Source organism: Pempheris klunzingeri, chromosome 18 (genome assembly GCF_042242105.1).
Source record: "Pempheris klunzingeri isolate RE-2024b chromosome 18, fPemKlu1.hap1, whole genome shotgun sequence".
Classification (NCBI taxonomy): Eukaryota; Metazoa; Chordata; class Actinopteri; order Acropomatiformes; family Pempheridae; genus Pempheris; species Pempheris klunzingeri.
Genome location: NC_092029.1, coordinates 21,898,494 through 21,958,544, shown reverse-complemented (window position 1 = coordinate 21,958,544; position 60,051 = coordinate 21,898,494). Strand labels below are relative to the sequence as shown.

Genomic DNA, 60,051 nt, shown 5'->3' with positions numbered 1-60,051 from the left:
AACATTCCCATAGCTGATGAGTGAGGGCCACGCTGGGGATCTCCGCCTCGCCCCGTCCAGCTCGTCACTGAGCGGTGCGGCTCTCCTCCTGCGCTGCGGAGCGCCGCGGTGACGTCAGGCGGAGGGGCGGAGCTTAGCGGCCCGTCGCAGCCAATCGCGGCCCGTCACAGGCCTTGCACGTGTGTCGAACCCGGTGTGTGTGAGAGAGGGGTGGGGCGCGGGTCCTGCAGGTGAACCCGGGGGCTGAGGCCCCCAGTGACGGGCCCATGGACTCACACTGAGTCTTACTGTGGTGAAATGAGCTCTGCCAGTGTGATGGCCGCAGATCCTGGAGCAGAGAAATAATGACTCACTATCTGAAATGGTGACTTGAGTTTGTTCTTTATTAGTCACTACTTTCGTCTAATTTGAGACCCTGAGTCATTCATTTAAGAGGGTTTCCTGTTTTCAGATGGTGGGTCCAGAGGACACTGTTCATTCACACAGTCACACTGGTGGGCGACCCGCTCCACTTCTGAGCCACATCTGCAGGCAAGGGCCAAGACCGAGGGCCCCAGCATGGGGCACCCTCCACTGTGTAATGTGCAATGTTTCTGCAACATTTGGAATCTGATCACGCTACTTTCTGGTTTGGTGTTTTGACAGGTTTAATTATTGAGCTTAGTAGTTCGGTTTAATAACCATATGACTGCCTGTGTTGAGACCAGCCAGTCTGAGAGCGACACAGTTTGTTAAAGCTGAGCATTGTGTCATTTGTTATTTGATGCTCTTTGTGCAAATTACAGTCATGTAGGGTGCAGCTAGTGATTCTTCTCATTACAAATTAGTCTGACATCATCTCGTGTATAAAATGGCAGAAATCAAGGAGATCACAATGTCCCAGGGCCAAAACTCATCTAGTCAGAAGACTCGTTTTTTTGTCTTCTAAGAGCCCAAAACAGAGAAAAGCAGCAAATCTCCTCATTTGAGACCCTGTAACTGGTAAATATTCCGTATTTTTCCTTGAAAAATGACAATAGCTTCATAATACTGCCTGGTGCAGAAAAGCTGCTAACAAGACAGTAAAGTTACAGGCCTTCAGATGAAACCAGCAATATTTCCCTTCACTTAAAGGAATAGTTCAACATTTTGGGAAATACAATAATTCCCTTTGTTGACAAGAGTTATTTGAGAATAATTGATACCAATCTTTAAATATGAAGTTTCAAGATTCAAGAGTCTTTATTTGTCACTTACACAGTTATACACAGTATAATGTGCAGTGAAATGTTCTTAGTGCCTGTTCCAGACTGAAACAATATAAAATAGAAATACATATAAAATAACACACAAAGTGAAACAATAAGAGTAGAAACACACACACATATATGTGTGTATATATATATATATATATATATATATATAGCAGGAAGCTCCTCTGCTGCTACCTGCTGTAGTCCACACTCAGCTCCTTGGTCTTGCTGACGTTCAGGAGGAGGCTGTTGTCTCTGCACCAGTCCTCCAGGTGGCTGATCTCTGTCAAATAGTCCTCCTCGTTGTTGTTGGAGATCAAACCCACCACAGCTGTGTCGTCAGCAAACTTCAGGATGGTGTTAGAGTCTGATGTGGACAGGAAGTCATGAGTGTACAAGGAGTACAGCAGAGGGCTCAGCACACAGCCCTGGGGGGCACCGATGTTCAGGGTGCGTGGGGATGACAGGTGTTTCCCCACTTTAATCACCTGTGGTCTGCTGGTCAGAAAGCTGTAGACCCACCTGCACAGGGAGGGGGCGAGTCCGAGGTCCAGCAGCTTAGTGACCAGTCTGGAGGGGACTATGGTGTTGAATGCTGAACTGAAGTCCACAAACAGCATTCTCACATAGTTTCCCCTCCTGGTGTCCAGGTGGGCCAGGGCTGTGTGAAGCAGGTGGTTTATGGCGTCATATGTGGATCTGTTGGGCCGGTATGCAAACTGAAGCGAGTCCAGGGAGGCAGGTATGGAGGAGGTGATGAAATTCTTGACCAGTCTCTCGAAAACATTTCATCACCACAGAGGTAAGACTCCAAGAAAATGAGATACATCAGGAGCATTAAGGACCTTTAGAGACGCTGGAAGCAGAGCCAGATTGATTGTGTTTCCCACTTTCCAGTATTTATGCTGAGCTAGGCTCATGGTCCCCTTGTTACAGCTTCATAGTTAGCCTGCAGACATGAGAGTGGGATTGAGTTTCTCAGCCAACTCTGCAAGAAACCAAATCCATATTTTTTCCAAAATGTCACTCCCTTGAACCACATGCTTTTAGTTGGCCAAACCCTAACTGCAGTGGCGCAGGACAGAAAATATAATCATGATAATCTGAAGTCGTTTTGGCACAGTTACATGGACCTATTTTGCCATGTAGGTCTGAAGAGTTGCTGGAGGTGTTTGTAGTCTTAAAAAACAATTCCCAGCACAACCACAGCCACCTGTGAATGCTCCACCGGACGAGTCTGTCATCACGATATCAGGCACCAGCTGTGGGATGGCTGCAGTCCCATATGTGTCAGTGGAGCAAACATGGACTGAGCCAGCCACAGTCATCTGTTCGTAGCAGTCAACCTGTCATCCATCCAGCTACTGCCCTGCTGTCGGCATATCCAGACACAACGTGTGCAGTGTTGGGGCCTGTCAGGAAAGGCCTCGCTAAACAGTCTGCTTACACACAAGCTGGCGTACACACAGCCTCAGACGTTACCACAAATAGCAGCAGCTGATACTAGACTGGAGCACCATCTGCCCCGCACGTGGAGTGGAAGGAGAGTGGACACAGAGTGGGGGGGGGATAAAGGGATGAAACGTGCTGCTTTGGTTTTACTGGCGTGGGAAGAACTGAGTATAAGTGGGTCAGTGACTCAGTTTCATGACGATAAAAGAAGAGAAAATCCTCACCGAGTGAAGAGTTGAGGCAATCCTCTTGGATTTTAGGCCTCAGTATGACTGAGAAAGAGACAGAGTGACCCCCGGGAGCAGAGGATGCAGAGGATACATTACACATATGTCCTGACCAACACTGCTGCTCAGTCATGCCGCAGAGCAGAGCTGACGTTCAGTGGGCCAAACAGCCTGCCAGGCTGCAGGGCCACGCATATCCTCAGACTGCAGTTACTAGGTGAAGATGCCTTATTTAGAACTCGAATGGGGACAAGAGGGTTGGTGTGTATACATGAAAAAGAGAGCTAGAAATAAAGAGTGTGTGCTTTCACACATGTTTTCGTACACACAAGCTCAGATTCTCCAGAACCAGCTACTATCAACACCCACACACAGGAGCCCCCCCCCCTGCACACACACAAACACACACCACCTGGCAAACATTCATCACTGCTGTTGCAATTCTTTTAAAGGATAATTCTGGTTTAATACAACTTCACTTTTATATTTTCAACATTTTGTTTTAGCAACATTGGTAAAAAGAAGTGTGACGAGGTTACTCCAACCTGCTTCAAAGAAACAACGAAGGCTAATAAATAAGTAAGACAGCAACCCAAACTGTAGAGCTCAGCAGTAATAAACCGGACATTAAAGTGAGCTTCCTGCTCTGCTGAAATTATTTAATGTCCCCCACCACTGATATACTGTTAACATTATATCTAATATATTTTTCACAAAAAAAGTAGAAATGTATATTCGCTTCACATCACTTTATGAAGTGTTGCTTGGAGCTAAATGTGGCTAAATGTTGCTGTTATGTGCCACTGTACAACCCCCGCTGCATACTTGGGTATTTTTAAACATTTTTTTTTTACATATTTTGAGTTTGAAATGACTGGTAGGCACAAAACGTGTTGGACTTGGTCCAGGAGGAGGTCCAGAGGTGATCGACTGGACCAATTCCAAAAGCTTTTGTATCATATCCAAAATATGTAAAAATGGGGTCAGGTTTTAAAATACCGAAATGACCCTTTAAAGCCTACATGACTTGTCATATCACAAGTAGTCTGAAGCCAATCATGGTACCACATGGTACTCACTTTCCCTGGAGGGAGAAGGAGGAGGGGCCACAAATTACTATCCGAAGCCGAGTGTTTGTACGTGTCCCACAACATGTCCGGAGGGCGTCTGAAAAGTGCCTCAGCTCTTTTATCATTCCGGTGGATTCGAGATGAAAGGATCCGTTTTCACACAGAGACACTCAGACTCTGTCATTGTGACGCCGTCAGTGTGTGGTGTGCTAACTGGGCTCTCAGTGACCTCCCTTGCAGCAGAAAATGCCTTTTTTTTTTTTTAGCAGTAAGTACTGTAGATTTTCACCCCTTTTTTCCCATCCTGCCCACAGTCCCAGCTCTTCAGTAATGGGTGTTCAACAGCGTACATGCTGTAAGGAGTACTTTGGTTCTGGAGCAGAGGGCAGAGAGCGGTGCTGTTTGATGTGACATATGAATCTTCACAGCACTGCTGTAATCATGTAGCTCACTCAGCTCTCTTGTGAAAATGTGACTTCATTGTTCATGCCCATTACAGGCCTCAGGCTCGTGACAGGAGCCAGCTGATGTGTTTGCAGTGAGAAAGACAGATGCTCCCCTTAGATGAGAGTAATATGTATTTGAATGCCTCTTTAAATCTTCCCGTCTGTATTAACTGTCACTATGTCACTATGTGTTTATTAAATCTTTAGGCCTAACAAGCAAAAAGTCTCTACCTCTTCCATACAAGTCCAATTATTTAATAATCCAGATACGTTCATGTTTAAGCTGCCTGTCACCCAGCTGCATTAGAGTATCTTGGTGAGACCCATTTGTGTGAAACATTGCATTTCCATTTCACTCTATTATCCATGCTGAGGACAGTCGGCCTCATTCAAAGCTGCCACCGATGATGCATGTATAGAAGGGTCCCTCAGAGGTTTGGGTGTGATCTAAATGCTTTCATCACTTTTAGTCCGTGCTCGACTACCTCTCAGACAATCCACTTTTCACTTTTCGCCAGCCTACCAAGGCAAAGCCCCCTTCTTTTCTATTATTATATGTTATATTTTGACTTCACGGGTTTATTTTTATTAAAGTCTGGAATTAAAACAAAGCCCACATTATGATCTTACATCTGATAAGTGCCTCTCTCTGAGAGCCACAGCTCAGTGGAACATCCCACCACACGACATCTCATTAGCTCTGAAGTCAATCTGAAAAGAGAAGAGTCTGTATTTAATTGATTTGCTTCAAATATCCTTCATGTTTAATTTGTCGAATGTAGTCACGATGCTGATAGAAATACATAATTACAGAGACAAGCCTACAAACTGAATCATCCTATGTGATACAGGGCTGTAGTCTAATATGTTAAATCTTTGTTATTAGCTGATTCAACAGGGAACAATATGTAACAGTAACAGTCAGGAACAATAGAAATACATTTGAAGGAATACACTGCTACTGCTGATAGAAGAGAGAACTTGCTGCTCTGGTTGCTCCTGCGTTGAAACCACACCAAGGCCAGTGTGACCTCTGTTGGACAAACATGGTGATTACACCTGAAGCACCCTTCTCCCTGTGTCTCATGTCTGAAACGCTCACTTTGGCGTTGTCTTTAAAAGCTATAAATACTGTTTGAAGAAGCCTTTGCATCTGAAAACTTTTCATTTAGAGCTGCTGAACAGAGCCAGTAACCATGGCAACCAGCATGCCACAGTCCTCTGATTGGGTCGTTATTGGTGGGAAATTATTATCATTATTATAGTGGGATGGAAGTTTGAAGTCTGGTATGATATGAATTGAACATAACAATGCAATGCTTTAGAATCTTTTCTGAACAAACACAAATGATGCTTATCTTGTTTTAGTTCCCATTGGTCATATAACAAGTCACCTTATCTTTTCTGCCAACTGCCATAACACTTTTTAACAAGTCTACTGTGGCTGGCAGAGAGCTCTCAGCACCCTCTGCTATTTAACAAATATGTATTTCTGTTCTTTAACGTGCACTAGAGTTTTTATTTCACCTATCTATCTATCTATCTATCTATCTATCTATCTATCTATCTATCTATCTATCTATCTATCTATCTATCTATCTATCTATCTATCTATCTATCTATCTATCTATCTATCTACCTTAATAGATGATCATTCTTTATTAGGATTATCTGACATGATGTGAAAGGAAACCCACACATGAAAGAACAGCAAAATAATCACTTCATAAATCAATCAATCTCAATCAATCAATCTTTATTTATATAGCACCAATTCACAACAGCATTATCTCCAGACTCTTTCCATAAAGAGCAGGTCTAGACCAAACTCTTTAATTAGAGAGAGACCAACGATTCAGGAATTCAACATTAAGGATTCAAAAATCCTCACATGAGCAGCATCAGAGATTATATTATATTATATATATAAATGCGCATCCTGTTGGGAGTCAGTATAAGTATACATACAATATATAAAGGTTCACAAAGGTATGAACAGCCATAATAATGAGTCCTTGGCAACACTTCAAGTTCCCCTATTTAGCAGCTGTAAGCAGCAACTACTGGTTTCAAAGACACCATAAAGTAGCTGATTAGATGTGTGTTTATTAACGTGCAGTATCTGTCTACATCTAGAACTAGACACATTTTCACTCCAGTGCTGCTCACTAGATGACTTTATGGTCCTGTACATACGACGTAGTGAGCAGCTCTGACGTGCTGTAAACTGCACGTGTGTGGAGAGTAACACAGGCTGAAGTATGAGCTGAGACACAACTGTTTGTAGTGGCACATTTTACACACTAGGTGTCTCTGGTTTACACACACAAACACACACACACAGACAGTGAAGCTGCACAGACAGCTACATTGAGCAACAGGTGCAGTGAGACAGGGCTGGAGGGGTTCATTGTATGTTACAGCATACATGTATGAATACAAAGCTTTGTTTCCCTCCACCTTCTGTCCATTGTAGAGCTTCGTCTTGTAAGTATGCATCCAGTAGGTACCTGCTCCCTTCATTTCCACCTCACCTGTCTTTGTTCTGTCAGACAGCCATGGGACATATCGGTGCAAACTCTAAATCTGCATCATCATTGGAGGAGCTACCAACAAGGGCTGCAAATAACCATTACTTTCATTGTCGATTGATCTCCCACTTATTTTCTTGATTAATCAGGAAGTTATTTGGTTTGTAAAATGTCAGAAAATGGTGGAAAATGTCTCGTGTTGTCTGCAACCCGAACATGTTCAATTTACTGTGACAGAGAGGAAAGAAACCGCCAAATACTCTTCTTTAAGAGGCTGGATTCAGAGAATTTGGACTTTTTTCTTTAAAAAATCCTCAGATTGATTGATTGTGAAAAAAAATGTGGCTATTAAACCAATAGTTGACAGCTAATCGATTAATCAATGAATGGTTGCAGCTACCAACACTGTAACAAGTGAGCAGTGCTCCCTGTGCACTGAACAGCTTCACTGGAGGTGAAGGCTCCGCTGCTGCCTTGTATGGAGGCCTACAGCTATTTCATTTCACATTTCAATTTGGCCATTTGGCACTAATTATAAGGACAGGAATGACTTTGAAAGAGCTGCTTTATTCAAACCCAAATATATAATCACTTATTAATCATCTGTAACTGTGCGGTTGGTGTCAGTTGGAATTAGCTGGAAGTGTACCAGTTTCATTACCAAACAATAAGAGTTTCCACTGTGATGAATAAAGACTGAATGAAATGGGTCTGATAAAGCTTTTTGAAGAGATGTACCCAGATTTGATACCAAATTTAATGTCAAGTTCTTGAAAAATATTCAGAAATGACAGACCCATGAAATAGAGTGTGACTTGATGCCAACTTAACAAGAAGATCACTCACCTCCGTTTCCTCAGCAGTGATTAATCTACTCTGTCCATGTTGTCTTTAATCAGCTAAGTGCAATCTGCAAGTAGTGATCTGGAAACTTTAGGAATAGATGCACAGATGTGGACAACATCTGGGCCAAAATCCCAGCTGTTTGAATTAATGAGAGCAAATGAGGACTGTTGTGGTTCCTATAATCCACTTGGACAGCCGGGCTTCCACTGCTTCCACTCACACTGGCCAACAGTGACGCAGGCTTGGTGTGTGTGCATGTGTGTGTGTGGCACTTGTGCGGTCAAACACATTTTGCATAGAATTTGTGTTTATGCTTCCTGTTGAAAGCTTGCTAACATTTTGCTTAAATGGATCTAGACAGGATGAATTTGCCCTCAACTACTTCCTTCTAACAGTTCATTCTCCAGCATCATGACAGATAAGCTGGAGAACTGACAGCCTACTGGGAGCAAACACTCGCTCTTTATGGAATACCACAGCAGAAACACCATCACAGTGGCGGACCGAGCTGTTTTCATCTGTGTGATTTCCAAATTGAACGTGACGTGGAATGATCTGTCAGACACAAGGCTTCACACGGGCTTGGCCACGGGATTGTTTTATGGACACCAAGCGGTTTTTCACTTCATTTCCTTCCCTGCAGTCAGTGTGTTTGGGGTGTGGTGTGTGAATGTTTCCAATAACATGCTGCCACTCAGCACACAGGAAACATCCTGTTGTGGCCTCTGATGCCAAACCTATTTGTGACACTGCCAAAACCCGTTCTATCAAAGAGGCTTTCAATCAGAACTGCAGAGAGGGGGGGGGTTAAATTGGATCTGACAGTAGGTTTTTCAAGATAAAATAATTTCTATTATATTATTCAATTTAGATTATTATTTATTATTAATGTGCATGTATATATGTATATATATGTGTGTGTGTGTGTGTGTGTATAAAACACACACACACACACATATATATACATATATACATGCACACACACATATATACACATTGTTAGTTATTACCGAGTGCATTCATTGCTATCTCGGGTGACTTCAATCATGTCACCATGGCAAAGGCACTGCCCAACTTCACACAGTACGTGTACTGTTCCCCCAGAGAGGAGAAGATCCTGGACTCTGGACTCACCTGGTGCAATAATTTACCTCTGTGTAATAATTTGTAATAATTTTTAAAACATACTTTTATATATTTATATTTTTACTGTTGTGTTGGAAGTTTATTCTTATTCTTTTGGAGCTGTGTGTAACAAAAGCAATTTCCCCCTGGGGATTATTAAAGGAATTCTGATTCTGAATTCTGATTCTGATTCTGATTATTGCACAGCCATAGGTTGAGGTGGAGGATCTTAGAACATTAAGAACAAAATGATAGTATTATTGTTTTTAATGAAGCTCTTCACATCAGATGAATCTTTTTTGACTGTTTTAAAATCCCATCAAAGATGCAGACTTGATGAAGATGATGATGATGATGATCATCATCCCATGCTCACACTGATTGGAGCTCCAGTAGTGAACAGTCCCTGTGGCTGGAGGACTCAGTGGTTACTGGACCCTCTGGGGGGTGGGGAGGAGGGGGGGGTCAACTTTCCTCTAAATCGATCCTCTCGCGGGACTCTCCCGCCTGAAACCTCGCGAAGTTTCCTGCTTATTTTGTGTTTTGGTGGCAGCAGGCAGCAACTCGTGGAGGCACGTCCAAGAAAGGTGGAGACTCCTGTTAACTTCCTGCACACTCATCTTGAAGCAGCACCCAGAGAAAAACAGGGAGGCTGCTGCTGCTGCTGCTGGGGCAGGGACGAATGGATATACGGCCCACCTGACATCTTTTCCGGCAGTGAATCGACAGAAAAACACTTTGTGGTCGATTTCCACCGCATCCATCTACCTGGCTAGGAGCTAGCTAGCTGCCGGAGAAGAGATCCTCTTCCCAACGTTCGGTAGCGAAGCGGTGCGAAGGGCAGCAATGGGTGAGTTTTCCATGATGTGGCGCCTGTGTTGTGTTTTTTCTGCGGACTACTCCTCATTTTCTCCACGTACAAAGCAAGTCAAGCACACGTAAGGCCTTAAAAACCGGTGTCAGTGTCATGAATAGCTGTGTCGGCTTTTGCCAGCAGGGTGTTAAAGTTAGCAAGGTAGTTAGCTAGCTGGTTAGCCTAGCCAGCTAGCTGTGTGGTTAACTGGATAACGCCACTCATCCTCCTCGGACTTGGCTACATTTCTAGCTAATGTTAACACGAGTTACCTCCAGGCTGCTGTCAGCACGGCCCCCTGCAAAACCCATAAGTCATGAAACTACTGTAGTAGCCTGGAATTCCTGCTGTAGTCTCTGTAACCCAAAGTTGGGGCTCTGTGTAGCCATAACGAGTCCAAGTAAGTCCTCAGACAGGAACTCCTGACGGGAATGTAGCCTCTCAGTGAGTTATAGGCCACCTTCCCCTTTCCACATTTGCTTTAGGTCTGATGTTTGGAATAGAAAATCTCATCGAGCACACTGAGTGTCGTGACTGTGGCAGTCTTACTGTAAGTTTCCACATCCAAATGCATTTGGCTTTGCTTGTCTCCATCTGCACTCTTTGGTCTTTGATATGACCCATCCTGGAACCTTATTCTCAAGGTGATTGGCTGGTAACCGCATATATTCAGGGCATTTCACTGCCAAACCCCTAAACGTGACAGTTCTAACCAAAGATAGTATCTAGATTGATTGTATATGTGAGCAATACTTGTAGTTACTTTGTCACAGAGAGTGGATGCTGTGATGGTCACGCTGACTGAAAGTACTGATGGAGAGGAAACACTGAGATCTGTGTGTGTGTGTGTGTGCGCGTGTGCATGCAGCAAACCCTCTGTACCTTGACAGCACGCCTACCTACTGCATCTAGCTCAGTATGCAGTCTGTGGTTAGTGTGGCTGTGTGCAGTAGGACTTGTTCTAGAACTTTGCTATGCTGTAAAACAGGTTTTAAGCTCAGCCTTGAGACGGGTAAGGTTGCAGACTGTGGTTTCAACATTGGGAGTCACTGAACTGCTTAAAACAAAACTGCTTTGCATGAAGTCTGTTGCTTACTACGGTGATGCACCACACTGAGGATGTAGGGAACATGGCATGAACACTGCACTTAAACTGCAAAGAGAATAAAAAGAGCCAGACAGCAAGCTGGAGAGCTCTGACAGTCACTCTATGTGAGAATCCACCAAAACAGGCTTCAGTTTGTGATGCACTGTACTCTTTAGCATGCCTTCCCTCAGATGGTGAGGATATGTCAGCTGTGTTTGAACAAGTCCTGTGTGTGTGTGAGTGTGAGTGTGTGAGAGATCCCCTCACATTCTGTGTTTACTCTCTCTGAACTTCATTTCGGCTACATGCAGCCTGCCACTGGTTGCTCGACCAAAACCTGAATTGTGTTTTGTAGCTTTAAGTGGTTGGAATTATTGGTGAGGGTTCGCATGGGTGCTGGAAATCATTGAAAATGTTTAATCTTTAATATGGTGTTTGGGAGGTTTGAAAAGTGCTTGGATTTTGAATATAATGTTTGAAACAGCTTGAAGTTTGAATGCCATTAATATTTATAAATTGCTAACTGACTGAATGGTTCACATTTTTGATAAAGAAATAAAACTCAGGGAGAGCCCGATTGATATGAGTGTATTTAATTCATCCCTTCTTAAAGTCCTTGGCCACCAGGACATCCCAGTCACTTTTGTATTTCATTAGCCAGCTTCACTGCAGAATTCCATAGAGCCTCCTAAACAAAGGCTGGACATGAGCCAGAACGTCTGATTGAACATTAACCTCGGTGGCCTCAACCAATATTTACCAGCATGTGGTCCGTGTGGACTTCCCACCCTGCTTTTAACTTAGCTGATGAAGGCTAGTTTACCCAAGCTGGTTAATCTCCTGCTTAAGGGTTCATTCATTAATTGTAAATGTGGCTGGTTTGGTCCTATAGAGAGGTATTTATTATCATACTTTATGCAGTTGTGTGCATACTCACAAGAGTTTATGACACTGTTATCACAGTGTCACAAACATCTGAAACTGAACACTGATGCATGAAGCAGAATGATTAATGGCCTGTACACAATATACAAATGGTGCTACTGGAACTCAGTTGTTCTTGTTGAGGATATTTGTGTAAATAATAAATATCTGAGCAAATCTGAGCTATAACAGAGCAAATCAGAGATGTCCTGCATTGTGTGTGCACTTGTCACCCCTCATCTGCAAGCAGACCTGCTTAGGCTCGGGTAAAGCCAAACGGCAGACATTTCACTGGATCCAGAGGGAGGGGCAGATTTAAGCAAAATCACCATCACGATTCCTAAAACCTGGGGGGCTGGTCTGTTCACGTTTCGATTTGCTGTCACACGAGAACGAAAAGCAGTGATTAGCCACAGAATGGTAAACCTACTAGGTTTAGCTGGGTGTGTACACAGCCCAGGTAGTGAAAGCAGCACTTTAGCAGAGCAGCAGCAGCTTCAGTACCAGTGTCTCAGTCTGCACAGGATGCGTTCAGGGTCAACACTGGGAGAAGATCACCTGAATTTAGGCAGCACTCAGAGACGAGCACACTGTCACTGTAGTGGCCTGTGTAAAATGGACTGAGGTGTAAAAGTATGCAGCAGTTACACAGGTATAACACAACACAACACAACCCATTCTGTGGTCATGGAGAAAATAAAATTGTGGAAAAGCTGTAGCTTTGTTTTGCCATTCAGTGGTGGTAGGGGGTGGCATAGAATAAAAAGTGATGTCGGTGCTTGCTCTAGATTTGGGACCACATGCGGTTGTTTTTAATTTGATGCAGCTACCTATAGATTTGTACATTGCCTCTGTTTAGATTGTTTCTCGTCTTCTCCCACAGCATAACTGCCTGTACAGTAGTGTGCAGCGTTAATTGAGTCTCCTTTTAGACTCCTGAACTTCTCACAGGCACAGCCATTGTTTGCTCATGGCTGTGGGCCTTGTGTTTGCTCATGAAACTATTGGTTATGTAATTTGTGAAGGGGGACAGCTTTAATAACCAAAACAATGGTAATAGACACTATTTAAAGTGTGTTTGACTCAAACTCAGCTCCCGTGTGTGTGTGTGTGTGTGTGTGTGTGTGTGTGTGTGTGTGTGTGTGTGTGTGTGTGTGTGTGTGTGTGTGTGTGTGTGTGTGTGTGTGTGTGTGTGTGTGTGTGTGTGTGTGTGTGTGTGTGTGTGTGTGGTGGCAGAGCGTTGGTATGTTCAGTGTACCTCCTCACTGTTTGTGCTGTGGGTGAATAAAGGTGAACACGAGAATCCAGCCTCTCCTTCAGAGTAACAGCAGCTCTCCTTTCTCCCTCCCTGGTTACACTTTGGCCTGTGTATCAGCTACCTCTCAGATCAGAGGGAAGGAATGCAGTTATGAGTTTCCTCTTGACTGATTGTGTGTGTGAGTGACTGAGCAGCAGCACAGAGAGCACACTGATTTAGACAGTCTGCCTGGCAGTCAGCTCGCCTGCGTGGCCTCCAGTATCCCCCGCCACCCCTGTTCTTTCTCTTCCTTCCTTCCTCTCCCCCCTTCTCTCCCTCCCCCATAACATCCTCTTGTCCGTCACTTATATAAGACCCATATTGTCCAAACTCTTTACCTGGAAGCGCTCTGCGAGGAGAGGAAAACAATAACCTGGAAGCTGCTTCTGCTGACCGTGGACCCGGCACACAGACAGGAAGTCAGATCAAAATGGGCCGTGAACTCTCAGATGTTGGATTGCCGATTGCATATGTATATAAACTTGCAAATATGTTGAGTGAGACTGAAATTCTCTTCTTGAGTCCTGGTCATAATAGTGAGCAGTATTTGAGTCACTCACTGGATTTCACTCTTGTTCCACTGTGTGAGTTTATAAATTGACACTGAGAGGAGGGGAAGATAAATAGTATCAGATAAGAAGAGCACAACTCAAAGCAAGATGGGGCATGACGGAGGTATGCTGAAGAGACAATACACACACACACACACACACACACACACACAGGCACACTGTGTGTACAAAGATACCAAGATACTAGAATACAGCTTTAGAGTCAGTAGAATTGGATCACATTCCACTCTGACTGTACAGGATAATGTATTGTTTAGGTGTTTTGGTGCAGGTATGGATATCTTGAAATTGCCTTGAATTCTTAATGTCACCTCAGGGTTTCTTGCAGACTTTTATAGTGGTGCTGCCCCACCTTGCTTAAAATATGAGCACCTCTGCTTAGGGCTGATCACTATGGAAAATGGTATCATTGTTTTCTAGAGCAGTATTACCATTGTAATTCTGTCTGAAGTCTGATGCATGAATGGATACCAGTAACACGTCTTTCTTTAGCTCTTGAATTGTGAAACCCTTCCCCACAGTAGAATATTGATAACAGAAGAGTACCAGCAACTTCATCAAGAGTTACACTTTTAATCAATTCTGGAAAAGGAGCAGCAAAGCACTGCAGGCCTGGTGTGAACATGAATATATGGAAAATAAATCTGACAGTCACGGTAACAAGTCACACAAACCAGATCACGAGGGTCACTTCACAGTCCTGTTTTGAATCTGATTCCCCTCCCCCAGCACTAAAAACAACAGCCCCTTCATGTTTTTGAATTTGGTTAATCTTACAGCTGCTAGCACTTGAACAGATTGCTATATGTTAATGAAATAGATTGCTGGACGTAGTGAGCTTCAGGGAAGATGAGTTACATCACAACAACAATTCCACTTATTCAATGAATGAGACGATTGTTGTCTATGAACTACGTCAATGTGTTTAGAATTAGCTCAGCAACATAGATCGATCCCATCGTAATTCTCTTCGGGGGAGTAGTGAACATCCCAGTGAATTTTAAAGTCTACATTAGGCATTAGGCATGAGGTGAACCAGAGGTTTGGTGTTTTTAATGGAGGACAATCCAAAATAAAGATCGTCTTCTGATCCATCTATTTGTTTGTACAGATATGCTGGCTGTCAAAAATGCCTCACTGCATTCCTGTAAAACTCTTGGCTTGTGATCACACACCACAAGACAACAAGTTCCAGCTGTTTTGAATTGAATATTCGGGTTTAAGAAGTTATACCAAATGTTATTGGACAATGTAAAATACCATAGGACACTAGGGTCTGATCCATGCTGAATCTTAGAATACAGGTCTGTTGAGACATCAAGTACATGTACAGTACAAAATTACCCATTTCAGGATTCACTGTAGGCAGCTGAAGAAATGAACAAAAACAGGATAAATAAAAATACATTACAATAAACTGGTCTCTGTATCACCAGGCAATCAATATTTCAGGAACCAGGTTGCAACAAACTGTCCTCGTACATTGTAAATCAGTGGTCTCTTGAGTACCACCGCGCCTCTGCAGCAAGCTGTGGACCTTGTGTATGTCTGCAGAGGAAATGAGCATACAGGGACACAGTGAGCATGTCTCACTCCTGTGTCTCAGCTGTGGCAAATATTTTTGGAATCCTAAGCTGCCACTCCCCAAGGCCGAGGTGTCATGCCACTGTTAACGAGAAAGATAACAGGTTTCCTAGACTATCAGCACATCAGAGACCCGAACCTGAACAGGAAGTAACATGGCAGTGTAGTTTGTAGCAATCTAAAGATGTGGTTAATTTTCAACAGAACTTAGGCCACTGTTCTTTATCTCTGTACCGTTCTCAGTCAAGCATTGTTCACACAGGTGAATGGAAGAAAGGCAGGCTTACATGTCTGTAATTTGTCATTTCTGTGTCTGGATAGTAAGTCAAAGACAGCTGGACTGGCTGTTTTGTCATCTATCCAAGTTTCAAGAGTCTTGAACTTTGTTCTTAGTGCTCAGAACTATAAGAGCAGCTGCATTTTAACACACCTTGGATTTCTAGAAGGCTCGCTATCTTACTAGTGAAGCAAAAGATGTCAGCAGTCCGGCTGATACTGATTAACTTCTCAGTATCAGTGTGTGATATATCAAACATCTTACCTAGAGCCATTTGATATTCAAATAACTGTTACATGATTACTCTGGATATATACTCTATATTGTCAGGGCAAAAAATGTAAAGTATTATTAAGATGTCAATGAAAACTCCTGGCTCTGTTGCAAGAAGCCCCCCCCTTCACTTATGTTATGTACCTCATCTCACATTTGCATACTCTTCTGGCTCTATTCTCATCACCTGCTTGATGGCACACCATTAAGGGGATGTGCCTTTGGCCATAGCTCTTAGCTGTTTGACCTATTGCCACATTAATGACGGGACAACAGAACTGCTCTTGCAGAGGTTGTGGCTGCTGCTCACTTCCTGCTTTGGCAATGATCTCTTTAAACATGCATTTATTCTGTTGCCCACTTATTTACATTCAGTTTGATACACAATATACCTACTTTGCATGGAAAGGCTTAATAATAATCTGATATGAATATTCCAGTTAATGGAGCTGTTTGTGGTACAGTGGCCAGGAACAGGATGAAGTAACTCAAACCCTGGCAGAAAGCTCAGGGTAAACCCTTGTTGAGGGCCCTTTTGTGATTTGACCTTGGATATCTGTAGTCCAGGTTACTGTGCTGTTGTTAGCAGGCGTTTCTTCACTTTCATTACTCAGGAACATCTGGGCCACTTCTTAAGTCAGTAAAACTATCAAGGCTAGAACTAGAATCCCCCTGCTGCTGCTGCCTGGCTGCAGTGACCTGACAGGAAGTTTTCTCCTGCTATGCACGCACACGCACGCACGCACGCACGCACACACACACACACACACACACACACACACCTCCACCACCTGTATGCAGACTGATTTTGGCTGCATTTAAATGTATTTAGAAAGGCATTTCCTCTGAGGAACGAACCAAGAAGACTTTGTCCACTGCCACTGCTGGTATTTCACTGGCCGACACCCATCACTCACTGCACTCATTCAGCAGCAGTGGCCAGAGTTTGTGAGAGAAAGGCCTGACTCTGAGAGATGTGACCATCAGAGTTCATCTGTGTGTGTTGCTGTCCATAGCCATTATCACCACACATTCCTACCCCCAGAACCCAGTTAACCAAAAATCACTAAAGGAACAAAATGAAGTCCGGTGGGTCACGGGAGAAAAGGTTTCACATGTAGACTCATCCAGTTTGTAGGTGGAAGTGAACGAGCCAAGATGACTCAGTCAGCTCAGTAGCTGTAATGTGTAAAAACGGCTTCACTTTCTAAGTGCTTTTGCCAAGACATATTTTCAGGAGATCCTGTAGAACCTGTCACAGGTTCAAAATACAGTCATCAAATGGCATTTAAAATGAAGGTAATAATCTACAAAGGTAATAATCTACAAAACTTCAAACTTTTCAGTTGTTTGATGTCACATCTTGACCCGTGACTTTGTTTTGTGATTTGCTGAGCTGTTTTCACAGTACCACATTACTATGACTATAGGTAAATTGTTTAAAATGAAAAGAAAACGTGATTTTGTTATTTGGTGTTGCTCTTCCTATGCTGAAAACCACATGACCAATAACCTAAGCACCAGTATATTATCTGGTGGCAGAATCCCGAGAACAGTGTCAACATTGGTGTGTAGATATGATAGAAGTGGTGGTGAATTGGCTGGCCTGTGTTCTTCAGGCAGGGTGTGTTTGCCAAGGCGCTGTGATTGCTTTGCTTCGCTCCACATCCTATCATCTGGAAGATGAGGATTGGCCTGTGTGTTGGATCAGCTCAGCAGGGCATGATGCTGTCTATCTGTCTGTCTTGCTCTCAGTTTGTTGACTACAGCAGACCATATCTCTTCCTGTGCTTCCCCAGATAGATAGTCCCAAATGACTGTCTGGGGCCTGGCTTCAGTTCTTCATTTGTGTATTGCTCAGCTTGTGTTGTGGTCTGTCAGTGCTTCATGTGTGTACACTGTTGTGGTGTAATGGACTGTAGCTGATCCCTGATCTCTAAGATCAGTGTAGCGTTCACTCTCTGGTTTCAACTGCAATGCCAACAGAGAGGGATCACATGTTTTTTTTTGGGGGGCTCTTCCACATTCACCAGTGTTTGTGATGTCACTCACACGTCTGGAGTGCTCAGTGGCATGGCCACAGAGAAACTTACTGGTAAGACACATACAAAAAGTATTTTCTATTCACTCTATTGTAGATGTGCATTTTATTGACGACTTTTCTACGTAGTAAAACAATGATTAAAGGCAGAAAGACTGACTGACATGATGACACATGGGCTACAATCTCTAGCAGTGTATGATTCAACTTTTCCCATGGTCCAATGTTTAAAAAAAAAAGTCAGCAAAAATTGCAATAAATCACAATATGTAATCATAATACTCTTAAAATCACAATTGCTCAAAATTGCAATACCTATCAAATCAGCACCCAAGCACTGTGATGGCAATGAATCGAGACATAAGCGGGTCATCCCAGCCCTAAGATTTAGTGTGTCTGTTTTCTGTAGTTTTTTCAGGCAGGAGTGAGACCGTGGAGGAGGCAGATAGTTCAGACAGGACGTCCTCTCCACTTTCTTCCTCCCCGTGAACTGCTGCTCCTCTCATCCTCCTCTCAGAGGCTTAAGTGTTTGATGTAGAGGGGAAAGCTGCTCTGAGATCATTGGTTAGGGCCATTTTCTCCTTGGAGGTTGGCCAGGCTGCTGTAGTGTTGGGGCCAAGGAGTACACACACACACACACACACACACACACACACACACACACACACACACACACACACACACACACACACAGTTGAAACTGAGCATTGCATGTATTTTTTTTTTACCAACATAGTTTCTTGCTGAATGACTGTGTGTGTGTGTGGTGGACAGAATGATGGACAGAGGCAGAGTTCCCAGTGTGCCCCCCATGCTCTTTGTTTTGGCTGAGCTTCATATGAAGCCGGCCAGTGGAGTCTCTGTGCTGTGAGTCATGTGACCACACCACGTAGTAAAATACCTCACTACCAGTTAGTCCTCTGTAGCCCGCTTATTTTTAGAGGCCGCTCAACCTGCTGTGCTGGAAGCCAGGTTGAGTGAGTCAAGCAAGTCAGCCTTCTTCCACTCAGCGTTTGTCGTTCTCTTTGTCATCAGAAATGTGTTTTAGCCAATGAGGAGGTAACACACATTGTACCTGTTTGATCTGTATGTGGAGACTGAGCTTTTCTGTGACAGGTGTTGTTTGGGCTGTTCCAGAGTCTCTCTGACGTCATCTTTTTTCCAACATAAAACAGAGGATAGGATTGCCATGATCATGACAAACATAACACCACATTGTAATCTCAGTTCGCACGGATAAATCAAGAAGAGTTGCTTCAGTTTCAGGAAACAATTATTGGAGCTTTGCACCTCAACAACTTTTTAAACTTGATATCTTGAAAAGCAGCACATTTAAAGTCTTTAAACAATTTTGCAGTCAAATTCTCACCGTGGCCCTCATTTACAGCACGTATCTCTGCTAAACAAAAGTCTGTGTGTGTGTGTGTGTGTGTGTGTGTGTGTCCAATCATATATTTTTTGTGCACGTCTGCCTGTTTCCTGAACGGCATCTCGTGGTTATGGTGATTCACCTTACTGACTGTTTCATAGAGTTACTGGCTGCTGACTGTCTCACCCCTCTGAACTGGCCCGTGGGTGCCACAACTGATCCAGAACTGCTTGAGTTTGACATCACAGAGCAGAAGGCATAGGGCTAGACTAAAAACAAGCCCCACCCTGACTGTCCATGCAACATATCGACCTTTGTGGCTCAACAACTGAAATCCATAGAAAGGTTTGGTCTCGATTTGACCATTCCATACCTGATATGTCATGATCCACTGAAGGTATGCATGATACAACATGAATAAAACACTGTTTCTGTCATGAACTGTAAGTGAGCTGCTGATAACAGTCTGTTCCCCCATCACATGTTCCAGAGTTTTGTAACGTTCCCTCTGCTGCTGGGCTCAGGTTCAGGTGGGGTTATGGTCAGGTGCTGCAGAGATCACCTGCTGTAGATCAGCACTCTACTGTGTGCACTTTTCTAGATTTGTCTGTTTGAGATGTGTTTCGGGGCTCAGGGCTGATGGATGATTTTGCAGTCATTGACCACTGAGCCTCTACCATGGTTACGTCAAGATTTAAAAGCCATGAGGCCAAACGCTGCTCTCTCAGTGGGATAACTGAGTGACACGCCAGCGGGGGCATTGGTCATCACCTCATGGTGTTGGGAGCTATTAGCTCTCACTGTCTGGTGCCCCGTTGGACAGGAAGACTCAGACGAGCCTCTATTGCCCCCCTGTTCCCACTTGTAATTGCTGCCATGTTTTTGCGGCCCCCCCCTGTGTGAACTGACAAAGATACTGTCGTCCATCGTGATGTTTGATTTGATCTGTGGTCACTGTGATGCTTCTGTGAGGCACATTTCTACGTTCTATTACCACAGAAACTGAAGCCCATTTAGCCTGCTATTCTTATCTTGTATTCTGTATCTTGTAATGGTGACACACAAAAGAAATTTACGGTTGAATCATATTGTCTGTATAGGTTGTAGCTGGATTGTGTTGAACGTCTGACTTTCTAAACAGTATTTGTTCAGCTAGAACAGAAGGGACAGGACATTAAGTACATAGTTCCAGTTTCATTGGACACTTGCTTCGTTTTACTTACTAGTCTGAGTTTAAAAGTAGTTTAGGGTCTACAAATGATGGGGTAGTGTGTTGCAAAGGTTCTGAATAACTACAATTATTTCTCATATTGTAATGTTTGGAGCATTTTCTCTGGATGCTACGTACATAAACACATAACTATAACCTGTCACCTATCACATTTTCATCTATTTCTTTCAGCTATTTCTTTTATTTTCAGTTATGACAAACATTACATTTGCAAATACAGGATACACATCTAGGGAGTTCCCCTATATATTATTCAGCCTCATGTCAGATGTGCACAGTATTTTTTGCACTTGTTTTGGGGGTTTTCCCAGCGTCTGCACCTCAGAATGGTAAAGGTAGCTGCAAAGTGGCTGAGCATGTACAATAGTGGTATTTACCCAGAAGCTCTGATGACCAATCACTGCAGAGTCCAGTCCAGAAGTTCAGTGCTTTGTTTTTCAGTATGTTAAATGAATGAGACTGTTTTCCATACAAGCTAGTGTTGCTGCTAGTTATCACTCTGGGATAGATTCATGAAAACAGTTGATATGACTGTGACTCTATCACTGCTGTTGTTATTTTAAGATGACATTTAGTTATTTTGTGCCCCGCTCCGTGTCTGCTTCACCATTTCCCCCCTTGCTTTTCTTCTCTTTTATCTATGTTACCCCCGATCCCATTTCAAGCAGAAGTCGTGGTGGAGTTTGAGTACGACGCGCTCCACGATGATGAGTTGACCCTGCGACCGGGCGACATCATCAGGAATGTGCGGTATATAGAGGAGGACGGCTGGATGGAGGGAGAGCTCAACGGGAAGAAGGGCCTCTTCCCCGACAACTTTGTAAAGGTGAGAGGAAGACCGTTCACTTGACTTTCTTCTTGGAATATTTCTCTTGTGTCAAGTCACCTACTTAATCATGCTAACCCTACTTATCACAGTCAGCCTGTGTATGCTGTAGAGCAGTGCACATCCTCTGAGCTTTCTAATCTGTCTGCTGGTGTTCCATCAGAGATATAACCCTACTCAAGCAGCAAGCTTTATCAGACTGCAGTGGGGTTACTTTGACATGCATACATGTGTTGTGTGCTTGGTTTAGAGGAAATAAATTATTTGAAATAAGAGATTTGTGCAGAAATTAAGAGAGAAAGAGTGGGTGTTAGAGTGGACAGTGTGGGAATTTTTACTAGGTTTGAATTTTCTTCTACAACTAAAGGTAAAAGGTTTAGCCTTTATTGATATCAGATTTGACATAAGGAAAGCAGCACTAAAGTGATTCTGCCTTTAGCCTACATAGGACTGACAACACTGGTTAGAGCTGTTTGGTGCTGTCAAGAGTAATGAGTCCTCTTTGTCCCTGCTGTGCAGGGTTCATTCAGTTATCAGGAACCTTTTGGGTCTCTGTGGTTGTTAAGTTGCTTTTGATCATCATTGCTAGAAAACAACTTATGGTTGTCTGGATATTGTCCTGACATCTATGAAGAGTTTTTTATTTTGATGCTTTGAGAACAACACACATTTTATTCCACATTTTCCTAGTTAGAAGAGAATTGGGTGGTATATTGAATTTAGTCACCTCTTTTGTTTTTGCAGAATGTGCAGAAGGTCCACACAGTGAAAATAGTTCTTACACACACACACACACACAGAGGTAACTGACTCTAATAGTCAGTCTTGACAGTCTGGTGCTGTAAGTAGTGACATGAATAAGCCCACATCATGTACACTCGCCACAGTCTAACCTGTTGAACCCGAGCGGAGCCCAATTGAGCTCTACAGGCAAGTCTTTTAAAACACAGCAGCCAGCAGTACACTCATCATGTACCAACATATGCATGTTGCACATCAAATTAAACAGGACAAACTCGGCTACAAGCTCCTGTGAACCATTTTTACCTAAACCATACACAACTGCAACACTAAGCAAGCTAACGACCACATATGAAAATCATCATAGCGGCACGTATGGAAACATTTTTGTTGCTACCGGTATGCAGCTTCATGCTAGACATACAAACGAGCTGGTCCATGCGGCTATACGACCAACACTCAGCAAACTAATAGCCAGAGAACAATTCAACTCAGTTTTATGAAGCCATAACCATAAATGATGTCTTATCTTTATCATGATACCTTAATTATATAAATAGACCTCGTGGTTGTAGAGAAATGTCCTATTAACTTTGGGCATGTCATTTTCGAGTTCGAGGCTCAACAGGTTAAGGGACCGCCGTTACTCAAGGTGTCTCCATTTGTCTCCAGGCAGCGGGCTGGCTCAGGCTATCATATGAATTTAGACTGATTAGATCCGAGCTCTCACTTTGCTTGTTCATGAGATATCATCCATGGTTATGAGAAATGAAGCCACAGGAGTTATCAGAGTAGTGATGTTTGGTCTGCTCTTGGAAAGTGTAAATGGTAAATGGTCTGTATTTGTATAGCACCTTTCTAGTTGTTTTGACTACTTGAATCTCTTTTACATCACATTCTCATTCACCCATTCACACCGTCCGACTGATGGATGAACCATTCTACCTCTGATATATGTATATGTATATATAGATAGATAGATAGATAGATAGATAGATAGATAGATTGAGTAGTGCTGCCATTCTACTGAGTTCAGTCTCTCAATAAATGCTGGGCAGCTAACGTTAGCTAGCCAGCTGTCTCCACACACGAGGATGATCTTGGTCAGGAAACACAAACAGCAGTAGCAGATGAATTGGTGTGAGGTCTCTTCTGCTCTATCTGTGCTGAAAGTGATTATTAAAGGGGACGTCTTCTGCATGGGCTAACCTGTCATTTTAAATATGGACAGTGTTTATGACTGTTGTTTTCTCCCTTAACTGTCTTGTTCAACATGAAGACATGTATTGACATGTATGACAAAGATTATGTTTCTTCATGGTGGGGCTCACTTGGTAGAGCATAGACCTTTAAGTCTTACCAGCAGCAGAGGAGCGGCGCACGTTCAATTCCGGCCAGTGGCACTTTGCTGCATGCCTTCCCCTCTCTCTCACCCGTTTCTCAACTATTCACTGTCTCTATCTTAGAAAATTGTAAAATCCAAAAAATAAGCTTAGAAAAAGAAATAGGTACAAATAATGATGCTTATCTGTAGCTGTATTTTGCAGGAAAAAATAAAATGAATTGAAATCGTGACTCATCCCTAAGTTTGAAAACAATTTTAAACATAGACTCAACTGTGGGGCTGCTCCTGCAAAGGGCAGCTTTGTTAAGACTGCTGGCTTATGATGACACAAATTCATGTGTTGAGATGACTCTGCCTGGAATAACTTTATGTCCTTTAGTCAATCTGCTATCCAGCATTTCCATTAAAATAAGCTGAACTTTAATGTAGCTGACAGACTGTTAATGGCCATGTGATGGGGCTTGAGTGTTAAATAAGGTTGTTGATCAACATCATGATAATAATTTAAACTGTTGTGAAATTTCCATTTTAAATCCAGAGTGGAATAGTTTGTCACTAATGATGTTCATCTCTTGTTGTGACTTGGTAACATACTTCAGGCACCTGAGTGCTCTACGGTGAAACCTGCCTTTTGTCAGCAAGACATTTCCACAGCTAATGCTGTGAAATGAGTCATTACAGTTCTCTTCTCTTCTCTTCTCTTCACTCCTCACTTCTCCCTCACCTCTCTCTTGGTTTTCCCAGTCTATAATCCTGCGTAGTGAGATAGTAATCTGCTAAGCAGCCTGGCCCAGTCACTGGGCTTGGATAGTTAATCCTGTAAAAAGCCTGCTGGCTGTTGAACTTTGCTCCTCACAACGTTCCTGTCGTCTGAGGTGTTGTCTACTTCCTGCTTCCTTTAACTGGTGTTGTAGCTGAACGAGTGAGGAACATGAAACATGTCTGGCGAGGAGATGGTAGGGAATTTAAGAGTGTTTCACCATTAATTAGTAGGATTAATGGGCATAAATGCATCCTGTTGTTTAAGTGTCCTTGTAGATTGTCCTCAAGATAGAAATGTCTGTGGCTCTTTGTGTGATTAAATGGCCCGTGTATTGAGGGATTTGGGAAAATTTGGACTCTATTTTCATAAACTTCCAGGGGTATGTTTTCAGGTTCCTCTGGGTGTGTGACTATCCATATGTGTACACGTCAGGCTGGAGGAAGACAACTGGCAATCTCTGACTAAGGCTAGGGCTCAGGATCATTTGATTATTGCCAATACAAAAACCACGCTTATTCAAAAATTTACGCTGACTTCAACATAGACCGAATATCTGTATGGTTAGAGGAGTGTCAGTGTTCCAGGATTATAAGAACCTTGACATGCCTGGGGAGGCAGTTGTCTGGAAATGGAAGACAAAATGGCAGAATAAGAAAAAAAACAGGCCTCCTCTTGCAGCTCTCCCATCTCTGTTTGAAGGTGCGCCCAACAGATGAGCAAGGGCATACGCAGTGCTTCACACATGCACAGAAAGGAAGTTAGCAGCTTCACAAATCCTGATCCTAGGCAGGTAATAAAAACAGAAAGATTACAAGTGGCAATATTAATATACAAATACATAAGTTCTAAACGCAATGTACTACTTGTCAGGTTAAAAGCGGTATATGTTTGGCACTTCCTTATTGAAATTAGTTGGTCATTCAGATACTTCCTTCCCTTTAGTGACAGCACAGATTGTTCACCTCACAGTCCCCTCGAGTGGTGCCACTGCGAGCCTTGTCAACTTGCTACTGTCAACCTGTTGAATGACTTTGTTTAAAGAAGGTGGAGCAAGAATGTAAAACCTTATACATAAAACAAGTTCTCAAAGCTCAAGAGATTATATTTTTTTCAAAATGTTACAATTGTGAAATGAAAGTGTTTTCTAATCCAAAATTCTACAGCTTTCATAAAAAGCAGTGACCTGTTAATTAAACAGTACTACTTCTGTAAGTGTGTAGTGAGTGTAATAACATCCAGGCAGTATTAATTGTCAGAAATGTCTTGATTTGCTTAAAAGTTATTGTTGAGTTTGCCTTTTTACACAATTTCACATCTTTTAAAGGGTAAGAGTCTGATGTGGCTCTGAGGTACTTGAACTCATTGACAGTGTTGGGCTCCTCCCCTCTCAGGATCACGTTAGAATGTTTCACATATGGGAAACATACGGGTCATTGCAGATGTAAGAATTGAGGAGGCTTCTGGGATGTTTTTTGCATGTGTAAAAATTACTGCGTCATCTGCATACATTTGAACATAGATGTTTTGACATGCATTAGGTAGGTCATTAATTTATAGCACAAACTAGTCGTCCTGTAAAGCCCTTGAGATGATGCACTGTGGTCTGAGACTCTACCATTAGATGGCTTCATAAACTCGTGCAGCCACAAGATTTTGTTCATGGTTAGCAGAAGTTAACCTATCGCCTGCTTTCATGGTGAATCTGCAGACACAACACATAGATGTGTTTTAAGAGGTCTGATGATAACCACCCCAGGCATTTAATCCAGACTCAGCATGCACCTGTTGGTTTACAAACCTATGGGTGTGTTCGATTGGGTCATGCATTCAGTCAGTGATAATTAAGGTAGGTACGGCTTCTCTGCTGCAGCTGTTAATTTACACCTTTCTTTTGTTTCATTCTCACTTTATCAGGACTCCTGTGAGTCCTCTTCTCAGTACTCATTTTCGTTCTTTCCTGTAATTACTTACTTACTTACCCTGTAATGAATGCAACTTGAAATGTAGTGATAAAAAGATATTTAGATAAAAGTAAAATCACCTAATTTTAAGTACACAAAAAATGACTGAATGTTGCAATTAGGGAAAGTAAACGTCATCTGTTCCATGAGTGTTCCTGGAGCTAGAAGAAGCATTGTTTTCATATGATTTGTATGAAGTGTTTTTTCATAATGGATGTCTGATAATGATATAAAATATATGTATCGACTGTGTGTTCAGATGTGACTCAGAAGGAGCCCACGTTTTTTCAACTCACTGTTGCATCACCACTAACCCTATTTGTCAGGTTCAATGCAGCTCTAATTAAGATGACTTTTTCTAATAATCCTGACAATCCTCTCTTGTATGTCCATCCCCTGTTGGTGATAGTGGATTTTCATTAGATGAAATCATTATAGGGACCATTGCTTGTATGAGTATGAGATATATGAGTTATGGTGATTATGAAACCATTAACTGCTGAGCTGGAGATCATCCAGTCCAAGCACTTCAGTCCATACGATGAGAGAATACATGTCTACAGAGTGAGCAGCACTGTAACACTGCTCGCACTGTCAGTGAACTACACATGGACACTGACAGGGGTGGAGTGTTCTCATGTATCTTCTCTCCACACTGACTCTGCTCTCTGAGGCACCACTGTGGATCTGCAGTGTGATGGTGGAAAGTTCAATTAGCCGGTGTGTCCTACTGTTTTTCTTTCACTTAATCTATTGCTTTTCCTCTCATCTCTGTCTCAGTGCCTGGCTCACACATACACACACAGAAAAAACATACACACACTCTCACACACACTCTCACACACACTCACAACTGCACTTCCTCTCCAGTAGAATTGCAAAGTCAGCGTGTGGAAACCAGGAAGTGGATGGTGAACTGGACCATTGTCTAGCTAAACTCACTCTCACGCACACACACACACACACACACACACACACACACACACACACACACACACACACACACACACACACACACACATTTAATTGCTCCTGCTCTGAGCTCCCTGTGTAACATTTTTAATTTTGAAGGTCTAGAAACTGCTGAGCAGTAGTCCAGGCCCTCTCTGTTGGTGCATTTGAGTAATAATCATGATCATATCTTAAAAGAACACGTTTGAGATTTAAAAGTGAAGATAGCTGGCCTGTTTCTGGGTCCAGGAGCTCTTGACAGCACCTGTCTGAGGACTGGAGGATGTGGCCTGGTCCTTAAAAAATACCCCCTGGTTTCCTGTGACTGGCTTGCTTTGAGAGAGGACTGCCAGGCTGTAAACAACATGCATATAGTTGGGAAATGTCAAACACAAGGTAGCTTTTGGGAGTCCGAATACAGTTTGGGTCTCCGTGTTTTTAATATTTAAAACTCCTTTCCCAGCCCCATAGGACTGTGCACAGGAAATGTTGGTATAGAGAATGGGTTGGTGCTTGGTGAAGGTGTGATGTGGACTGTGCGCTGCTGTCAGCAAGTTCTTCAGCTGGTGACGTGATTGATCATTAGCAATAGCCACATTTAGCATAAGTGGGCTGTAACTACTACAGTGCTTGACTGAGCACTGACACAGGTTGCCATAGGTTTACTTGGTGTGTCTTCAGCTCACCAGAATGCATATTGTCACATGTATTCCCCTAATGGTATGTGAAACATGTGAAACACTTTGTTCGACATGTTCCCATTCCATTCATGTTTAATTTTTTGTGTCCATGGCTCCTTTGTGTAGAATGGGAAGATGTGGCAGAATGTTTCTCTGACCACATCCTGTGTTTTGGGGAACAAAGGCATTTTTATGGCTATTTTCTTTACTGTTTGATTACAACCTACTGACACAGGGTGCCCATCATCACCTCCTTAAGGGTTAATTTGGGGTAAGAAACTCAAGTATATAGTGAGTGGTCAGGAAATGACTCGAATCACTGGCATTACTGCTGACAACAGAACAATAAGAAAGCCTTTAACTTCTATCTGATGGCAAACACTGTGTGATTGTGAGAATAGATAAATGAGTAACACAACAGCTGAAGCCAGATGTTTGAAATGATGGTGTGTTCTCCATCGTGACAGACCTGTCACTGTTGTGTCGTAGTCTCTCTGCAGGGTGGTGTCTCTTCATGGCACTCATTTGTAGCTCTGTTCGTTTTTATATGAACATGTTTGAATTCAGTTATATTTTGGTTGCTGTGGTTTATATCAGTGGAGTGGAAAATGTCTTCCACGTATTACTTTGTGTCTGGTGTTTTGTTTTTTTTCTTAGGAGGTGAAGAATGATTCCAAAGAGGCCAAGGAAACCAAGAATGAGCCAAAAGAGGAGACCTCTCAGGCTTCACGGAGAGAGAAGAGTGCAGGGAACGTGGCCCACCTGGTCCAGAGGATGAGCACTATCGGCATCCCGACAGGGGGCTTCCAGCCTCAGCCACCAGCAGCTGCCAAGAGTAAGAAGCTGGAGTTTGTTTGTGTAAAATGAGTTCCTGTGGTCAGAGTGTGCTCGGTGTACAGCAGCAGTGTGGTTAACTGCAGCAGGGCACAGAGAAGTCTGACGTCTTACTGACAGGAACATGAAGGCTCCAGGATACCTTAACTGTCTTTATGTTTCTGTCCCTTAACACGTCTGGAGGGGGGCACACTCTGCATCTGTCCATCTGCACCTCTGTCTAGTTAGGTTAGGTTATATTCAGGTTATGGTTAGGTTATATTCAGGTTATGGTTAGGTTATATTCAGGTTATGGTTAGGTTATCCTCAGGTTATGGTTAGGTTATCCTCAGGTTATGGTTAGGTTATCCTCAGGTTATGGTTAGGTTATACTCAGGTTATGGTTAGGTTATATTCAGTTTATGGTTAGGTTATATTCAGGTTGTGGTTAGGTTATACTCAGGTTGTGCTTAGGTTATATTCAGGTTATGGTTAGGTTATACTCAGGTTGTGGTTAGGTTATACTCAGATTGTGGTTAGGTTATACTCAGGTTGTGGTTAGGTTATACTCAGGTTATGGTTAGGTTATACTCAGATTATGGTTAGGTTATATTCAGGTTATGGTTAGGTTATACTCAGATTATGGTTAGGTTATACTCAGGTTGTGGTTAGGTTATACTCAGGTTGTGGTTAGGTTATATTCAGGTTATGGTTAGGTTATACTCAGGTTATGGTTAGGTTGTGGTTAGGCGTAGCAGAGATGCCTGCCAGAGATCAACACTCTCCTGACTGCACTCTTCTAGCTTGCTTTGTCTTGCTGCGGATCCCATTCATGTGGCTCTTGGCAAGTTAAAACAAAGTTACTTCACTTATTTGCAGATATTGTTTCACCTGCCTGTGCTGTGTGTGAGCTCATGTGTCCTTTCATGCATACATATCTGTGTGTTGCATACTTGCACCATGTCCAGTCTTGCTCAGAGATTCTATCCAATCAGAGTGCAGTTTTATCTTTGTCCTCTCCCACCTAGCTGCTGTTACTGTGCCTGTTCAATTAATCAATCAATCAATCTTTATTTATAGTGCGGCAATTCATAACAGTGTTATCTCAAGACTCTTTGCATAAAGAGCAGGTCTAGACCAAACTCTTTAATTAGAGAGAGACCCAACGATTCAGGAATTCAACACGAAGGATTCAAGAATCCCCACATGAGCAGCATCAGATATTATATTAGGAAACAGTGGAGGAAGAACTCCCCTTTAACGGGAAGAAACCTCGAAACATCGACACCATTTCTTCTTTGGATGTGACATATTCAGAGTGCAGCTCTGCTGGTTCAGCAGGGCGTGTCTGTAGACCGCCACAGGGTCACTTTGAGTTCCTTGTGGGGTGGGGCACAGTGTGGAATACAGGGGGACGTCCACCTGCCAGAAGATCAGCTGTTTAATCCGCATGTCACTCTTGACTCCTTGGGCAAGATACTGAACCCCAAGTTGCTCCCCAAGTAGCTTCACACTCCAGCTTTGAAGTGCGAGTGTGTGAATACTATCCAATTAGACTCATCCTGTATGAATGCTGTGTGAATGGGTGAATGTGAACATGGTGTTAATGCGCCGTGGGCGGTCAGAAACACGAGAGAGGGACTATACAAGTACAGTCTGTTTACCGTTTCTTTCCTGGATTTCTCACCTATCACCTACCTATGGCATTCGGGAGGAGACAGAGATGGGCCTGAACACACAGCCAAGCTCCTCCCGCTTCATAAGAAACAAAAACTGTGGGTGGCACGTGCATGGCCACACAAGCAGGTTGGTTGACTAACTGGTGTTTGTGACCCACCTCTCACAGAGCCCAAGAAGAGGCAATGCAAGGCGCTGTTTGAGTATCAGCCACAGAACGAAGACGAGCTGGAGCTGAAACTCGGAGACATCATAGACATTACAGAAGAGGTACTTTTATTGCCTGACTGACTGTATATGATATGATGTCAAATGTCCATTATATCTAAGTCGCATTACGTGCACCTTCTGATACACCTGGGATATCTGTGTTGGCCTTAGCCTCTCTAACTGCCGACCTTTACGAGTGTTTACGATAAACAGATGCTGGGCCTCAGTTTTGGCTGTGTAATTTGAGACATACTGGTGTAGGTGTAAGATTACAAACACTTCATGTATTTAACCAGTGGAGATGCACCAAGTGTTAAGTGGTTATTTATGGTGCTGGAAAGTCACAACAGATAAGACACTGTCGCAGACACACTGTGAGCAGCAAAAAGGAGCTAATTAGATGTGGGTTGAAGGGGAAATGTGTGTGTGATGGCCAGCAATAACCACACCATATGTGCGCACTGCAGTGTAAAAACTAGCCTTAAACATTTCTATTGATAGTACTAATAGCAACATATACACAACATTTCATAGAGTTTTGTATTCACTGGATATTGCATTGTGTTGTAAACTGTACTCTACTATCTGTACGGCACCACTGGGATTTTAGCGGAGCTCATGAGCCAACTAAGGTTTTACCCAGTCAGGTGCATAGAACCTCAGAGCCACTTTTACATTTCAAAAAATGCAGGAAAAAAACCTCCTATGTCAGATGCTTTAGTGACTGTCTTGTCTGTGCAGGTTGAAGAGGGCTGGTGGAGCGGCAGCTTGAACGGCAAGTCAGGACTGTTCCCCTCCAACTTTGTCAAAGAGCTGGATGCCGTGGGAGAAGACGGAGAGTCTAATGACACGGCAGCAGAGGAGACGGGTAAGATCGAAGCAGCGAACAGGCAGGGCCTCTTAAAAGTGAAGAGTGCAGCTGGGTTGGAAAAACACTGGAGGAGGTGCACAGGAAGCATTTGTTGCCACTGCGCCATGCTGTTCTGATTGCATTATGGCCATTAACTCATTGTCAATATTATGAAGCGCAGTAATGGAGCTGCTCCGACGTGATGGCAGCCCAGCTGAAACAAGCCTCAACAAGAAATTTGGTTGAAGGTTCCGACTGCAGCTGGATGTCTCTAAGCCCTTTGTCTGCTAGTTATTTGACTGGGAGGTACAGCAGCTCTTAAAACACCTACGTGTGTGTGTGTGTGCACATTGGAGGCTCCACAGCTTGAGGGCAGTGGTTCTATGACAACATTTAAACACTATAATGAGAGAAAATATAATGTAGCTTCAAACATGATACAAGCTTCCCATTTTGCAACAGTTTTTCATCAGAGCTGTGGTGTACTGTAGTCACTCATGAGAACTGCTGCTTTCATTCAGATGTACATGATACACAAACACAACTTTAGCACCCTCTGCTGGTGAAAGGGGGATAAAACGAGTTTTTCCCCCCAAGATAAATCATGGATCCCCTCCTGCAGTTTTGCAGCAGGAGGGAAAGTAATATGGTAATATGTGATGCTGTCTCACCCGGTTGTATCTCCTCTCCCAGATGGAAGTGGAATTGAAAGCACCGCCACCCCCACATCACCTCAGCCCACCTCAGGGAACGGAGTTATTGCACAGCCCAAGAAGATCCGAGGTGTCGGCTTCGGAGATATTTTCAGAGAAGGGTCAGTGAAACTAAAGGTCCGACTGCCGAGCCCCGAAACAGAGGAAAAGAAGGAGAGAGTAAGTGTGACGCAAACAAGGAATATACACAAGAAATGTTGTCAGAGCATTAGGATTCATGTTGGATACTCAGCAATGTGACTATTAATTCTATCTTGTTGAGCTGTCAACATCAGACTGTCCTCACTCATAGCTTCTCTCTTGCATGACGAATTCATGCTCAACTCAAACATCACATCCGTTTTAGCTGCATTTTATCCAAATCACATGAACTGCAGCTGGTCTCGTTTACACATGTAGTCTCAGCAAATAAAACACACCGCGCCAACGCGAAATGTTGCTCTGCTGATGCAATTAGCTGCAGGCTGGGCGGAGATCCCCTGTTCAAGAGGTCTACTGTTTATGCTCCACACTGAAGGTACATGCACACATTCATGTGAAGTTTACAGTTTGTTGTGAATACACTGGCACAGGCACATGATATACAATTCAAGAAGGAAAATTCACACTGCCACACAGATTTAAGCAATTTCCCCCTGGGGATTATTAAAGTAATTCTGATTCTGATTCTGATTGAGATTGGAGCTTGGAGTGTGGAGAAAAGAAGTCTGGATTTTGAAATGGAAAAACCTGTTTTCTTTATTTTCTTCTAAACCCAAGGGAGGACGTATTCCGTGTGGTAGTAGCACACTGACAGACAGACTTAACTATTCACACAGGGTCACTGCTTGATTAGCTTAGCATGTAACTCTGTTCTGAGACTCTCCCCTCTTTTCCCTCTCTCTTCTTCCCACGACAGCTGTCACACTCTCTGTCACCGCTAACACGGCTTCCTTTACTCTCCTCCACTCCTTACATACCACCACATGACGCATGCCCTCACACTCTCCTCCTCACAGATATCTGCATTTGGCCTTGACCAGTCCACATAATCCACGTCCCTCTCCCCCTCTGCCTGCAGTAGTGCTGAGGACATAAAGCATCCTGCTTGTGACTTCTTCAACTTTTGATTTTGTTTTTGTCCGTTTTTGATTTCCTGTTAATCCAAAAGGTTCTGTTATACACCTGTCTGGTATTGCTAGCAGGTTAAATCTAATGCTAAACTTTTTATCACAGCGTAGTACTAGGGATGGGCGATACCAACATTTTTCCTTTCGATATGATACCATTAGTTTATGGTACTTTTTCATCAACACCTATACTTTTTGCCCCTTAGAGGAAAATCACATGATTGCACAGTGTTCATTAGTAACTTTATCGCAAGGGCAATATGAAATATGAATAAAACTCATGAACATAAATACTTGAAAGAAATGCTTATAAAATGATGATAAAATACATCAATGAGTAAATTGAATAAAAATAAGATGAAAATAAAAAACTATAATAAAATTAATTAGACTTGAAATTACAATTACAATTGTCACCTGTACCTGGATATTCTTTGCCTTTCAAGAAACTCTCCTGCAATGTCTTCTGACGGACAGCAGGTGGTGCAGCTGGTTGTCTTCGCGGCGTGTTCAGCCTCTTTAAAAGTGTCAGGGTGTGCTGTCTTTAAATGCTTTAAGAGGTTGCTAGCGTTGCTGCTATGTGGCACCACTGTATTGCAGACGGAGCACGTGGCATTACCTTTGGTCGTGGGAGAAAAATAGCACCACACTACGCTTCTTTTTCTCTCTGGGCCATCCATGCTGCCGCGGCGCAGCAGAGTGATTGAGGCAGTGCTTGACTGAGGCTGCGCAGTGAGCCTTCGGCTCTGACATCTGATAGGCTGCCATAATCATGTGACACAGAAGACCATCTAAAACACGCATACATTTAATTTAACTTTAATTTAATGCTTAAAGAAGTGAAAACAAACTGCATGTTTTTTATTAGCACAGTGGTATTGCAATATTTAAAAAAGTATCGACTCCAAAATATCAACAGGCGGGTATCGAAGTATCACTATCGATACGCCTATCTCTACATAGTACTCCCTTTACTTTAAATCCTTTCTCTGCCTGGGACTCACTAATTGGACCGCTGTGGATCGTCCACTAACTGGAGCATTGACAGTTCGCATGTCGAGGTATCCTTGGGCAAGATACTAACTCCAAATTGTTGGGCGTGTGAAAATGGTTAGCCCCCCCCCCTGATGAGCAGAGCACGTTGCATGGAAGCCCCTGCCATCAGTGTGTGACTGGTGTGTGAATGTACAGTTATGTAGTGTTAAAGCATGTTGGGTGCTTTGCAAGTTTAGTCCAAATAATTATCACTTAATTGTAATAGCAGACCTTGTTAAGCAGAAACCGTACAAGCCATCTGTGCTTCACTCTTTACTTTCTTTCAGTAATTATTCTTTCCATACCCTCTACAATAGCGTCCTGCTAACCCCCAAATTAACAGCATCATTCATAAACATTTCTACTCAATAGTACAGAGTCATGATCAAATAATTCATCTGGCTCAGACACGGCCTGTCTCAGAGGCAGGACTCCTTCACAGGAAGCCACATATCCACTCATGTTTGATGAATCATTTCCATCTGTATGGTTTCCTTCATTTTAGCCAATCCCATCATTACCATCTGCTGCAAAGCCCGCCCATCCCAACATGACAGACTCGCAGAGAGTGGACGGAGACAGCAAACCCAAAGGTAAAGCACTGTGAGAGCACTGTGAGAGCACTGGAAGGGACACTGGCATGTGGACAGTGTGTTTAATGTCACCAGATCCACGTCAGTGTGACGTGTGTCCTGTTCCCTTCCAAAGCTGGCATGTTAGCCTTGTTAGCAGAGCATTGTTTGTATCTGTCTATCACAGCACACCGGTTTGGTATGAATATGACCCAACATGACATGGAAATACTAAAAAACCCTTTTCAAATCTTTTCAGCTATTCAGTCTCTGGTTCAGTTATTATAGTTTTTATTTTATTTTGCTTTGATATTTCAGTTCAGTTTAGTTTTTAATTAGTTTTTTTTTTACTCTGGTACGTTGGATATTTGTCAGAGGCAGACTTAAGCAGGTCAGAGTTGGTTTTTCCAATCCAAACACATCGGTTAGTGAAGGCAGCTGACTCCCAGTCATGGAGACATCCCAGTGCCTCCTCTGGCCTCTGTCCACTCGTCTGACCACAAGCTGAAGACCTTTTCTGTACAGTTTTATTTTATTCCAGTTATTTATTTTCTAGTGATTTACATTGAATGCGATTGCATGAATAATGAATATTGCATGAATGATAAATAGTTCTGCTTTCCTGCCTGTGAATCCTTGTTAACACTCATTATTATTATTATTCATTATTTCTGTCTCCGCAGGAAAAGAGTACTGTAAGGTCAGGTTTCCTTTTGAGGCTACGAACGAGGATGAGCTCAGCATAAAAGACGGCGACATCATCCACATCCTGAGCAAGGTAAGCTTTTACTGTGTTAAAGTTGTGGAATGAAATGAGCAGACGGAACAGTACAAATGTACAGTGAGCCATATTAGTTTCCTCATATGGTCACGTGTGTCACCAGTGAACTGAACGTCCAAGCAAGAGAAACAGACTTTGGGTTAAGTTATGGCTTCTCCTAGCAGGCAGCCTGATGACACAGGTGACATCCAGATGGAGGGCAGGAAGTGGGCAAGATGGAGGAAAGCCTGCACGGTGTTAGTATGTGTAAAAGGAATAAACAGAAAATCACATCATATGTTAGACGTGATTCTTATTGTATGAAGAGGGAGCAGTGTTTCAGCGGCACTGAAAGACTTGGATGTTATTGAGGCATATTGAGCTATTAGCCACTACCTCCTCCTCCTCAAGGAAACAAACGAAAGAGGCTCCACCCTGAAAAGCACTTAGTAGTAAGCTGGCGTTAGTTGCTGTTGCTATGTAATGGTGCTCGTTTACAGTGGTAGCAAAGCAAAGAGAAAGCACAGTAACTACCATAACGTAGCCACAGACGCTACGTTACCTTCGATGAAGTGGTCGCTGCACACACAAGCATTATCCGCTCTGCTCCTCCCGACCACACATGGAGCTTCACAAGCCACTTCTACCAGCAAGCTTCAGTCAATTTCTCGCATTTTTCCTACTTCTGAACAACTTTTGGTCGACCTGAGCAACCATAAATGACATAAACCACGGGCATTTTCAGAGTTGGTGATACTGCCTCAAATGTAGAAAATCACTTCCTGCCCTCCAAGGCAGTGACGTGACTCATGCAAACAAACTATTCTGTCCTGTACTAGAGGTCATAGGTTAGATTTGGATACATTTGAAAACCAACAGCACAGACTTGGAGCTCCCTAGGAGAAGAAATGAACAGAAGATACACGCAGTGATCATAAGGAGGAGTTTCTAAAAGAAAACACAATGATTGTGAATCAGCACAGATGGATGTTGTCATAGTATTTTGTCACTTGAAGTTTCATATGAACGACTCCATCCTCTAAAATTACTCATGGTTTTGTATCATACTTGTTTTTTTAGTTGGTTGATTTAGCAGAGAGAATTGGCCCTCAGTCCCTCCTGTAGAGTCACTGTCATTCAGGAGCAAACGGTCAACAGGGCAGCCGTCTACACACAGGACTCACACACCGCTGGACGTGCTCGGCTGCCTCGGCTGCCTCTGACATGTTGTCGAGGTGTGAAGACTGACTGTGACTCAGCAGGAGAATGCTGACACATGACCATGACTGCTTCAGTTTCCCTGCCAAGACTTTATTAGGAAGCTCCCACCATCTAGTGGACACAGCTGAGAAGTGTCGCGTCTGTTTTCAAACCATTTTTTAGCTACAGAGATCTTCCTGTCTGCTGCAGTAGAGTGACTTTTAGTATTGTCACTTCTTTTTGTGATCTCTAACAGGACACAGGAGAGCCCGGCTGGTGGCGAGGGGAGATCGGGGGCAGAGAAGGAGTCTTCCCGGACAACTTTGTAGTCATGGTCTCTGAAGCGGAGAAAGAGGTGAGATCAGAGGTCAACTACTCTGATGATTACCAAAGGTTTAACTCATTTTTAAGCCAAAGCACTAAACAGTTCTGCTAATTCCAGCTTCCCATGGCTGAGGATTCGCTGCTTTTTTTGGTTTGTGAATATCTTGCTAAATAAGCTGATAATTTAATGATCACTGTGGGAAACTGTAATGGACAATTTAAACTGTTTCCTGACATCTTGTAGACCAAGTAATTAGTTGATAAGGAAACTGAGCAAAGTAAAGTGAACCAGAATGTGTAATGTGGAGTTGGACATGAGACACAAATGAATTAATTCCTCACGCTGCTCATTTTATCTCAGCTCTGACATATGGCGTGCTGTACCTTACATCATCATCTAATTAATATTATGCAGCAGTAAGCACAGCTTCCGTTTTCTGCATCACTACTGCAGAAAACTGTTTGATTTCTTGTGAAGGCTTTTCCATGTGTGTAATAAGGCCCCTTGACAATCAGCCAGATGCCTTTTTAGCTCAAGAATTCTCTTCCTGGCATCTTCAATGACGAGTGAAGCAGCCTTTGAAAAGAGGCCTCAGGTCATTGAGCGGCCGATGTGACTGCTGTCTGGACGTGTCTGTCCTGTATGAAGGCTGAGGCTAACTGATTTCTGACGGCACCTCTGAGGTGTCATCACAGAATATAATTTGAGGGTTTTCCATGATTCCATAATTCAGTTCCCTGCCTTTGTGTTCATGTTTTAGACTCCTGCGTCGAGAGGCTCAGTGAAATCATCACCTAAGCAGGACTCAGAAGAGGTAAGCCGCCTGTTACAAGGTGCTGGCTCTGTCACCGATCTGGAACGGCCACACACCACACACTCTCTCAGGCAGTGAGGGCCACACCTGAGGGGGCTCTGTGGCCACTCCTCTGCTCCAGCAGTTCATCAGTGTTAAACTGATTTCCTTTTAGTCTTTTTGCAAAAATGTGTATTACTTCTTGTCAACTTTTAGAGCAGCCACACAGCCACACAGCCTCAGGTGTGTCTGACTCACGCTGTCGCTTATTTTTCCGCAACGAACAACAGTTAAACTGATATGTTTTGTTTTAGCAAGATTACAACTTTTTAATAGTCCCACAGTCTATATCTGCAGAATATGTCACACACATGAAAAAGATACATTTATACATTTTTCAAATAAATACTTCCTGCTTCCCTTTCAAAGTAAAAGCCCGTAGCATGTCTGTGGACAGAATCCCTCCATTTCTTGCAATTATTATTATTATTTGTTTATGTGACATTTGCAATGAGATGAAACATGTGGTAGTTTGTTTGTGGTAGCAGACTCGCTGTCAGCCGTCATGCAGACGTTCCTGGCCTTAGTCTTTTTTAGTCTTAGCCAACAAAAAATGAAAATGTTGTAGTCTAATGTTTGTCATGTATTTAGTTTTTTTTTTTTAATATATTCTTAACATTTTGAGGCTACAGCTGTCATTGTGTCTGTGAATAATAATACGTTTTATTTACTGGTGCCTTTAATGGCACTGGGGGTCGCCTTGATCCGTAAGAAAACACACAGAAAAACAACAAAGCACCAGCAATAAAACATCGCTGAAATTGAATGAAATTTGTCTGTATTTCAGTGGATTTTTATTTAAGACCTTAACGAGAGCACTCTCAGCACTGTGGTGTGATGTCACCATCCACTTCAATATCACACTGACCCATTTTTTCTCTGAAATTTCTCATCCTCAGAAGCCGAAGAAGCCGCCTCCGCCATCAAAAAGCATAGGTAAGGAACACTTCACATTCCCCTCCTCATTAAAAGCTATCACCTCGGCGGTAAGTGTGATGGTGTCTTGCCGTAGTCCTCTGACAAAATCTCAATGAAAATTGAAGACATTTACCTCGTATAACAACAAGCCGGCCCTTTGTATTATCTCCTTTACAAGCTGCTTTTTTCCAATGAAATATCAATGGAAAACAAACAGGCTGGGTGAGCTTGTTTTGAACAGTGGAGTTATGAGCCCTTCAGGTCCGTACAGCCTTTTGGATAGCTGGGAATGTTTCAAAATGTACGCTGAAAAAAAAGGAAACGTTTGATGAGTTACATGTGAAGGGTGAAACCGCTGCGTCTCTGAATCACATAGCCAAGTCATTCTAATTAGGGATTCACCAAGTAAAATTTCAGGGGTTGGTTGCTGTTTTCTCCTCAAGTATGCATTCGAGGCTTGAACTCTCCCCAAGCTGAGGGAAGCACCTCAGGGTATTGCACAGAAGTCCTTAAAAATGTTCTTAGTTAAGGAAAAACAACATTTTACAGCCGTACATTTCTAAAGTGTAAAATGAATCATTCCGCTCATTAGGCTCATGAGCCATATCCAATTCCAATCATTTTCTTCATTTATTGCTGAATTGCTTGAATGATGGGTGAATGAGTGAATGAGGATGTCATGTAAAGCGCTTTGAGTAGCTGAAATAACTAGAAAGGCGTTATACAAATACAGACCATTTACTTCAATGCTTGCAAAAATGCTGAGGTCAGCAGAGTGGTTTGCAAGGGGGAAATTCACATGAACATGTTGGCTTCTAGTTTTCCTTTTACCAAACATGGTACTTCACTGTTACTGTAAGTTACTGTTACTGTTTCCTGTCTGCACCAACATCTACAGTTTGCAAAATGCACACTTGCATCAGTGTGTTCCTGTTTGAGCAGGAAGCAGCACTGAGGTTGCATCCATCGCCTTCTACGGCTGCATAGTGCTGCTGTTTGGTGTGTGTATGTCTGTTTCTGAGACACTGGTGGAAATGTGTCTGTACACAACTTCGTGACTGTGTTGACATTCTTTTTAATAAGTGTGAATGTGTCATCTGGACAAAAGCACACGCATGCACGCAGCTACACATACATAGAGCGATGTTTACATGCCAGATAGGTAAAAACTGATCTATGTGTGTGAGACCGCCTGCCTGTCAGTGCCCGAGGGGTGGGTGTCTGGGTGTCTGGGTGTCTGGGTGTGTGTGTGTGTGTTTGGTTGTACTTGTGAAAGTGTGTGTGTTCCTTCTTTGTGAGCCTCAACTCTGTCAGACGAGGTGACATTTTGTGGACCATGTTTCGTTTTTCAGCTCTCAAGCCGGAGGTCCCCAGTTCTGACAAGAAGCCTCATCCCATCAGGCCAGAGGACAGAGGTACGACCCCCCCATCTTTCCTCGCATCCGTCTTTACTGTCACTTCTCACTTTATCCTCTTTGTTCACAGCTTTGCACCACACATCGGTCCGTCAGCTGTCTTTTTCATGACATTTCTTTCCAAATTTGCAACACTATGGTTTGTGTTCACACTAAGACCACTATTGACCTGGGGGGGCAGTAGACGGACCATTTTCCAGAAGCCATTCTGTTTCCTTGCGTCTTCATCCGTGTCTTCCTGCCCAGCAGGGAGGTATTCGAATCCTTTACTTTAGTAACAGTACCTGTACATTAATGTAAAATGCTGCATTACAAGTAATAGTCCTAAGTATTATCAGCATTATCAGTATTATCAGTGCAGTGTGATATTATGTCACATAATGACAGAAAATGTCTGTCGCTTCATCATCATCTATTATTTGTTTAGTCGTGTCGGTGATCACAGGGAGGGGGAGCGGAGGAGGCATCTGGCTTTTGAATTTACACAAAATGTGCTGTACGTATCATTATCAGGATATGAGACTTAGGTCAGCCCTAATGATCAGTGAGATGTGCTGAAATTATCAGAAGTAAAAGGACTGCTTCTGACTGATAGAAATATATATATATATATATATATATATATATATATTAATATTTTTAAAGTATGAGTATAAGGTAGGCTGAACCAGAGATCTACAAGGAAAGTACAAGTAGCTAAAACCTGTTCAGTTGCATTTAGTTTCTTTGGAACTGTGTGTTTCCCTCAGTGGTTTCAGCAGATTCAGCCTTCCTACTTTTGCTCTCCCAGCTTCTATAACTGCGGCTATATCTGCTCTCACTGCAGACACATAAACAAAGTATAGGCTCATACTCAAGACCCTGTTGTGTTTGCACTCTGCCTCTTTGCACTTAACTCCTTCACTACTGTCCTTTTGAAAATGAAATCACTGAGAGATAACCACTGTGGGGCAAGGCCTCATCCATAAGTGCTCGAAAATCAATCCTCTCTTCCCGCCAAGCCCTGAGTCATGTATACAAGTGACGAGTAAGATGGGGTTGAAAAGATGGACGGGATCGTGTTCTGATGCTAATCAGTGACCAGTCTGACCAGTACAATTGTGAGACAGAAGTTTTATAGAACCACTTTGCATCCATCAAAACTTCCCTGCAGTTCCTGTTTTTGTCATCGTCTTTTTCTGCTTTGTCCTCCTTTGCTTTTCTCTGAGCTTCAAAGAGTGTAGGCTACATGCGGTTTTTGGTTGGCCTCATTTTTGAATATACTGAAACACTGAACGTGGTGAAACATTGAAAACCAAAGTTTGGTAAAAGCCAGCATAGACAAAAGATACTAAATAGTACTAAAGCTGCAAGGACGAGAAGTGGGAAGGAAAATGTCACTTGAGTAAAATGAATAGTCATCAATAGAAACAGATAAAGAAATGAATGGATTACCCCTACTGAAAAGAGGTGTCTTGTGTGGTGAATGGGTTCTGTGATTGCAGGAAGCACTGACACCTCAAGTCAGTTTATTTCAGTTATGTAATCACACCACATGCTGAGGCTCTGTCATGTCGTTCTTGGTAAGGAGAAAGATGTGCTCAGTGTGGTTCCTGTCTGACTGAGCCACACACTGTGTGTGTGTGTGTGTGTGTCTGTCCGTAAAAATGTTCCTGCTGCTGTGTCTAGCACACCCGGTATCCAGAGAGAACCCAGGCAAGCACGGGGACAACATGCAAACTCCACATAGAAAGCTTCAAGGTTCAAACTGCTGGCATAATGGCTTTTTAAAAGACCATCCAAAGATGAGTGAATAAAAACAAAGTGCCGTGTATGTTGTCTCTGATCTCAGTTCAGTTATCTTGATTTGTCACTGACTAGATGTAAGTAAGCTTAACACACTTTTCTCAGAGGTTCAGAGTTGCCCTTGGATTTCCTGCTTCCACCCATATTCACAGCAGACAGCGTCCCTCCCCCTGTAGTGTCTCCAAACATGTAGTTTAATGCAAAGATATTGAACCTCAGTGCCAGTGAAGCTTATTACTGTTTTCTTTGTTATGTCATTTTCAACTTAGGTAGTGCAGGTACTGTCAGTCAGCATAACTCGATCCAGGAGAGTTAAACTCCACGTATTAAACAAATACATGCTTGGCCTCCTGTTCAGATGCTAATCAGCATGGAGCGCTAAAGGCACACACAGACCTGATGTGACCATTGTTAACTGAGCTACATCAAGATCAATTTAGCTCTTTTTCTTAATTATATGCAGAACAGACATGTTCTGGCATCAGTGAATGAGTTCATTAGTGACAGTCATTCACAGCATTTAGTCAGAGATGTAAATTGGCTGGTTTTCAGTGAAGCAGATCTCCAAGTAGAAAATGAAGTGTAGACTGTTATTTGCTTTAATTCCTGTCTGAGTTTCTCAAGTCCTCAGTCACGTACAGCATGTTTACCTCTTTAAGTGAAAGCACCATAGAAGGCAGAAGCCACACGGTGGTGTCTCCTCTCTGCTGCTTACTTTCTCTTTTCTTGCATCATTCACATCAAGACTTGGTCCATCTTCCCCTTTTCAGCCCTGCTCTCACCTTGTCTTTCTCTGTTTCAGTTGACAGGCCTACGCCAGAGCACAAACCCTCCAAGCCTACAGCACCAGTGGTCCCGCCCAAGAAGCCGGTCCCCCCTCCTGGAAAAGGCAGACCGGGAAGCCTCCCACCAAAGAGGCCAGACAAGCCTCTGGCTCCCTCGCCAAACCTCAAGTAAGTCTATTCATCTCTGGGCCCAGTGCCTGTGCATCCATGCAGCCTCTTAGTCAGTGCACAGATAGAACAGTCCAGTAAGCCCTTCACTTTGTCTTGTCTTGTGTATACTGTAAAGATTTGTCCCTTACTTTTCCATTTTCGCTCTTATCTGAAGGCACAATGGAGAGGTGCCTTCCACACGACCAAAGTCCGACTTCGAGCCATTATTGCCCACCAAACCCAAAACACTGTCTGGGGACTGGGGGGAGAAGTCTTCGGATATGGGTATGTACAGCATGGCCTACAAGACCGTGTCAAATAATGGTCAAAATCCTGAATAATTCAGAATGAAGAAAAACATCAAACGTCGAGTCCTCCTGCATAATGATAGAACTGAATTTAGAGCTACAGTTGGGATGTTCGTAGAATACCTCGATAATGATTAACGAGGGGAATATATTCCCTTCATTAACTTCTCCCACCAAGAGCTGCCTCGCTTCAAAGTTGTTACAGCTATCACGTTTTAGCTGTTAATGTAAGTTTCGGAAACTCGATCTGTACATACATCAATATGCAAATGTGATTTTTAGAAAATGGTGAAAGACGTGAGGACGACTTGTTGAGCTTTAACTGACATTGCTTCCAATAAGACTAAGAATAAATGGAGGCATAGGCAGATGGAAAGGGAGGGAGAAAAGTCCCAGAGTTCAGACATCTGAGATGCAGTTAACACATGTGACCTGAAAGCATGACTGCAGATTTCTCTGTGGCAGATGCCCCATGAAGGTGATAAAGAGCTGCTAAAAGTCCACGCTGCTCACCAGAAGTCAGTCTGACACGCAGTGCCATGCAACATGAAAACTCAATCTTTCCTGTAATCACAGGCAGAGCTGTCTAGCTGCTGCAGTTTACTTCGGAGTGGCTGCAAAGTACCATTACGCAACCGTTACGTTTTCAGCGTTGCATAATGAAAGTGGGAATGACTCATTCTGCCCTCTGTTTAGTTTGTTGTGCTCATATGTCCTAACTCTTAAACTGACTTTATGTCAAGTCACCAAATCTTTTCAGTTAAATGCATACTTTAAATTAAATAAGATAAAAAAACACTGGCCTTTATTTCCACCCACTTATTCCTATGTTTTCCTATTTCTATGAATTTGTTTCATGAGGCATAAGTAAGACCTCTGCCTAATTTCTGATTGTGATCTTGTTAGCACTAAAATGTTAAAACACTAAATGTGACCTCACCCCTTTAAAACCAGAAAGTCTTTTACATTAGAACTGAATATGAACGATTCAGAATGCATGTCTATCTTTCCTTTTCTTAGAGTGGGTAGGCTTAAAGAAAGAAGAAGAAACAGCTCTTACACAGTTTGTGCTTGTCTACCATTTCACACTTATAAACAGAAGTTTTCCAGAGTCTTGTCTCTTTTCTGCTGCTGTGTTTGCTAATATCATTAGGTGGCAGCGAATAAACTGGTTGTTTATCAGCAATTAGAACGCATTCAGATTGAATGAAATTAGATTATTCTTGTCAGTTCATCCAGAGTTGCTCCTTTAGTCACGGCTGAAATGTTCCTCTTCAAAATAACCTCTTCATATTTTCCTTCCTTATCTCTGTCTCTGCCTCTCTCATCTATTCTCACCAGATCTGATGAGCTTTGACGAGTTGTCGTCTACCTCGGAGAAGCTCTCTCACCCCACTGCTAACAGACCAAAGATGCCTGGCAGGAGGCTGCCTGCCCAGTTTGGTGGAGGACAGTCGGTGAGCACACACAAGCGCTTGACGTACCTGCACACGGATTGTGACATGTGACAGTACATGCTCTGCTACAAGAGCATCAAAGTGGTGCCTCTCCTCTTAAACTTTTACAGTGCCTTTCCTGTCTGTTGGCACCAGATTTCTTTCAGTGTTTGTTTATGCTGCAGTCCCTTTTTGTCTTTTTTTAACATCAAATCCTGTTCCCCTCTCTCCCCACCCTGGCATGCCTCTCTGTGGATCGCTTTTGTCTCTGACAGCCTTCAGCTCTCTGTAACCTGTCATTCACCCACTCACAGGCTGTCGCGCTCACTCTCATTCACACTCCCGAGGACGCAGCAGCTTTTCCCATCTTTTTTCCATTACCAGTAGCACATTTTTATTGAAACATGGATCTACAATTTGCACTTAGACAGTTGCTTCCTGGCTGTATGAAAGGCGTGGTGAAACATCCACTTAATGGCAGCCTTCCTCACGCAGGGTCTCTGTCTCTGCCTTCCTGTCCTCTAATCATCTTTCAGAGCAGTGGCTTGTGTCAAAACATCAGACAGCCGCACTTGTCTCATTAGTTGTGTAAATTAAACTGTGGGTCAGCACTTCCCTAAATGTTGGCGGAATAGTATCACGTTTCTTTGCTTTTGTCTGAAAATAAAGTAACTATATTCAAGTAAATCAAATAACACACTGAATTCTTCCCTTGCAGCCCAACAAGGAAGTGAGCGTGGAGAAATCCTTCAAGATCGATGAAGAGGATTCAGCCAAACCAAAGCTAACAGAAACCAGAAAGGTAACTCTAACAGGGGCAGAGGGCAAACACTGCAAATAGTACGATGACCTGTTAATAGAAAATGCTGGGTCTTTGCAGCAGGGACGCCCTTACGACATAAAGTGTCTCATCATTAGAACTTCCTGCTCCCAGTTGTCCCCCAGATAATCAAGAGCAGGCATCAACCCTGTACTTTTTATCATTTTGATTGACATTTTGATTCTTGAATCCTTGATTTTGAATTCTTGAATCATTTGGTCATTTTATTAAAGAGTTTGGTCTAGACTTTATGAAATCCTGAGATAACACTTGTTATGAATTGGCAATATATAAATGAAGATTGTTTGAAACTTGAAAAACAGTAACAGCTAATAATACGGCTAGTTAGAGTAAGATAAGCTCGATTTCATTTTTCCTCAAAAATCTCTGCTGCATGATGGCATCATGTAAATGCAAACTAGCATGTGAAGTGATCTATCCGTTTCTGAGGAATCCCTCAGGTTTACTTCTCAGCGCATCATGCCGATATATGAATCAGCTTAGTTAAAATCTCTGGATATTCAAGGTGAGCAGCTGTTTGTCCTGTCAGTCTTTGAAACCATACATTTAACTTAAGTTAACTGTGCTAAAGAAGACACTGAGATCAGATTGAGATGGAGTGGACTGTCCCTGTTGGTTGGAGCAGCATCCATGTAGAAGAGTACAAACTGCCCCCCCCCAAACCGTCCTTGTATCCCTGTAACTGCTTTCCCCTTGGGATGCATTGTAAAGACAGGACAAAAACATCCAATTAACACTTTGTACAACACATCAGGTAAACAATCTGCTGTTGATACACTTGACACAAAAAGCATACAGTATCCAGCCACTGAAGCACAATGGAAAAGTCACCATTACAGCAGCGGCTTGTTGGGTGTGCATTTGTTCCATAAAGCTCCTCTTCGTGGCAGCATTAACCCTTTAGGCGCCGGAGTTTTTTCAAGAAAATATACAATTTTGATATCAAGATTTCATAAGGCTATAACTTGAAAGTAGTTTGAGATAAAGGTATACTGTCAATGAGAAAATTGTTCAGTATGACTCAAAGTCTGTGATGGGAGTGAAATTATTCATCTAATTTGCATATTATGACGTCACAAGGTGGCGGACATATTGGGAAATGTTCAATTTTGATATCAAGGTTTCAAAAGGCTATAACTTTAAAGTGGTTTGAGATAAAGGCATACTGTAAATGTGAAATATCTTTAGTATGAAACGAAATTTGGGATAGGCTCCAGAATTCATCATTCAGAAAAAGAGAGATGAAATCAATGGGCTCAGAATTTGTCAGATCGTCTCCACAATAACCAACAGGCTCATCAAAATTTCGGATCCACTTTTGATACTCTTCCTCTTCTCTCAAGAACTGCCAGCCATCATCATCATCATCATTATCATCACCGCCGTGATTTACGGTGCGGCGATGAACGCCACCTCCGCCGCTATTACCGGTGTGTTTTTTCCTGCGGCTTCTCCCGCGTCTGCCACGACAACCACGGTTGTTTTCATCCCCGCTACATTCACCCATATTTGCGGTGTTATGAGCCCCCCTGCCACCTCGACCACGTCCCCTGCTTGACGATCACAGAATGCTTCACCCCGGCCACGCTGAGGTGAAGCATCCGCTATACCATGTGCTGATTGTGGACTATGGCGCGTGGACTCGCCGTCACTACTAATGTCAGTTTCTGCTTCACTGGACAACTGCACGTCTTCCTCCACGGAATCGGAGTCAGCCAGTACCTGACGAAGTACTTAGTTGATGGTAAACCGACCTCTCGGCATCATGAGTAAATGAAAAAACACTCTTTCGCTCTCGCTATGCTCTGCACTACTACTTCTGCTTCGCCGCCGCGTCTCTGTGCCGGAGGGTGTTTTACAAACTCTTTTTACTGTAAAACTTTGAATAGAACCACGCCCACAAATGTTGCTCAGATTACAGGCACACATGTCCGCCATGTCCTGGTGAAAAGTAATAACAAGATTCGGCACTACATTTATAGATACAGCCTGTTTTATTCAGCAATGTTGCTTGTCGCAATTTTGCGACGTTGGCGCTTAGAGGGTTAAAAGACAACAAAAGACTTGCCTCGATGTAACACTTCAACATTTACCAGAAGTGATACAGCATTCAAACAGAAGGTCAGAATAAAGCAGCAGGGAAAGCTAGAAAGCCTCCCAGCTAAGCCTTATTGGATAGAGACATGAGTGGGACAGTTCATAGTGGGTTCTCCCACAGGACAGCTTTACTCACAATAGGGGTGAGGAGAACAGTTACAGAGGGGAGACAAAGTGAAAACATGAACACATTTGTTGAGAAATATAAAGACAGGTGCTTCAGGTTAGGAGAAGTGTGTGTGGCAGTAAACTATTGCAGCGACTATTGCACTTTGAAAAACGGATCCATTTGGCTTAAGGAGCTGCACAGTCACCACTCACATAAGATAATGTGTTACATTGCCATCAGGTCCAGGAAGTGCTTCTTAAAATAACCACCTTTTTCAAAGCATGGCCTAGACCTCAGTGTGACTTCTTGTGCAGAGGTAGAGCCTTCGTTGCAGTTCCATCCACCTACTCTCTTGTTCCACTGTGTACTGAGACTAAAGTTCAAACATATTTACTAGTGCAAATACAGGAAACAACTTGAGCATCTTACAACATGAAGCACTATTGTTTGTTCACCTGGCAAACAAAAGCCACTTAATTGGCACGTTCCAGACAGTGAGACATTTTTCTGCTCTGTGTGTGTGTGTGTGTGTGCTTCTTGTTATGTTGGTGACATACAAAAGCAATGAAAGTGAGAGACAGAGGACCACCACCTGCCGTTCAGTCTTCCTGTTCAGCATTTCATTAATTGCCTTAGATGCTATCTAGTCTGGATTGGTCATGGTCAACCAAGACTAATTAGACCTGGCTGTTCCACAGGTGGTACACAGCATCAGGTCACACTATTGTGTAACACACACACACACACACACAGACAGAGCAATCAGAATAAAGCCTAGCTTGGAGCACTCATAACCCAGTGGCTCAGACATCCAAAGGTGAAATTACAGGACATGGATAGTGTGTCCTTCTCCTCACCCTCTTATTATTTTGAAATGAGATTCTGACCCTTGTTACACCAGACAAGGTGAGAGTGGAACAGAATATGTGAGCCCTCCAGGGCAGGAGAGGTTGTAGCCATTTAATTCCTTGTGGAGACTGGAGCTACTGAGATAGAATAGAGTAATGGTACAGCAGAAAGTTATAAAGACAGACCTACCATAATCTAACAAACCGAATCACATGAAATAATTTAACACAGTGCTAAACAATGATGCAAGACATGGGGACTGCAACAAACCCACAGTCATCTGTCCAAAACTGTTTTCTCAAGTCAAGCTGCAGCTAATGTGAAGCTCAAGCAATCATTTGCCAAATAGTCTTCTGGTATTCATGTGCCGTTTTTGTCCCAGTAGCAAATCCACATGCCGCTGTCAAAATGTATTCTCTAAGCAAGGAGGCACTGTCTGACAGGGACTGGACTCAGCAGGGTAAAGATACCCAGTCTTTTTGGGTACCCAGTCCCACCAAACACACTAGCTACTGCAAAACTCCAGCGAGCGAAGTGACCTAGTTCGCCTTCCAATGTATATCTACTGAAGGGATACTCTGGGATGGGGAATAGGATAGGAAGGGATATTGGACTCCATTCAGTGCAAGTCATCAGAGGAAGGTAGTGAGAGGCAATACTGATGGTTCCATCACTGTTTGTTACTGCTGTCAGTGTTTATGTGTGATACCAAGGGTTCCATTAGCTGCAGTTATACAGTGTACGCCAACATGTATTGTGTATATAAAGTATACTCGGTATATATATATATATATATATATATATATATATATATAAATAAATATATGTTTAGCATTTTTAATGTAGGTAGATCATTTTGACCTGGTCATTTTAAAAGTAGCTCGCAAGCCGAAAAACTGTGGGCACCCCTGCTTTAATAGGATCAGTGTAATGGAACATATGTGTTTAAATCTCAGGAGAAGACATAAAGTAATACGGTATGTTCAGTATTTATACTCTAAAGCACACATTTAGTGGGATGCTCCGGAATTTTTGCAAGATGTAAGATGTGCATTAAAACCACTCTTTCAGCCTCGTTCAGTCTCCTGCATGGAATCACCATCCTCAGACGCACATGTTAACAGCTAGCTGGTTCTAAGACTCAACACAGTACCAGTCCTCATCATAGAGACGGCATTAGAACTGCTGCCTTATAGACATGATGCCACATTAAACTTAGAAAGGAAAGCTTAGCTTTCTGAGCGATCACTTCACCCTAGAATGAAGCCTTTCCAGTGCTCTGCACAAAGAGTCACTGACAAATGAGACAAAACAATGTGAATTATACAGTACTGTGCAAAAGTCTTAGGCCAGTGTGAAGAAATGCCGTTAAGTAAGAATGCTTTCAAAAATATAAAATTTCAATGTTTCTTTTTATTGATTTACAAAATACAAAGTGAGCAAACAGAAGAAAAATCTGAATCAAATCAATATTTGGTGTGACCACCCTTTCTAGGTACACTTGCACAAAGTCAGGGATATTGTAGCATCATAGTCAGGTGTGTGATTAACCAGTTATACCAAACAAGTGCTGATGACCATCTATTTCATATGAAGGCTTCATTAACTGAAACACAAACAGCTGTAGGAGGATTAAAACTGGGGGAGGAACAGCCAAACTGTGCTACCAAGGTGAGGCTGGTGAAGACAGTTTGATGTCACAGGTCATCATGTTCAGACTGAGCACAGCAACAAGACACCAGGTGGTTCTACTGCATCTGCCAGGTCTCCCCCAGGCAAACATTTCAGAGCAGACTGGAGTTTTAGGATGTTCAAGCTCTTCTGAAGAAGCACAAAGAAACGGGCAACGTTGAGGAACATAGACACAGCGGTCGGCTGAGGAAACTTAGTGCAGCAGATGAAAGACACTCTATTCTTACTTCTCCTTGAAATCAGAAGACGTCCAGCATTGCCATCAGCTCAGAACCAGCAGAAACCAGTGGGACCAGGTAACCACCTACTGTCCACAGAAGTCTGGCCACAAGTGTCTTCATGGAAGAAGTGCAGCCTAAAAGCCAAACCTCTGACGTGGAAACATGGCCAAGAGACTCAGCTATGTATGGAAACATGGCAGCAGGTGCTCTGGACTAATGAGTCATATTTGGCTGTACCCCCCCAGAGCCCTGATCTCACCATCATCCAGTCTGTCTGGGATCACATGAGGAGACAGAAGATCTGTGGTTAGTTCTCCAACATGTCTGGAACAACCTGCCTGCTGAGTTCCTTCAGAAACTGTGTCCAAGTGTACCTGAAGAACTGATGCTGTTTGAAGGGCAAAGGGAGGTCACACTGAATGTTGAGCTGATTTAGGTTTTTCTTTGTATTTTGTAAATCGATGAAAATAAACAATTAAATCCTATATTTTTGAAAGTATTTTACTTTACTTTATAGCATTTCTTCACACCTACCTAAAACCTCTGCACAGTATTGTACATGCTGTGGCCTTCAGTGACCACATGAACCAAATCGGAAAATCATTTGAAAGAATGCTTTTCATTTGTTAAGTAGGATTCCACACAGTTGCCAAATTTCTGTGTAACTCTTTTGTTTTTCTCCCTCTTTCTTTGTCTTCACAGCCTTCCACAAACACCATATCCCAGTCACCCTCACTCAACAAGCCTGCCGAGGCCAGGCCGAGCCCTGCAGCGGCCCCGAGCTTAGACGGCGCGTTGCAGGGCAGCAGAGCCCGACTGGAGCCTGAGGAGCCGAGCCACCAGCTGGACGACCTGAGGAGCCAGATGAAGGAGCTGCTGCTGTCTGTGGAGCTGCTCAAGGCCCAGCAAATGTAACAAAACTTAGGGTTTGAATGTGCTAGCTTGTAGAAATGTGCTGTTACTCTTGCCTCTATCACAAGAAAGAAAAAATACACAGCATACACTTGTTTGGGTGGTGGTGGAAATAACTGAAGTTACAAGCCTAAGATTCTCAGTCACTCTGAATTACAGCCATACATTCTGTCAAGCATTTAGAGCGCTTACAGCACTTTTCCACCCCACATTTTCACGCACCACATACCATAGTGAAGTTGTTTACTTAATACTATTATACGTCATAATGTATCATAATATTATACTGTATTTAGGTCTGCCTGTCACTTTATATATTACGTTTCAGCTATTTTGAAGAATGAAAATCACAAATTTGATTCAGTGGAAAACGTAATGTGGGTCACTGAGCTTTAACCTTGAATTCAGTTTAGTGACTCAGAAGCAGTGCTTCATGCTAATGCTTAGAATTGCATTGACACATGGTTATGTTAGTGCCTTTAAGCTTTATTTTAAATAAAAGAGACTAAACACAGTAGTTAGATCATGAGTTTAAACTGTTTATCTGCTGCAGAGGCGCACGTGCTAATGTGTGTGTGTGTGTGTGTGTGTGTGTGTGTGTGTGTGTGTGTTCTTCTCTAGGAGAGAGATAGCGGAGCTGCGAGGAGAGCTGGATGAGGAAAGGCTAAAGCGTGTGGCTCTCCAGGTAACATTGATCCTCATAGCAACACATGCTGCACTGTCTTCATTCATCACTGTCATTAGTTCAACCAAATATTGATGCTGTCTGTTCACACGTGAACAGCAGAAAGAAGCACACTGACTAGCACATACACAGTGAATGCAATGCCTAATGGACAGGTATTTCCATTATGAAAAGCCAAAAGATCAGACTAAGCAGGCTCTAAACCCTTTTCTCACACGATTCTTGCCCATTTCTACTGTTCAGTAGCAAACTTTTGTTTAGAAAAATATATTTGGCAGTTAGTCCAAGTGAATCACAAGTAGTTCTTGTGACAGTGCTTTACTGACTGACAATGGAAAAAACTGGGACAGTGTTAGTGTAATAAAACAATACCTTTTTCAGTAATCATTTTATACCTACAATTTAGATTGTTAAATTGAATAGTCAAATATTTTCTGACTTTAAAACATAGTGGCGAACACCCAGCCCGCTGACCTTGTCAGCACAGCGGGCGGTCAGCTGCTTCTGTTAGTCACATGACTTCCATCATGTTCACATTAGCATCCCTCCAGAGTCTGAACATAACCCTAACCCTGAGCCACCAGCAGGTGTCTGATTGTTAGTCTGAATGGGCAGCCGACACGGCCAATATTAATTACATCCAACGAGGAGAGAACTCCTGCTTAAACCTCACATTTCAGTTTGACACAACAGTGTTAACAAAGACAGATACATGTAAGTAAGTACACAGACATAATAACACAGTGAAATAATACATTTAGATAATGTCCACATACAAAAATATACTAACAAAAAGCTGATGATAATGTGTTATGAGCATGTTATTAGCCAACAATTAAGCAAATGCTATGGCTTTCAGTTGATATGAAGAAAATCTGTGTTCTGTTGGAGGGTACAGTTGGGATTATTCCACCTCCACTGCAAATTAGGTTTACTGGCAAAATGTACAAACAAATGTGTACAAATGTGTTCAATGAACAACTCAAACAAGAACAACTGAAACAGCTCAACACAACTAATATTACAGGTGGTTTCTCCACATTCAACCCAATATGTCACTTTTAATGACTGCTGCAGTCTCCAAATGTTCAACCCCTTCCTGACAAGCATGTTTAGTACTCAGCAGAGCACCTTTTGCTGTTATGACCTGCTGCTAACGTGATGCACAGACAGTCCCCAGGTTCTGACAGCGTTCCTGAGGAATCTGAGCCCGTTCCTCATGGACAACAGCCTCCAGCTCTCTAATACTTTTGGGAACTTTTTTCTGAAGCCCAGCCTTGGTGGAGTTTGAGGTATGTTTTGGATTGTTGTCCTGTTGGAAGGTCCGGTGACAGTCCAATGACGCCCAAATCCCTTGTCCGGGTATTTGATCTGTTCGACTGCAGTAGTCAGTAAAAGCGACGTTTCGTGTTGAATGTGGAGAAAGCACCTGTAACACTAGTTGTGTTGAGCTGTTTCAGTTGTTGAGATTTTCAAAATTTTGCCAATACACCTAATTTGCAATGGGGGTTGAATAATTTTGAGTGTACTTGTACACCAAATATTGCCATGTGTGTGTTTTTTTTGTTGAAAATATAGGAGAACACTTCATATATTGAGGTCCAGAAGCTGTCTAACGAGGTGAAGTAAAGTAACAAATGAAACAAAGGTGTTGTTCACAAAAAGATCTTTGAAAATAGTTAAACCTTTGCTGAACCGTAATTTAATTGCTGTGTGTGATGTTATGTGAACAAAGCTAAATGTCTTTGTATGATCAAAGTGATGTCTACATTGAGACAAAGTTTGAACAGTACCGTGAGCTACTGGATTTATTAGGTGAATATCTGTATTTAGTGGTATGAATCATGCCACCCCTAGTTCTGCTTGCAATCTCCCTGTCAACTCAATGGCAAGAGGTTCTGTAGCTAGATGGAAGAGCTGCTGCTGAGAGGGCAGCCCTGCCAGGTTCCTCTATACGATGCAAAGTATTCAGATATAATATTTTGTAGTCTACATTCAGTAAACTGATCTGTAGGATTCACACTTTCCAGGAGTCTTAATCTTTTTTGAGTTACTGAGATGATGTCGTAATGAGCCTGTTGTGTGTATTTCTGAAGATACAGCACAAAGTAACTTAATAAGTTTAATAAGGATCCATCAGGACGGGGTGTTTTCTCGTTCTGTAAAGAGTTAATATCCTGTTCAATCTCACGTCTTAAAGTGGGCTTCCACACTCGTGCTGATCATGGCTGGTAGTTGCTATACTCAGACTTTTCCTAAAAGATTCTATGTATAAAGGTTATACAATGTTCTGAGAGACAAAGGGGTTTGAATAGTATGACTGAATGTATTTATTATGATCATTTTATATGATCTCAGATTCATCACGGATTTCTGGTGTCAGTGTGGCATAGTTGATACAAAAGAGGTTTACTCATCCCTCTCATCATGCTCATAAATGTGCTGTCTTCTTCTGAGCAGAACTTTTGCCTTTGATGCAGAGAGTTTTGAATTCTGACTGAAGCTAGAGTTTCTGCTTCACCAGATCAGCAGAAGGTGTGTCAACGTTCAGTGTATGGATAAGCAGTATAGACAAGGATCATCCAGCGTATGGATGAATGGAACTTTCTTCTTAATGAGTATCGCTACACCTCTAGCTCTCGCATTAGAGTTCTTCTCAAGTTTACAGTGTTCTGTTGTATGAAGATGTTTCTTGTAGATCCATAATATCTGGCTTAAAGGTTTGAAGGTGTGAATATATACCCAGTTACATGTGCTTGTTACATTTTACATTCCAGGAGGCCTCAGCCCTTGGGGTTCTATAGCTAGTAGTAGTCATAACCCATCAGTCTGTTGGGATAGATTGCTCAGAGTAAGAAAGTGCTCAGTAAGATGCAAAAAAGATCAGCAGTAAAATAACAAAATATCAAAAACTACACAGACAGCAAGAACAGCCAAAAGCAGGCTCTGTACATGACATATACCCAACCTGGAGAATGTCCCCACCCAACCCCTAACATAACCTAACATGCAAGAAGAAGCTTTCTTACTTCCCACCTAACCTTATTAGGTTTAACTTTTTTATGTCTCCTTTCAGAGAAAACCATTACTAAATTCTTAATCCCAAATACAATCATACTATTTCCTCATCAATCGCCATCTTGAACCATGTTAACAGGCCGGCAACAGAGAAATGTGATTGAGTATGTATAAAGAAGCAGGGACTTTACTAGTCAAGGAGCTTCATAACCTAATACCAAATGATCAGATTACAGGCAAAAGAGGGATTGGCAGAAGATAAGACTGAGTAAATAGACTAAACAAAGTAAATAAGTGATGATAGATGGACAGAAAAGTCGGTTGGTTATAGGACCACTTGAAGTGAGCATTAAGTTAAGACTAACTAAGCACTAATCACATAGACTGACTATGAAAATCATCAAATATATGATGAGTAATTGGGCATCAGATGATGGTAATGGGGGAAAGGGGGGGGGGGTGTATACATTGTATTGGGTTTGGGTAGTTACAACCTGTACCTCATCATCACTTCCAACTTCAAATCTGAACTGGTCATACCTACAGACCACTGGGTCTCGAATTTTTCTTTTTCCTTTTCACAATATGTCAATTTGGCCTTCGAACTCTGAACACAGTGTCGGTTATTTTGTGTGAGTTTGAGTCCACTTTTCTGTCCAGTGTCAATTCTTCCCAATACAGTCCGTTCAGATTTGGTCCGTTCAGATCGCTGCCATCAGCTTATCTACCTCCATGATGCCAGAGCGTGTTTCCAGGGGCGTCTCCTCAGACAAGCTCACTGTTTTGCAGGCCGCTTTTTGGGACGGGGGTCATTTTTCTTTGGCACTCTTGTTCCAGACATCCCAGGAAACGCAACGCTGCTTTTCTCCTCAGCAGATATTAGTATTGTAACTGTTACCGACTAGTTTTTGGGAAGTGAATTTACATTATTAATATAGAGAGATGATTACTCTGTGCAGAACACCATCGCTTCCTTAAATGTTGCTGCTAGCGAGACCCCCCCCCCCCCCACCCCCCCCCCCACTCGGACACCTGACATGTCCTGTAACCCAACCGACCTGAGAACATAACTGCTGGTCCATTAGTGACTTCCTTGGATAGACTGACATTGAATTGAAAGGGTCGTTGTGCTTTCTCTTTCACCTTCTCCTCATAAGCATAAGTCTACACTGTCATTCCAGCTCTCCTGATCCCTGCCACAGTGGGACACCTCCAGCTCTGTGCTTCACAGCAGGGAGCCAGCGCTGCTTTAATCTGTGCTCGGATTCAGCAGATTCCACCAGAGCCGCTCTACTTATTTCAACGTTCTAACCACATGTAATTGTGCCCTTGCAGATGGAGATAGAAAAGCTAAAGCGGACTGTCCACTCGACGTGAAGCCTGAGCTCCAATCAACAGCAAGCCTCAAGGTCAGCCGCTGGCCTGTCGACCAACCAGAGAGCAGGAGGGAGGTGACGGACAGAGAGGGGGTGGGAAATCAGATGAACTACCGTCGAGCACAATCCTTTTCCAGTGATCTACACAAAAATAAACTCTTCCCGTGTTTGTAAAATTTACATTTTGCACATATAAATTTTTTTCAAGCTAGATGTAATTAAGTTACAGATGTATATGTTTCTTCTTTTTTTCTTTTGCCAACACAAAAAAAACGGAGGCCTTACTTCAAACTACTGCGCTGGACTTCCATCTCTGCCACCCACACCCTCTCCCCTTCACTCCAGCGTTCCCTGAGCCCCTCGGGGAGGAGGTCCGCTCTCAGTACTACTGACTTTGTATAAAGCAGGGGGTGCTTGTTTTCCTCGCCTGATTTTCCTGTCATTTTATTTTTTATGATGCACAAATAGCTGATTTTAAAAATGAGAAAATGTTTGATTTCAGTTAACATTCTTTTGATTCTTGCTGCAAATATTTCTTCCTTTCCTTCACAGCGCCTGTCAGCAGTGCTCCACTCCATGGCTGCAGCAGAGAGCTCAGCTTTCCCTTTTCTTTGTCTTTTATATGGTTTCTAGCATTCCTATCCAGGGTAACACTACTGTGCCTGTTAAAAACAATATTATATTAAGTATTTGTAATGGGAGCTTTCCATGATGGTGTCTGGAAATTGCAGCATGATATTGTATATCTATATTTTTTAAGTCTACTGACATGCCTATAGTCAAATACTATATAGAGGGCCTCTTCTATGCTGGTCTCTTCTATTTTTGTCAAACTGTTTCAGGTCCAGCCACAGTTACAGTCTGCAGGTAATGCAGACACAATACACATGCAAAAAAAGCTCTCAAAAGAAGGGAGGGGAAGGAAAGACCCTATTCTTCCATGAACAAGGTTGCTGACTGACACGTTGGCTCGTTCTACTACAAAGCAGCCTCATTATGATCCTGGTCATGGCCCTCTCTCTCTCTTCCGCTCCCTTCTGCCACCCCTCTTTGGTTCAGAGTGAATCATTTGCTGTGAGAAGAGCCTTGTCTTTCTGCTCTGTCCTGTCCTTACTGTGCGTGTCTGCCTTTTCGTCCACGTCTCTTCCCACATTCCAAGTACGCAAGTTCAGCTAACTGGAAGCGCTCGGCAGAGAGCAACAATAATAATGAAATAAACTCCCACGCTCCTTGATCAAAGTCTGTTTGAGGAGCAAAGAGTTAAACCCCAAATGTATAGAATTTTTATGACTGTGATTATATAATCACTCAAAGTTTTTATGTAAAAAAAAAAAGAGACAATCCCAGTGCAAATTAGTGCAATGTGTGTCTGCCACGGTCTTTTAGCCAGGCTAGTGTCAGTGCTCCAGAGGGCATGGATTGACTGCTCTATCACTTAGATCCTAACTGAACTATGCCATTAAATATTGCATGGATTGGCAAAATGGTTTCTAAACATCGATGGTCCCCAGAGGATGTTTGTAATCCCCATTTTTTTGTTGTGTAATGCCACCAACAGTTCAGATTGACCCAGTGAAACCCGTCGGTGTGCACCAGCTGTGTGGCCGACACTTCACTGCCCTTTCCAGTGAGTTTCACTTCTGACCAGACGCACCCACCAGTGATGTCACTGTGTGCCGCCACTCCCTGATGTACACCTCTACATCACTGCAGCAATCTGAAGCAGAGGAGCTCAGCGAAAACAAGACGCTCAGCTGATAAGTCACTCTTTTATCTGTCCAGGACTTTATCAAATAGTTCCCAAACTAATGATCAGCCTCAGCAATGACAATAAGTAGCAAATGTTAGCATACTAACATGCTAAGCTAAATTAGTGAACAAGGTAAATATCATTGACTTTCGGAGGCTGAAACTAACATGAGAATTTTAAAATCTGGTAACAATATATCGGCAGGTTTAATTTTCTTTATAGAAACAAAAACGAGACACTTTTTTTTCCCTTTCAAATTCACATTTAGATTTACTCTGAGTTAGTGATTCAATCACAGTTGAAACATAAACTTGTAGACTTGGTCGTGCTGTATCGCATGGTAACATTTAGCTGAAAGCACGAAGTACAGCGTCCCAAAACTGCTAGCATGGCTCCCTTTCAGTCTCCTTTCATATTACCAGTAGGAGTTGCCAAAGGCTGAAGTGTTCAAATCCTCCACACCAGGCCAGATAGGAGGAAGTGAATGGCTCTCTGACTTGCTGTACGTGCTGTTTTTCTCAAAAGCATTTTCAGCAGCACAGAACCGCTGCTGCCTATCTGGATGCTAAAAAAAAAAAAAGTAGAGCACAGTGCGACTGTGCCGGACTAATGCTCTGTAGGCCGTGAGCGAGCCTCGGCGGGCTGTAACCTGTCGCCCCGGGCTCTGAATGTTCCCTGTGCGGCTCTGTGCAGATGGAACAGCTCGTCTCGGTGTGGAGATACGTTTGAGAAACAGAGCGGTACAGTACTGAGTGAAGCCCCCTCCGGCCTCTAGAGCTTAGAGGAATGTTTGAGCCTGAGGATTGGTCATAATATTTACAGCCTTTCCAGTCAAATGTTGTGTAACTGTATCACATCTACTGTATCCCACAAGTACAAGTAATGGTTATGTGTTTTTTTTATTTTAGGTGTCTTTATACGTATCTCACAAATGTCTTAAACAAGTGTTCTATTCCCTTTGAAATCATCCTCAGGCTTCGTCGAATGTGTTCCGTGTGTGTGCAGCTGTGTCCGTGGTGTTAAATTGTGGACTCCGGAGTGCTTTGACAAGTTGATACTCTACATGTGACCTTAATCAGCACAGCGCTGGGGCACAGTGTTACACGCCTAACAAAAAACAACTTCCCCTTTAGCACAGCAGCTCTTAAACAGTTCGGCTGGGCAATGAACTAATCACGATGTGGGAAAGAGGGAGCAGGGGTTTGGGTGACGGCTCTTCATGTAATGTTTGTAATACCGCTTAACTTCCACATATTGTACATTCCAGAGTCTGACACCAGGAAAACAAATCTGTGCACATTTCTAACATATTTTCAAGTGATTTTGTTTACAAGAGCTGTATCCTTGCATGAGCTGAGATTCTTCTCAAAAATGAATAAATATCATCTTTATTTACTGTCACAGACTCTTGTTCGTTTTCTTTACCGCTTTCACCGCTGTAACACCAACTTGAGGCTTTTTCGTGCTTGGATTCTTAAAAACATAAATGTTCTTGGAAGTATTGAGTGGAAAATATTGAGTGTTCAGAAGGGAGAGTGAGTCTCTGAGGAAATGCGGTGTTACAGTTCACCCTAGGTGAAATCTTCCATCTGTTGTGTCTGACATGTGACTGTAGGGCCGAGTTGGAAGGCAAAACTTTGGATTTAGTGGTCGATCTAAGTTCCAGACCTCACCTGTGGCCACGAGCCTTCGGTGGTGACGGACAGAACGAGATCGTCGAAATGATTTTCTTCCCTTTTTAATGTTGTGTAGGAGTGAATCCTGCTGAGAACGAGCTATCAATATTCCACTTTTGGTTGAAATGTAATTTCAATATAATTCCAAATAATAATATAATTCCAGATAGATTAGATTATTTATTTATTATTATCTCATTTCTGAGA

The 60,051-nt window shown here is 42.7% G+C and overlaps 1 protein-coding gene across 2 annotated transcripts; it reads left to right on the top strand.

Annotated features, from left to right (window-relative positions):
- Positions 1-9,496: 9,496 nt before the first annotated feature.
- cd2ap (CD2-associated protein) lies at positions 9,497-59,559 on the top strand. Of its 2 annotated transcripts, XM_070849298.1 has the most exons (19): positions 9,497-9,779; positions 21,106-21,263; positions 28,362-28,539; positions 30,364-30,464; positions 31,146-31,272; positions 31,948-32,126; positions 34,617-34,704; positions 35,367-35,461; positions 36,900-36,998; positions 37,729-37,782; positions 38,721-38,757; positions 40,092-40,154; positions 42,742-42,892; positions 43,050-43,159; positions 44,524-44,639; positions 45,337-45,420; positions 51,130-51,338; positions 51,961-52,024; positions 56,378-59,559. In XM_070849298.1, exons 1-19 carry the CDS (start codon positions 9,776-9,778, stop codon positions 56,417-56,419), a joined length of 1,959 nt encoding a protein of 652 aa, XP_070705399.1. In that variant the 5' UTR covers positions 9,497-9,775; the 3' UTR covers positions 56,420-59,559. The 2 variants fall into 2 exon arrangements, with proteins under 2 accessions (XP_070705399.1, XP_070705400.1); XM_070849299.1 differs by lacking the exons at positions 9,497-9,779; positions 21,106-21,263 and adding an exon at positions 24,259-24,305.
- The last annotated feature ends 492 nt before the right edge of the window (positions 59,560-60,051 follow it).

Excerpts from the sequence above, each read along its gene's own strand:
- cd2ap (XM_070849298.1), top strand. Across the intron at positions 31,273-31,947 it reads CACGGCAGCAGAGGAGACGG|ATGGAAGTGGAATTGAAAGC; the intron begins GTAAGATCGAAG and ends CTCCTCTCCCAG. Across the intron at positions 32,127-34,616 it reads CAGAGGAAAAGAAGGAGAGA|CCAATCCCATCATTACCATC; the intron begins GTAAGTGTGACG and ends CCTTCATTTTAG.